This window comes from Lactuca virosa, chromosome 8 (assembly GCF_052849685.1).
Source record: "Lactuca virosa cultivar CGN04683 chromosome 8, Lactuca_virosa_CGN04683_v6, whole genome shotgun sequence".
Classification (NCBI taxonomy): Eukaryota; Viridiplantae; Streptophyta; class Magnoliopsida; order Asterales; family Asteraceae; genus Lactuca; species Lactuca virosa.
In genome coordinates this window covers 79,867,355-79,939,443 of record NC_136433.1, presented here as the reverse complement: position 1 = coordinate 79,939,443, position 72,089 = coordinate 79,867,355, and the positions used below count along the sequence as shown (strand labels likewise).

The 72,089-nt window shown below is 37.7% G+C and overlaps 2 protein-coding genes across 6 annotated transcripts; both read left to right on the top strand.

Annotated features, from left to right (window-relative positions):
• The first annotated feature begins 42,788 nt into the window (after positions 1–42,788).
• On the top strand, positions 42,789–45,850 carry LOC145132971 (ureide permease 1-like). The gene is made up of 8 exons (XM_079067926.1): positions 42,789–43,040; positions 43,744–44,043; positions 44,143–44,281; positions 44,365–44,539; positions 44,638–44,669; positions 44,745–44,839; positions 44,940–45,314; positions 45,404–45,850. The coding sequence occupies exons 2-8, from the start codon at positions 43,807–43,809 to the stop codon at positions 45,557–45,559; spliced, it is 1,209 nt and encodes a 402-aa protein (XP_078924052.1). The 5' UTR covers positions 42,789–43,040; positions 43,744–43,806; the 3' UTR covers positions 45,560–45,850.
• A 21,332-nt stretch (positions 45,851–67,182) lies between these two features.
• On the top strand, positions 67,183–69,002 carry LOC145132335 (ureide permease 2-like). 5 transcript variants are annotated; one of them, XM_079067088.1, is made up of 7 exons: positions 67,183–67,419; positions 67,519–67,657; positions 67,755–67,929; positions 68,037–68,059; positions 68,135–68,229; positions 68,330–68,704; positions 68,786–68,997. In XM_079067088.1, the coding sequence occupies exons 1-7, from the start codon at positions 67,183–67,185 to the stop codon at positions 68,939–68,941; spliced, it is 1,200 nt and encodes a 399-aa protein (XP_078923214.1). In that variant the 3' UTR covers positions 68,942–68,997. The 5 variants fall into 5 exon arrangements, with proteins under 5 accessions (XP_078923214.1, XP_078923213.1, XP_078923217.1 ...); XM_079067087.1 differs by having other exon boundaries at positions 68,028–68,059; positions 68,786–68,995; XM_079067091.1 differs by lacking the exon at positions 68,037–68,059 and having other exon boundaries at positions 68,157–68,229; positions 68,786–69,002.
• Positions 69,003–72,089: the final 3,087 nt, after the last annotated feature.

Sequence of the window (72,089 nt, the reverse complement as noted above, 5' to 3'; positions counted from 1 at the left end):
TTTAGGACATGGTCTTCTTGATTCAAGCCTAGCTTTGATAGGAAGTTCTTTAACCAAAGAAGCTCTTTGCTACATTTTGATATAGCCATATACTCAGTTTTAGTGGTTGAAAGAGCAACGTACTTTTTTAGTAATAACATCCACCTGGTGGTTGTCCCTCCAACTATAACATGTAATATGTAGTACGTTTCTTCAAATCCATATAACCCCCAAGTTAGAATCATTAAAACCTTATAGGATAACCTCCTACCTTTTGAAGCATAAGGGTATTTTTGAAGTTCTTTTTTAAGTTGTGAAGCAATCACTTAGTCCTTCCTAATGCTCATTCGCCATATTTGACATAAATTTGTTGACGAATCCTGCTATATCAAAACTTTTTGGTATGGTGAAAACTGTTGATGAATAGGAACCTTTTCATTTATGCTTTGTCTACTTCCAAGTTTTAGGATGGACTCTTTACAGTTCAAGTGACTCCTAATATGTGTGCTTTTGGCTTTAACATTGGTCATGTTAAAATTACAAATACTTTTGGATATACTTATGTCAGGATAGATTTAGAGACCCCACAAAGTTGTCTTTGGGTATGCTCATTCCAAGAAACTACTTAGCATCCCCAAGTCCATCTTAAACTCTCTAGACAACTATTTCTTCAACTTGTGAAGAGTCAAGAATGCAATCAAGTATTCATTTCATACAGAAATATGAATACGAGAAGTAAATAAATCTAGTTGAGCTCATATTATCTGGAAGGCAACAAGGTTACAAGTTTGAAAGATAAAGTGTAGCACCTGGTTCCTAGTATGTATTTCATTTAAATAATTTTGCATTTTTGGCCTGTAACTCGGCGAGTTGAAGGCCCAACTCGCCGAGTAGAAGCGGGATGGGACGCGAGATTTAGGTATGGGACTCGTCGAGTCGGGTCCTGGACTCGACGAGTAGGCTCTGTCTGGACAAAAACCCTAATATGAGGGTTTGCACCCTATTTAATCATCTCATTCAGCCCCCACTCGTCCCTATTGCTCCCAGAAACCCTCCATAGCAAACCCTAAGTGTTTTGGTGCAAGATCTAAGGCTTTTGAGTGATTTTTGTGGGTTTTGACCACAAGGAAGAAGGAAGAGCATAGAAGGATCAAGGGGAGACTGAAGGATTCGAGTTTGGTGTATCATTTGCAGTTCACAGAAGGTATAAAGTCTGTACCTTGCTTGTTCTTTTGTTAGATCCCTTTTTGGGGAGATTTAGGGCTTTTATAAGCCATTCTTGGTAACCAACCATGACTGCAAGCATGGTTGGGGGTTGAGGCTTCGGATCTAGGTCCATGGTAGGGTCACAAGGCAGTTAGGGTTGCTTTTGCACCCATGGAAGGCTCCATGCATCTTGAGAGCTTCTTTTTGGGTATTTTAGGCTCAAAGTCCCACGCATGCACGTAAAGTTTGTAACTTTACGTGCTAGATCGATCTTAAGGGCCTAGATCTATCATTTGGACGAGAGTTGTACGCCAGAAATCGAAGAAATAAGACTTGGACCGCATCGACTCGGCGAGTCGTTCTTGGGACTCGGCGAGTCCGAGGTTAGACTTCCCTTTTGCTGTTATGGTTTATGAGAACCAGTTGAGTGAAAGAACGGTTTTAGAGGGTCCAGGGGAGTGACCCAAACGTATTGGGACAAGCCATAGTTCTGGAGTTCATAGGACTCGACGAGTGCATGAACAGACTGGGCGAGTCCAAGGTAATCTACCTACTCTTGAAGATGAACTCGACGAGTTGTTCATATAACTCGGCGAGTCGAGGACAGGACGTGTTCATAGGATGAAGATGAACTCGACGAGTGTTCATACCGCTCGGCGAGTCGGATGAAGGTTCATCCGAGGATAGGTTAGAAGGAGAACTCGTCGAGTCGTTGCTAAACTCGACGAGTAGAGACGTGGATGAGGACAGTTGAAGAGATAGGGACTCGACGAGTTGGCGGCCCAACTCGGCGAGTCCGGTCAACTGGAAGTTGACTTTGGCTTTGACTTGGACTTGGTCAGGGGTAAAATGTTTATTTTACCCTAAGAATAGATATCAGAATCTGATTATGTGTTTTGTGGGGATGATAGCCGGAGGATTTCCGGGGCAGCAGCAAATAGAGATTTCCCGCTCGGATTATCAGCAGCTACTCGTTCGAGGTGAGTTACCTTCCAGTAGGGGTGGGTCTAAGGCACCAATGCCGGCCCACCAGTGGGTAGTTATGTTTGAAATGATTGTCCTTGTGATAATTATCTTGGTATGTTAATGTGTTATGGTCATGGAATATGCCTGTGTGATATGCTATGTGCGTAGAAGGGATTAGTTGTCCCTACCCAGTTATGCCTGACTGTATGATTACCTCTCTTATGGTATGCTAGTGCTAGGGGGTGAAATAGTCCCCAATTACCGGTTGAAAGATACCGATGGCGTGTACCGGTAAGATATTGAGGATGGTTACCGGTTGAAAGATACCGATGGCAGTTACCGGTTGAAAGATACCGACAGTGTTATGTGGTATGTGGTATGATGGGGGAACTCACTAAGCTTTGTGCTTACAGTTTCAGTTTTGGTTTCAGGTACCTCTTCGTCCAAGGGGAAAGAGCCAGCGGCATAGCAGCGCATCACACACATGGTTTCTGCATCAGATTTTCTGGGATTGTACTATGATTTTCATGGTTCCTGATGATATGGTGTTCGAGACATGATTTTATGATTTTATGAATGATGAAATAGTGACAATGTTTGGTAACCTAAATGATGATTTACTTAATTTAAAACATTTTTTTTGGCCTCAAATTTTGGGATGTTACAAGTTGGTATCAGAGCCCTGGTTTGAGGGATTCGGACACACCCACGGGGGTGTCTGGACTCAAACCGAGGGATTAACAGATCTTTCACAAAGAAAACAGTTTTCTAAAATCTAAGTTAAGGACTTTTGAGAAAGAACAAGGTGTGTGATGCGTGCGACCGGCCGAGCTCAAGTAAGTTTTCCCCAAGATACCCATACTTGTTATGTTATGACATGGGATATATGATTCTGAGAACTGCATGCTAGACTAGGGCTAAGGATCTAGGAGGATGCCTTGAATGCCTGTTGTATGAGCTGTATGATAGGACTGTCCAGTCAATAGTAGGATAGCCTGATTAGGTTATGCTTGAAGTGGTTACTCGATGCACGAATGCTGCCTGTTTTGTGCTATAGGGGTCCTGACTAACTTTAACTAGCTAGTGAGCGGATATGTAACCGTATCCGCAAGCTAGATAGGGAATGTTTGTAGGGACTCCTAGTGCAGCTGATGGCGGAGAGTAGGTCGGAGAGTGCCCTAGGAAATCCTAGGATGAGATCAGTGGAAAAGGTATCGGAAAAAAGGACTCGGTGAAGTCGAAGTAATCCTTGAGGAAAGTACGGATAGATGTGGAAGGTAGTATGGGCCCGTACTACTGGAAGCAGAGGATCCGTACTCAAGTCAAGGAGGGCTGAGATGAAACCAGGGGACTTGGAGAATGTGTGAGACCTCTCGAGAGTATGTATGATCCTGATGTTTGTATGTTTATTTTTAGTATGGTGACCACGCGACATGGAGCGGGAGGCTCGGGGTCAGGATCAGGTTCGGGCTCGGGTGAAGGATCCGAGCAGGTGGATCCGAGCATCGGAGATCACGAGAGGTATCCTTGAGTCGACCCCGGTCATCTTCGGGTCGATCAAGGAAGGGATCATCGAGATGATGGAGGATCGCCTCCGATCATTCAGGAGTGATTTGGCGTCTAGCCAGACGAGTACGCGCACACTTTCCTTTAAGGACTTCAGAGGGAGTGGTGCGCCGGATTTCCATGGGGTGAAGGACCCCATTGCTGCTAGGAGATGGATCACAGACATTGAATCTGCGCAGTTGACGAGCTTCTGCCCGGAAGGGTCGAAGGTTCGTTTCGCTGCAGGATGTTTGAGGGATCGGGCCAGAGATTGGTGGGAGTTGATTGGTGATACGTTGGGAGCCCCAGCCATTGAGGCTATGTCGTGGTCAGATTTTGTGACCCGATTCAGGGCCGAGTTTGCACCAGCTGTGGAGCTCCAGCAGCTGGCCAGGGAGTTCTTGGATATGAGACAGACTACGGAGACTGTGGCGGAGATCACCGCCAAGTTTCGGGAGAGGGCTTTGTTGGTGCCCCAGTATGCAGGTGATGAGGACATGAGGAGGACCCGCTAGCATGACATGCTACGAGCCGATATCAGGGAGCATGTCAGTTTTTCAGCCTGCCCCACCCTGGATTCCATGATTGCCAGGGCAAGGGAGAGGGAGATTGATCTAGAGCACATACGGAAGAGGAAGGTAGAGGAGGGACAGGCGGCAGGGGCTTCGGGGAAGAAGCCCAAGGGATCCGATGTTAGGCCGAAAGGCCAGTCAGGGCGGGATCGCTGTGGGAAATGCGGTCGGTTACATGAGGGAGTTTGCCGCACTGGGCCGGGTTCCGGCTGCTATAAGTGTGGCAAGATTGGGCATTTTGGCAGAGATTGTACTACCCCTACTCCTGCAATTCAGACATCAGACCTGATTTGCTTTCATTGCAAGCAGAGGGACCATAAAAAGGCCAATTGCCCCAGATTGACAGCAGCAGCGGCACCGGCAGTGGCGCCAAATCCGACGACTGCGCGGGTTACGGATGGCCGGAAGGTCAAGACGAAGGCTCCAGTGGTGCGGAGCCGAGCATTTCAGCTGACAACCGAGGAGGCACGCGCTGCACCCGATGTGGTGACGGGTATGATTTCTCCTCTCAGGTCTTTTATGTTATGTTGTCATGATTTTGATATGTTATATGTATAAGTTCTGTTTAGGATCGTTTCATGTGAACGGTATCCCAGTTCAGGTATTGTTTGATTCGGGTGCTACCCGATCGTTTGTCTCTCTTGCACTTAGCAAGAAGTTTCCTGAGTCCTCGGGCATGTTGGATTTCCCCCTTGAGGTCGAGATTGCGGACGACCGGTCAGTGCAAGCATTAGAGGTCTATCGAGATTGTGTTTTGAGGATGTTCGAGGAGCGTTACCTGGTAGATTTGGTTTCCATACCTTTGCGGGGGAACAAGGTTATTATCGGTATGGATTGGCTAAGCCCCAATGGGGAAGTGATTGACTGCGCGCAGCAGTTAGTGCGGATCAGGACCCCAAGTGGGGGAGAGCTGGTAGTTCAGGGCGAGAGGCCACAACAAGGACCAGCTTTATGTTCGGCAGCGAGGGCTAGGCGTTACCTCCAGCAGGGCTGCGCCGGATATGTCGCCTATGTTATGGATACCCGGGAGGCGGGTAAGGTGACGGTGGGCGATGTACCCGTGGTGCGAGAGTTTGCGGATGTATTCCCCGAGGAGTTGCCTGGGATACCCCCGGAGCGGCAGGTGGAGTTCAGGATCGACCTTGTCCCTGGTGCGGCTCCGATAGCCAGGGCACCGTATCGGTTGGCTCCTCCCGAGATGCAGGAGTTGTCTACCCAGCTGCAGGAGCTGTTAGACAAGGGATTCATTAGACCGAGCAGTTCACCCTGGGGAGCCCCGATTCTGTTCGTGAAAAAGAAGGACGGGTCGCATCGGATGTGTATAGATTATAGGGAGCTGAATAAGGTAACAGTGAAGAACCGTTACCCACTCCCGAGGATTGATGACCTCTTTGACCAGCTACAGGGAGCATCTTGGTTCTCCAAGATTGATTTGGGTTCAGGGTATCATCAGATGAGGGTCAAAGAGGAGGATGTGCAGAAGACTGCGTTTCGGACGCGCTATGGCCACTACGAGTTCGTGGTGATGCCCTTCGGGCTCACCAATGCTCCTGCCGTGTTCATGGACCTCATGAACCGCGTGTGTAGACCGATGCTGGATCGGTCCGTGATAGTTTTCATTGACGAAATCATGGTCTATTCCAAGACGCAGGAGCAGCATGAGGAACATCTGCGAGAGGTTTTGGGTACTCTGAGGAGATAGAGCTTGTACGCCAAGTTCTCCAAGTGTGAGTTCTGGTTGCGCGAGGTGTAGTTTCTTGGGCACCTTGTCAACCAGAACGGTATTCTGGTCGACCCGGCCAAGGTGGAGGCCGTGATGAGATGGGAGGTTCCGAAGTCTCCATCTGAGATTCGGAGTTTCCTGGGATTAGCCGGCTACTATCGGAGATTCATCCAGGATTTCTCCAAGATAGTCGTACCCTTGACGCGGCTGACGAAGAAGGCCGTAGTCTTTCGTTGGGGGCCTGAGCAGCAAGCAGCGTTTGAGACATTGAGGCAGAGGTTGTGTGAGGCGCCAATCTTAGCCCTGCCAGAGGGCGTAGAGGATTTTGTTGTGTACTGCGACGCGTCTATTTCAGGTTTGGGCGCGGTATTGATGCAAAGAGGGCATGTCATCGCCTACGCTTCGAGGCAGCTGAAGCCTCACGAGGCGAACTACCCGACGCATGATTTGGAGCTGGGGGCTGTTGTGTTCGCCCTCAAGATTTGGCGTCATTACCTCTATGGGGTCCGTTGTACCATTTACACGGACCACAAGAGCATGAGGTATCTCATGGACCAGCAAAATCTAAATATGAGGCAGCGTCGGTGGCTTGATGTGGTAAAGGATTATGATTGTGAGATCCTCTACCACCCGGGGAAGGCCAACGTTTTGGCCGACGCGCTTAGCCGCAAGGCAGCGCCGATCAGGGATACCTGCATGAGGATGACCGTCGTTACTCCACTGTTGGAGCAGATTCGAGAGGCCCAACAGGAGGCCATGAAGTAGGAACATCGGAAGAGTGAGCGGATTGTATGCCAGGTTTCCTCCTTCGATTATGATAGCCGAGGGCTGTTGACCCTCCACCGCAGGGTGTGGGTGTCGTACCACGGGGGTATGCACCAAGTTCTGATGGAGGAGGCACACAAATCTCGATTCTCCATTCATCCCGGGGCGACGAAGATGTATATGGATCTTCGTCTGGACTATTGGTGGCCCTACATGAAGTGGGATGTGGCATGGTACGTGGAGCGGTGCTTGACATGCAGGAAGGTCAAGGCCGAGCATCAGAGACCACACGGCAAGATGCAACCATTGGATATCCCGCTGTGGAAATGGGAAGACATCACGATGGATTTTATCACAAAACTTCCCAGGACCGCGCGGGGAGTGGATTCGATTTGGGTCATCGTCGATCGATTAACCAAGAGCGCCCATTTTATTCCAATTCAGAAGAGCATCTCGGCCGAGAAGTTGACTGACATCTACATCAGGGAGGTGGTGGCGTGGCACGGGGTGCCAGTTTCGGTGATTTCAGACAGGGATGTGCGGTTCACTTCCAGGTTTTGGAAGAAGTTTCATGACGAGCTGGGTACTCGTCTGCATTTTAGCATCGCCTTTCACCTGCAGACGGATGGTCAGAGCGAGCTGACCATCCAGACTCTGGAGGATATGCTGCGGGCATGCGTGTTAGACTTCGGAGGTAGTTGGGATACCTACCTTCCATTGACAGAGTTCTCCTATAACAACAGCTATCACACGAGTATCGATCGTCCTCCCTTCGAGATGGTGTATGGGAGGAAGTGCAGGACCCCGATATGCTGGGGTGAGGTTGGCCAGAGGGTCATGGGGAGCACCAAAGTGGTGCTCAAGATGACGGAGAGGATTCAGCAGAAACGTTATGCCGACAAGCGCTGATCAGACCTGGAGTTCCAGGTCGGGGATATGGTTCTCCTGAAGGTGTCGCCATGGAAAGGCGTCATCCGATTCAGGAAGCGGGGCAAGTTAGGCCCCAGGTACATTGGACCGTTCAGGGTTTTAGCCCGGGTGGGCAAGGTGGCGTACAGGTTGGATCTGCCAGCCGAACTCAGCCAGATTCACAACACTTTGCACGTCTCCCAGCTGCGGAAGTGCCTGGTGGACGACTCAGCAGTGGTACCCTTAGAGGACATTCAGGTCGATGACAACCTGAATTACATTGAGCGACCTGTAGCAATCCTCGACCGGAAGTCAAAGGATCTGAGGAACAAGAGGGTGGAGCTCGTGAAGGTGCAATGGCAGCACCGGAAGGGCTCGGAATGGACTTGGGAGCCGGTGGATGGGATGATGGGGCATTACCCAGAGCTATTCCAGGGACGAGCAGCAGACTTCGAGGACGAAGTCTGAAATAAGTGGGGGAGATTTGTAGCACCTGGTTCCTGGTATGTATTTCATTTAAATAATTTTGCATTTTTGGCCTGTGACTCGGCGAGTTGAAGGCCCAACTCGCCGAGTAGAAGCGGGATGGGACGCGGGATTTAAGTATGGGACTCGTCGAGTCGGGTCCTGGACTCGACGAGTAGGCTCTGTCTGGACAAAAACCCTAATATGAGGGTTTGCACCCTATTTAATCATCTCATTCAGCCCCCACTCGTCCCTATTGCTCCCAGAAACCCTCCATAGCAAACCCTAAGTGTTTTGGTGCAAGATCTAAGGCTTTTGAGTGATTTTTGTGGGTTTTGACCACAAGGAAGAAGGAAGAGCATAGAAGGATCAAGGGGAGACTGAAGGATTCGACTTTGGTGTATCATTTGCAGTTCATAGAAGGTATAAAGTCTATACCTTGCTTGTTCTTTTGTTAGATCCCTTTTTGGGGAGATTTAGGGCTTTTATAAGCCATTCTTGGTAACCAACCATGATTGCAAGCATGGTTGGGGGTTGAGGCTTCGGATCTAGGTCCATGGTAGGGTCACAAGGCAGTTAGGGGTTGCTTTTGCACCCATGGAAGGCTCCATGCATCTTGAGAGCTTCTTTTTGGGCATTTTAGGCTCAAAGTCCCACGCATGCACGTAAAGTTTGTAACTTTATGTGCTAGATCGATCTTAGGGGCCTAGATCTATCATTTGGACGAGAGTTGTACGCCAGAAATCGAAGAAATAAGACTTGGACCGCATCGACTCGGCGAGTCGTTCTTGGGACTCGGCGAGTCCGAGGTTAGACTTCCCTTTTGCTGTTATGGTTTATGAGAACCAGTTGAGTGAAAGAACGGTTTTAGAGGGTCCAGGGGAGTGACCCAAACGTATTGGGACAAGCCATAGTTCTGGAGTTCATAGGACTCGACGAGTGCATGAACAGACTGGGCGAGTCCAAGGCAATCTACCTACTCTTGAAGATGAACTCGACGAGTTGTTCATACAACTCGGCGAGTCGAGGACAGGACGTGTTCATAGGATGAAGATGAACTCGACGAGTGTTCATACCGCTCGGCGAGTCGGATGAAGGTTCATCCGAGGATAGGTTAGAAGGAGAACTCAACAAGTCGTTGCTAAACTCGACGAGTAGAGACGTCGATGAGGACAGTTGAAGAGATAGGGACTCGACGAGTTGGCGGCCCAACTCGGCGAGTCCGGTCAACTGGAAGTTGACTTTGGATTTGACTTGGACTTGGTCAGGGGTAAAATGTTTATTTTACCCTAAGAATAGATATCAGACTCTGATGATGTGTTTTGTGGGGATGATAGCCGGAGGATTTCCGGGGCAGCAGCAGACAGAGATTTCCCGCTCGGATTATCAGTAGCTACTCGTTCGAGGTGAGTTACCTTCCAGTAGGGGTGGGTCTTAGGCACCAATGCCGGCCCACCAGTGGGTAGTTATGTTTGAAATGATTGTCGTTGTGATAGTTATCTTGGTATGTTAATGTGTTATGGTCATGGAATATGCCTGTGTGATATGCTATATGCATAGAAGGGATTAGTTGTCCCTACCCAGTTATGCCTGACTGTATGATTACCTCTCTTACGATATGCTAGTGCTAGGGGGTGAAATAGTCCCCAATTACCGGTTGAATGATACCGATGACGTGTACCGGTTGAAAGATACCGAGGATGGTTACCGGTTGAAAGATACCGATGGCAGTTACCGGTTGAAAGATACCGACGGTGTTATGGGGTATGTGGTATGATGGGGGAACTCACTAAGCTTTGTGCTTACAGTTTCAGTTTTGGTTTCAGGTACCTCTTCGTCCAAGGGGAAAGAGCCGGCGGCGTAGCAGCGCATCACACACATAGTTTCCGCATTAGATTTTCTGGGATTGTACTCTGATTTTCATGGTTCCTGATGATATGGTGTTCGAGACATGATTTTATGATTTTATGAATGATGAAATAGTGACAATGTTTGGTAACCTAAATGATGATTTACTTAATTTAAAACATTTTTTTTGGCCTCAAATTTTGGGATGTTACATAAAGTATGTAAAAACTTGCAAGTATCCTATGTTGCAGTACTATTTATAGTACTATCAACATATACAAAATATACGAAAAGACTTTGACATTAAATATAAAAACTAAACACTCTTAGAAATACATAGATATATCGAAGTCACGTGAACTTCGATATAGACAACTACACTACCCTTTGACATTACAATATAAAACTTCGCATATGAATAACTTCGTAACTTATGAAATCTACAACTTGTCCATCTCCTACACGTCATATAGCAAGAGGATGATGTAAGAGGACATGAACTTCTTCAGATAGAAACAATGACCACTCTCACATATCGTGTACTCGTTCATCTTAATGAAGTCATAAAACTTCAAGTACCACTGCATTGGAACTTGCTTTAATCCACACAAATTTTTCTTCAATTTACACATCTTTATTTATCTAAAAACCTTTAGGTTGTGCCATGTTGATATCTTCATCAAGGTCATAGTGTAGGAAAGTTATATTCACGTCAAGTTGCTTTAGATGTAAATCTTATGCAACGGAGTTTCCAAGGATCATTCTGATTGTGGCCATCTTCACAATCAATGAGCAAATTTCATTCTAATCAATTCTCTCCTTTTATAGGAAACCCTTTAGCAATTGTTTAGCCCTATATGTCTTGCTTCCATAAATCTCATTTTGAAGACCCTAAATACCCACTTATTTTTAAGTGCATTCTTCTTTGCTAGAAACTTTGGGGTATCCTCCAAAGTTACGTTCTCAGTGGCTTTACACCCATTGTCCTTGACTTTACTTCCTTCATCTTCACTCCCACACACTCCAACTTTGTCAAATATTTTTATTATAGATATGGTTAATTATACAAAAAGTTAGTGACACAATTAATAATTACTTAGGCCTATTGAGTTACACACTTGGTTGAAACTTAAAAGTAAGAATAAACAAATAGAGTGACTAATTTGTTATTTGCTACTAGATAATGAAATAACTAGAAATTATGGAGAATGGTCTTTTATGAAATAAAGGCTTAAAGTTTGAATTATGGTATTGTTACCATAATCGAGCAAACTTGGGGAGAAAGAAAGATTAAATGACTATATATATATATATATATATATATATATATATATATATATATATATATATATATATATAGGCCTAGGTTATTCTATTCAAACTAATTATTGTGTTATTGTATGCATAAATGTGGACCAATCAAATTTACTTATTTTAAGAAAGTGATTAATATATATTATTGAATTAAATATAATTGAAAAATGTAACGCCCGTGTTTCTAGGCTAGGCATTAATATTGACATAATGGTCTAGGTTAACCTTTGTGACTCATTTAGAAGAAATGAAAAGGAATTATGTGAATATTATGTGTTTTATGTGTTTTATGCTTAATTACTAGGAGTTAAATAATTAAGAATAAAAATGAGCGTCAAAAATAAATATTAGATAAAGCCTATATCTATTAAGAAAGTTGTAGTGGTCGTGACAAGGATTACGGATATATAAAGAATGCTGAAATCCGAGTTATAACGAAGAAGTTATGACCTGTCGAAGTTTCGCGATAAAACGGCACGGTGCCGAATGTCGTAAAAAGTGAGTTTTTGATAAACTACTTTTTAGCCTTAGTAATCTAAACGAAACTCGTAGTATTCGTTAAACCGAGAAGTTCGATAAAAAGAACGCCCATATCTGACTTCGTATGAGGAAGTTATGATTTTTCGAAGTTTCAGCTTAGCAGTAGACAGCTAAAAACTCGAATTTTAGATGGAGTGATTTTTAGCCGACACGACCTAAACGAGAATCGAAGGTCTCGTCATTAGTAGCACAACGGTAAAAAGTCTGACGAAAACGGACGGAAGAAGTTATGAATTTTTAACGGATTTCCTGTCCCGGTCTGTTAAAAATAATAATATAAAAATTAAAGTCAAAATTAGCCGACGAAGTCTAAACAAAAGTTGTAGAGCGTAATTTTAGCTAAGCGTGCATATAAAGAACGTCAAAAACGGAGCTCGTATGCGAAAGTTATGGATTTTAGAAGTTCTGGCGCGAAAACCGAGAAAATTCGCATAGTCACGTTTTTGCCACGTCACCTTCGCTGAAAGAGTGTCACGTGTCCGAAATTGGTGAGTCATGCGAAGCCACGTGTCGCCTTCCCTTGCATGAACAGTAGCTGCGTGTCGGATTCTGATTCGACCGAAGGGAGGCCCAATCCGAAGCTCGCAGCTGGACCGAGCCTCGCACCGCCTTAGCCTCCGAGCCTCGCAGATGGACCACTAGACCTCGGTCCAATCAGCAGCTGCCACCGAGGCCTTCGCACGTGCAGCCACCTGCGGAACCTCGCCTGCGGACCCCACCACCAAGCCGACTTCGGACCCCTATAAATACAAAGGGTATGCGAACCCTCCCGGGTACTTTTGGGATTTTGCCACTTTTAACCCCTTTTTCCATATTTTCTTCACCTTAACATTCCCCAAAGCCCCGGTATCGATTCTAACACCCGGAATACGCCACGAAGTGCCCGAGAAGCCCGGAAAATTTATGTTTTCGGTTTCGAAGCCCGGCCCTTCGCAGAGCCCGGTTTCTCAATAAAACTCCCGGTTTTATTAGAAACGATCGTTTTAGGAAACGAATTGCTGCCCGATTTTCATTAAATCAGGTGAGTGTGTAGTTACTTTCACCTTACACATAGATATGAAGTATTTTACATAAAATACGTGCTGTGTGAATATTTATTGTTTGTTTATTTGAGTTGGATGTTGAAGGTGTGATTTATACATGTTTTTAAATAATTTAAACTGTATATGTATTTTTATCTACAAAAATGTTGGGTAAAACATGGGTAGAAGAAATAGTGGGTGTGATGAAAGGTGAGTTGGATAAAGGAGATGATCAGTAATATTGATCATGAGTTGAGGGTGAGTGGTGAAATTTGAGAGAATCACTTACCCAAAATGTTGACCCCCGTCATTCAGCAGAGTATGGATGACAACCATGGACTATTCTAGACAGTCTGTGGAACACTAGCAGGCCCGCAACCTGTAGGTGTAATGAACTATATGTTCATTTGTTGTACTCTAAAAATCCATTGACATGTATTGTAGGGGGGGAATACCTGTAAATAATACTGTCGATAAATGAGAGCTATGAACTTACCATATGTTGAATAAACCTTGGCAGCTATGGACTTAGTGCCCGTTGTATAAACCCCGGTGACGAGGTGACTTTGTGTCTATTCCTTAGGATGAATCCTTAGGAAGGAGTGATAGTGGATTCTTAGGGTAAACCCTTAAGAAATAAATAAGATAATGGGGTTGGGGTAATTTGGTTGATTGATTGATGTTTAAGCATAATAAATTTATGTATTGTGGGTTGAAAACCCTATATGCTCACCAGGCTTCCAAGCCTGACCCACTCAGCTTTTTATATATTACAGGTAGTGGACCCCGAGCATAGTCGGATGATGATGATGAGTGATTTCTGGATTATAGGCCAGTAGTTATAAATAACTGTTGTAAGGCTTATAATGTCTTGTTTATGCTTTTGATCTGTATCGGAACATGACATCTCAAGGTTTTGATATAAAAGGAAGTTATATATTTCTTAAAGAAAGGTTTTGATAAACTTTTATCATATGTTGTTTTGGGGACCAATTCCGCAACATCTTTTAAAAAGATTCTCTGATTTTATTTTAAAAAGCATAAATTAAATCGGTCTTTTCTGGCCGAGAAATTAGGGGATGCCACAAAAAATATCATCTTAATTAATTACAAGGGTAATTTAGTCAATTAATATAGATTTAATAAAGAAAAATTGCATTTTTTAAGGGATCATAGATTCTATTAATTTTAAAAAGCCGATTTTACGAATTATAATTCTTTTAATTCAGACATTCTGACAGAATATGTTTATGAGTATATTTAAAAATAAAAATATTCTTTTAACCATAAATAATAAAAATATTCTTGAACCTATTTCTTGATCATGAATTTAAAAACTTCTTGTAGAATAACAAATTCTTGAACAATCAATTGAAGAATAAAAACAAAAAATACATTATTTCTTATAGAATACGGGTAACAATTGTTAAGAATTACATTTATTGTTAAAGAATAAAACTAAAAAAACTTTCAAAACGGGAAAGAAAACATCAAAATCTAACAACGACTAATACATTCTAAAAGAATAATGTGGTCCGTTTCAATTTTGTGGTCCGTTCTTCAAGCATCAACTTCTGTGATTCCAACAGAATTGGAATTCGTAATTCCATTCCAACAGAATTGGAATTCGTGATTCCATTCCAGTAGAATTGGAATCTCACCAATATCATCCATTGAATCATCTACGTAAACATACTTGATACCTTTTCAGAATTCATCCTTGTCAAGATCCTGCACTGTCCACATAAATGAAGTGTTAAATCAGAAAAAAAAACATAAATTGAAATATGAATCAATTCATAAAATGCAGCCAAAAAACTTCTCATTCTGATATGTATATTAGTCCCAAATAAAATTAATCCACTAAAGGATGTCATCTGTGAATTAGAAATAAAAAAATCAAATCCCTAGCTTTCAACAATTAAACCAAAACCAAAGCTATACACAAAAAACTTATACCTAAATCACACACAAAGGAAATATTAAAACCACACACAAAAAGAAAAAAAAATCGAATCACTTCTGTGTTTTTTCTTCTTCTTCTTCTACGTTTTCTGTCAAACGATCAAACCAAACACAAATTCTTCCCTTTGATTTCTATCAAACATTCAAACAAAAACAAATACTCTTATTACAGCATCCATGGCAGGTGAGAGAGGTGCCTCTGTTTCTTCTTTGCCATAGATTAAGATCTAATGAAGTAACCACAAGTATTATGGCTAACTACGTTTACATCTCGCATACAGAAAGTAAAACTTGCTTTTTTATGAACCCTAAATTAGTGTAGGGCTTCTCGAATTAAGTAGAGGTGAAAGAACGCTTGAATTCAATGAAAAGATTCGAGATTTACAGGTTGAAACTGAAGAGAAGAATTTGTAAACAACTTACAATGCGATCAGGGGTACCAACAGGGGCGTTGAGTAAGCGAATTCGAGCTTTGGTGCCTTCGCACATCTTTTTGATTATATCTCCTTTCCGTCCAATTATACTCCTAATCTTGAGCACCAACACAATGAGGTCGACGACAGCTCTCGTTGCCTCTTCCCTGTTCTTCGGACCATTCGAACACCGGAGGTGCTCACCTCCTTACGACTCCTCCCTCTTCGCAAATCGAAAGACGAAGCGCACATGCAAGCTTTTAGCTACCTTCATTCTCTGCTTCCGTTCCTCTCTTCCTTGCCCGATGAATCAGCCAGCCATAGAGCCGTTTTTATTCAACTTTCTGCGTTGTTCTTATTTTCCCAGCCGATGGCTTTCTTTCCCAGCTGATTGGTGATGAAGATTGATCAGATCAGTAGGCCGTTTATAAAATGGGGGAATTAGGTTAAAATCAATGTAACTAGCAAAATTATAGGGAGTATTTTTGGAAGTTATTTCGTAAATTACCTAGTTACCCTTATTGATTTATTTAATTATTGTTTTTTCTATTATTTTTTGACTGGTCCACAATCATGCATACAATAACACAATACTTACTTAAAACACCTGAACCTATCTCTCTCTCTCTCTCTCTCTCTATATATATATATATATATATATATATATATATATATATATATATATATATATATATATATATATATATATATATTAAACCTTGCAAGCTCTAACCTAGAAAACCTTAAAAACCATAACTAATTATCTCCTCCCATAGATATCTCATATTAACAGCTCAAGTACACCCTTCGATGGTTCAGAATTTTCTTGAGCACAATGGAAAAAAACTTGATTGTTTGAAGCCAAAGGGTGCGGCTGCGATAAAAGAACTCTACTTTGGCTTCTCTTATTTCTTCTTGAATACAATTAGAGGTAATATGTTTATTGTTCTTGTAGTTTTAGTTAGTTGCTTAAAGTTAATAAACATAGATTCATTGTTGTTTATGATGCTTTCTTTTGCTTCACTTGTTTAAATCTTCATCTATTTTGTAATAAGCATCATAACCCGATAGTTACAAGCTCCTATTGCTTCCATATCCTTAATGTGTATCAGTGATATGAGGAGCCTTCATGATGTCTTCTTCTAATATCTCATCAAACATTACTTGGTCCTTTCCTTCGGGTTTCTTTCCATGACAGACAGTACCGAACTCATCTTTATACAATGAATCTCACTGAATGTCGCATCCGAGCTTCGAATAACTTTTTTGTTATGATTATCCTAGAAGTGTTAGCCTATTCCATCCAACATGTAGCCAATAAAGATGCACTTCTTTTCCTTCGCTTTAATCTTATCTCTATCTGCATCATTTACTCTAATGTAAATATATATCGAAAGACTTTTAGATAATTGATTGATATCTATCGACCTCGCCATTTATCTTATGGAATTTTGATCCTTTAAGAATTAAGGGTCCTCTATTGATTAAATAGGTTGTGATGTTGACTAGGTTGCGATGTTGACTGAATCTGCCCAAAACATCTTTAACAATCCTGCATTTAACCTCATGTTATTCATCTTTTCATTAAATGTTTGGTCATCCTCTCTGTCATCGTATTCTGTTGAGGTGTTTTTGGAACACGTTTAACATTCTGATCCCATTCTCAACACAATATTCGACAAACTTTATGCTGTGATTTATCTTATTTTCAACAGCAACCTTCCATTTCTTAAAGTTAGTGAACACTTTAGATTTATTCATGAGAAAATAAACACACACATTCCTTCGTCGTCCAACTTCCTTACTGATATCAACATCCTCTTCATATCCTAAATTTTACGTGAAATTCTTAAAGTCCACTTCGAACCCAAGGTAGTCTTGAGGACAACATCTCGACTTTGGTAAAATCTAGGCTCTTGAAATTTATAAGCCTCATCTTCCCATAATAGTGCTTACACTTATACATTACTTATTGGCAGTGACTTCCATGCAACGAAGCAGTTGAATCCATGCTCTAGGATTCAATCAGACTCGTTACACATCAAATAAGCACATCAGACTCGTTACACATCAAATAAGCACATCATTAAAATCTTTTGCCACATTCACTTCCTTCCTTGCCTTCTTAGCTGAAGGTTTAGGTCCTTGATTTTTGAAATGCCTAATTCTTTGGGTGATTTCTTTCATGTCCGTGGACTACCCTCTCCTGGTTGACTTTGATCTCCACCTACAATCACCCCCTTTATTCTTCACCATCTACTTCGATGCTCTTCAAACTACTGGAACACTCTCCTGCATTCCTCCTTCAAATATCCTCACTGATATCAAGTTTTGAATACCTTTGTATGACCACACATTGTTTGTGTCGTGAAGGTCCTAACATTTTAATCTATCACTTATCGGACCGTCTCTAATTCGTACTAATTTGTCGTTATCATTTGTTAATCTGTTATTTAACCTTTTCTCTAATATGTTGCTATCCATTGCTAATCAGAAAGTTTAAACGCCTATTTTTACAATTCGTACAGGGCATTCCAAAACAAGAAACCGAACCTACACATTTATATGATTGTTCTATACCAAAATATAAAATCATGGACCAAAATCGAAATCATCAGTATTATCTAATAAAATGTTATACGGTTTTTAATTCCAGTGTAAGCTTTTATATATTAAAATGGCTAGTTGGTTAAAATATTCAATTTGAAGATTTGTTGACTTAAAAGTCTTGAATGTGATAGAGTTTGGACCAAAGACACATATTGTTGCTTATATATATCCTCGCATAATTGGACCTCTATATGAAGTCATTTTTTTCTTTCTATATAAAAGATTCAAACATGAGGACTGAGGACTGAGGACAATAATTCAACTTTTTATACTATGGATAGAGACATTTTAGGCCATATGTATTAATTCCATGAACAAATAGACAGAGATATAAAAAAAATGAAAAATAAAAGGAGAATGAAAAATGGAATAATTGAAATCAATTTCTTTCTGATTCGTAAAGGTCGTAAAGTGATAATTGAAATTTTATGGTTTTCTAATTTTATATATGAAAATTTTAAATCACACTATTATTTTACTATTAAAAACGGACAAGCAAGGAAAAGTGCGTCGCTGGATCAAGTAAGAAGACAGCTAGTTACGATTTTTGACACAACAGGTCCCTAAGGTTTGGCATACACATGAAATTTGCCCCAACTTTATTACTTTCTTCAAAATAGCTTTCTAGAAATGGCACAACCCTCCCCTACCCCACCCCCACCCCCACTTATAAATCTCACGAATTAATAAATTGATTTATTATAATTACTTTTATTATTATTATTATTATTATTATTATTATTATTATTATTCTTTTTAAACAATTAAAAAGAATTACGTACCGAAAATCAAAACGGACGTTACAATTCTCCCCTACTTGAAATAGATTTCGTCCTCGAAATATGCATCGGGATAGCATTTCAAACAGAAGACATACTGCTCCAAAAAGTTTATTGCAATCTACATGTCATTCCATTAAAACTGACCACCCAAAGTCCACTCTAATTACCCTTGCCCCACAACGCAAAACTTAATGTTTCTAGAAACATCTAAAAAATCTTAGGAGTACTTCAGGAATCAATAAACCATGAATATAATGGGAGCATCAATTTAAGTATCTCACTTTCACCAAGTTCATACCCATCTATACTTAGGCTAATCTTCTGGTCCTACAACTCGTAATTCTCTTCAACCCGAAGTAACCTATCTCAGAGCACCACTAAACAACCAAATCCTAGAGAGACTCACCAATACCAGAGCCTTGTCGATCCAAGATCTAACTGATATATGCAATCTCGAAAAAAATTACATTCTCGACTTACCTATCACCCGCTTGGAAGAGCGACATAGATCTAACAACACTTAGAGACCCTCGAGCTTACCTTGATGCTTCAACCCCTAATGAATCTCAGGCTCACCCCGATCCGCCAACCATAAATGACTCTCAGGCTCACCCCAGTTATACAGTCACTTACCATAGCATGCCAAATTGACATAAGGCACAAGCAATACTTGAAAAACTTAACTATCCCTATCAGGCTTTCGGATTGTGACTCGAAACCCCAGGTCCGAATCGAACAAGAACATACAAGGAGATCTTCATCAAAATCCTCCCCCTGATCTTCCTTAACATCCTAGAACCTATATGAGACACAAACCTTACAATCTAAGGATATACATCCGCAACCTACAACTAAGGCTACCCAGAAGGAGAACTATAGCATTATAGATAATGTGGACAACACAGGACTCTGAAGATAGTGCAACTGTACAAATATGCTTAACTTGAGTAGTTCAACAGAAGATCGATTGATTCACACTCCCCAATTGCAAGTCCCACTCTCTCCCACTTGAAATGTAAAATTCATCAAAAGCAACATACATGACAACAAAAGTTCCAAATCGACCTAATCAGGATAATACTATCCTTAATTCTAAGAAATAAATCAGAATGGAATCAAATAATCTTTTTAACCATTCAACTCAACCCCAAAACTTTCATCAGACAAGAATGGGTAGAAAGGTCAATTCAAAAGTTCTGAGTCTATGCAACCCCATTATTGTAGTCTACCATAAAACCTAAGAACGTTTAAATCAAAAAGAATTCATAAGACAATAATTGTTGCGATGAATATCTCAAAAGCAAAACTCAATACATAAGCATAAAATAGTATAGTTGGAAACACACTGGCAACCATCATAGTCGCCGCTCCGGAATCTTCTACAATAAGCTGGTACGCTCTCGCTTAAAGCCTAAGAACCTTATGTGACATTCCCATTTTTACGGCCATAAAAGACCAATTTGTTTATGCTTATTTAAAATTCAGAGTATCCTTTTTGAAGAATAATATTGCGGAATTTGTTCCCAGAAAACATGATAAAGATGTTATCAAAGTATTTTCGAAGAAATGTATTTTGTTTATATTAAAACATTGGCATGTCATCGTCAATACAGAAAAATAAGCATAACGAAATATTACAAGCCTTACAGTAATTAAACTAGTGGCCTAATACTCCTTGAATCTCTCAGCAGAATGTATCTTTCATATAGCCACCTGTGATACAATAAACTGAGTGGGTCAGGTTGGGAAACCTGATGAGTACATAGGGATTTCAATCCCACAATGTGATAATAATGTATATCTCAAACGTGCAAATCCAACTATTATCATTAACACAAATATATCATATCTCTAAAACAATTTATCCCATCCCATCGATTCCCACATATAGATCCTATAAAATGATCTGTAACACCGTAAATTTCAAAACAATTTTTCACTTTTTAAAATATAATTTCATTCATAAATATTTTCGAATTCCAATGTATCACATATCAAATCCATAAAAACACATCCCAAGATCATAATATATAAAATTCCAATAGTGTGTACTGATCATGCCGGCGCCTTCCCGCGATCCTCACTGGTACCTTAAACACATAACACAAAACACTATAAGCATAAATGCTTAGTGAGTTCCCCAAAATACCACACACAACACATATTAGCCACTTGAGGCTATAACTCTGTTTGACCCTCTGGTCAATGTGTCTCAGTGGGACCCTCCAGTCCCATAACTCTGTGGGCCCTCTGGCCCTAACTCTGTGGACCTTCCGGTCCTAACTCTGTAAACTCTGTAACATACATAGCATAAATCACATAGAAATCACATCATGCAAAAGCATACAAAATACTCTGTCACATAACTCTAATTACCACCCTAGGTAAAGTATAGTGAGAAGACTCACCTCGAGTAACTCGGTAAACCTCGAACTCTGAAATACTGCACTAGCCTTCACCTAATCACATAAATAAATTCTCTAATTAATACAACTTCTAAAGGCTAGGCCAACTCCTCTCTATACGTTCTCTAAGAAGGGTAAAAGACCATTATGCCCCTCTAATGGCTCATAAGTCCAAACACTGACTAATCCCTAAAAGTCAACAGAAGTCAACAGTCAACATTGACCAGACTCGCCGAGTGCACTAGAGTGACTCGGCGAGTACATGCCTGCCTCCTCGTCCCTGGTCCTCACTTGACTCACTGAGTCAACCCTATACTCCCCGGGTCGTTACAGATCGCGAGTCACGGGGCAACCCGACTCGACTCGTCGAGTCCCTTATGGACTCGGCGAGTTCCTCCCATGAAAACTCTCAAAAGATCTCTTGAGGTCAGATCTGCTTCACCAAACAGTAGATCCATCCTTCTAACATTCAAAAGTCACGTAAAGGTGCAACCTTTACGTGCATGCAACCCATATCAAGCCTCAAATGGAGAAATATCACTAGGAATGGCAACCTAGTCTCCAATTGCTTATTTGCTTGCAAAAAGCTAGAAGGTAGTGACTCTATGGACCTCTCAAGGTCCAGATCTGATATCATCAACACAAAGGGGACCTCATACTCACTAGATCTTATAAAAAAAGGGAGGTAAAAACCCTAAAATCATGAAATCTATCATATCAATACGAAATAGAAGGGATTATACCTCCAGAGACAATATCTCAAGATGATTAGCTCCAATCTAAGCTCCCTTCACGCTCTAGATGGATCCTCTCTTCTTTCTCTAGCAAAAATCACCCCAAAATGAAGATTATAAGCCCTTTCTTGCACTCAAGCCTTCCTCACTCTCTCTAGGGTTTCTCTGGAACAAGGTGGCCTCAAATGACGGCCATAAAGGCCTTTAAATAGGGCACAAGCCCCGAAAACTAGGGCTTCATTTAACAGCGAGGACTCGCCGAGTCCACGCATGGACTCGCCGAGTCCCTTCATTAAATCCAGGCTGGCAGAAGCGCGATTCCACTCGGCGAGTCTGAGCGCCTACTCGCCGAGTCCCTTTCTAAAATTCAACAAAATACTTAAAATAAGATACCTGGGTATCCGGATGTTACAATTCTCCCCCACTAGAATCAGACTTCGCCCTCGAAGTCCTGCTCGGCAAACAACTCTGGATGCTGCTCCCGCATCTCCGACTCCAGCTCCCAGGTCAGATCGGGCCCCTTTCGATGTTGCCACTGGACCTGCACCAGTGACACCTCCTTGTTCCTCAGAACCTTGATCTTCCGATCCCGAATCGCGATTGGCCTCTCCGCATAATTCAGGCTCGCATCCACCTGAATATCCTCCAGTGGCACCACTGCCGACTCATCGACTATACACTTCCTCAACTGAGACACGTGGAAGTTATCATGAATCTGGCTCAACTCCGCAGGTAGCTCCAACCGATATGCTACCCTGCCCACCCTTGCGGTCACCCTGAACGGACCGATGTACCGGGGCCCCAGCTTGCCCCTCTTCCTGAATCGGATCACTCCTTTCCAAGGAGATACCTTCAGGAGTACGAAGTCTCCCACTTGGAACTCAAGATCGGATCGTCGCCTATCTGCGTAACTCTTCTGACGACTCTGGGCCGTCAGTAACCTCTGTCTAACCTGCTGTATCTGCTCTGTCATCCGAAGCACTATCTCAGTGCTACCCATCACACGCTGCCCTACCTCTCCCCAGCAAATGGGAGTCCGACACCTCCTCCCATACAACAATTCGAAGGGAGGCATAGCAATACTCGAATGGTGGCTGTTGTTGTAGGAAAACTCAGCCAACGGCAGATACGTGTCCCAACTTCCTCCGAAGTCTAACACACATGCTCGGAGCATGTCCTCGAGCGTTTGAATCGTCCGTTCACTCTGTCCGTCCGTCTGGGGGTGGTAGGCGGTACTGAAATGCAATCTCGTACCCAACTCCTCGTGGAACTTCTTCCAGAACCTGGAAGTGAAACGTACATCTCGATCTGACACAATCGAGATCGGTACTCCATGACGTGATACCACCTCCCGCACATACGACTCTGCCAATCTCTCAGCAGAAGAGCTCTCACTGATGGCAAGAAAATGCGCGCTCTTCGTCAGCCGATCGACGATCACCCAAATTGCATCGACACCTCTCGCGGTCCTCGGCAATTTGGTGATGAAATCCATGGAAATATGTTCCCACTTCCACTGGGGAATATCAAGCGGCTGCAACTTGCCATGCGGACGCTAGTGCTCGGCCTTAACCTTGCGACATGTCAAGCACCTCTCCACAAACCACGCGACATCCCTCTTCATACAGGGCCACCAATAATCTTTCTTCAGGTCCAAATACATCTTAGTGGCCCCGGGATGGATCGAGAACCTCGATCTGTGCGCCTCCTCCATCAAAGTGATGCGCGTCCCGCCCGTATACGGCACCCAAACCCGACCCTGAAAGGTCATAAGCCCACGGCTATCGATAACGAACTCAGGTGCCTGCCCAATCACCCGCTCCCTCTTGCGGTTCTCCGGTCTCACGGCCTCTGCCTGGGCCTCCCGAATGGTGTCCAGCACCGGAGTCATCACTGTCAATCTCAAGCAAACATCTCGTATCGGGGCACTCTCCGCCCTACGGCTCAGGGCATCAGCTACAACATTAGCTTTGCCCGGGTGGTACAGGATCTCACAATCGTAATCCTTTACCACGTCCAACCATCTCCTATGGCGCATATTCAGGTTGGGCTGATCCATCAAATACTTCAAGCTCTTGTGGTCCGTGTATATGGTACACCTAACCCCATACAGATAGTGACGCCAGATCTTGAGAGCGAACACCACAACCCCCAACTCCAGGTCATGAGTGGGATACCTCGTCTCATGAGGCTTCAGCTGCCTCGATGCGTATGCTATCACATGCCCCCTCTACATAAGCACTGCACCCAACCCTGATATCGATGCGTCACAATATACCACAAAATCCTCCATTCCCTCTGGAAGGGATAACACCGGGGCTTCGCACAACCTCTGGCGAAGAGTCTCAAACGAGGCCTGCTGCTCAGGACCCCACGAAAAAATAACGCCCTTCCGGGTCAACCTGGTGAGAGGCACGACGATCTTAGAGAAATCTTTAATAAATCTCCTATAATAGCCGGCCAACCCCAGAAAACTCCTGATATCGGTGGGGGTCATCGGCACCTCCCAGCTCATTACCGCCTAAATCTTAGCCGGATCGACCAATATCCCATTCTGATTAACGAGATGTCCCAGGAACTGGACCTCTCGCAACCAGAAATCACACTTGGAGAATTTGGCGTAAAGCCTCTCCGATCTCAGAACTCTGAGGATCTCCCTCAAATGCTCCTCATGCTGCTCTCTGGATCTCGAATACACCAATATGTCATCGATGAACACGATCACCGATCGATCCAACATCGGTCTACACACCCTGTTCATGAGATCCATGAATGCTGCTGGTGCATTGGTGAGCCCGAAGGGCATCACCACGAACTCGTAATGCCCATAACGAGTCCTGAACGCCGTCTTCTGGATATCCTCATCTCGCACTCTCATCTGATGATATCCAGACCTCAGATCAATCTTGGAGAACCAAGACGCTCCCTGCAACTGATCGAACAGATCATCGATTCTCGGCAATGGGTAACGGTTCTTGACCGTTAACTTGTTCAACTCCCGGTAGTCAATGCACATCCGGTGTGAACCATCCTTTTTCTTGACAAAAGGATCGACGCTCCCCACGGCGAACTACTCGGCCGTATAAACCCCTTTCCCAGCAGCTCCTGAAGCTGGGAGGATAACTCCTGCATCTCTGGAGGTGCAAGGCGATAGGGCCCCTTGGCGATAGGCGCTGCCCCCAGAACCAAATCGATACGGAACTCCACCTGCCTCTCGGGAGGCACACCCGGCAACTCCTCGGGGAAAACATCCGGGAACTCACGCACTATCGGGACCTCATCGATCGAGCTCGGTCTCTCTGCACCTACTCTTGTATCCACCACATAAGCCACAAACCCACTACAGCCCTGCTGTAGACTCTGCCTCGCTCTTGCGGCTGAACAAAATGCCGACCCAGAACGGGTACCCTCGCCATAAACTGTAAGAACTCCCGCACTAGGGTCTCGTATGGTCACCAGCTGTCGCTCGCAGGTGATAACCGCTCCAAATCTGCTCAACCAGTCCATACCCACGATGACACAGACATCTCCCATAGCAATTGGGACCAAATCAATTGGAAACTCAACGCCAAAGATCTCGAGTACACATCCTCGAATCACATCAGTGGCATACACTGCTCTCTCGTCAGCTATGGAAACTCGCAAAGGTCGACTCAACACCTCTCGACGAGTACTGATGTGCTGACTAAAGGCTAACGACACAAAAGACCGACTCGCACCCGAGTCAAATAACACCAAAGCAGGTACATAACACACAAGAAATGTACATACACATAACACAATATAAGCATAACACCACAATCCAAAAATAAGCAGATGAAAGAATACATACCAGCCACGACATCGGGCGCTGCGCGGACCTCCTCCACTGTCAACTGGAAGGCTCTCCCGCGAGCCTTTGGCACCTCGGCCTTCACTGGCCGACTCTGTTGGGTTGTAGTATACTACAACATCCTATGGTGCACATACAACCCTAAATACATTGGATCTATGTTTTCTCTATTATACATGCAAATATGAAGTTTCCAAGATATTACCCTATACTAGCATACAAATATCATATACTTGGGTAATAAAATAGATAGAATACATACCTTTTTTTGATGTAACTTGTCTTCATGAAGCTTGAGTGCCTAGTGCCCCAAGTGTGACACCTCAAATGGTTCACACAACACCATGAACACTTGGAATAACCTTGAGAATAAGGATACTTTGGTTCTCTCTAGTGAAATCAGCCTTGCCCTTTTGTGTACACACACTAGTGCCCATTTCACCAATCAAGGACATCTTTATATAGTGTGGAGATTAGGGTTAAACCCTAATACCCATGACCTTTCATTTCATATGATCCATGGGTTAAACACTTCATGGACTATCCATGAAAGCTTAGCCCAACCTAAATGAACTTGGCCCATCACACACATATATCTTAGAGTCCATATTTAATTAGTTCCTTTTGATCACTTAATTAATTATAAATTAATTCTTGATCAATACTAATTAAATAATATGATTATATATTAATATATTAGAACTTATAATATATTAATATAAATCACTAGTATCCTTTTTTCCTCATCTTGTCTATCCAATTGTCCCGATGCCATGCAACCCAAATGGACCATGCCGGGTCGGGTCAAGTCTTACCAATTATAGTTATGGACTTAGACATTAATCCAACAGTCTCCCACTTGGATAAGTCTAAAACTATTATTGAGTATGACTTCAAACCCCGACTAGCAATCGTAGCTCTCAAAAGCTTCTGTCGAACTCTGACCTTGCCGATGAACTCTGACCTTTGTCAATGACTTGTCCATTAGATAAGGGATCATATATTCCTCCATTCTAGATATCATATGGACTGAGACATGGATTATAAATCATTCTCTCTGTCCATTTGTTGTTTCCCGATTTCCGATTTATGATGACTGACTGATTGAAAAAATCAAATCAGTCCTGGCTTGGCCAAGAACTCACATGTGTCATCGTTAAATCATCGAGGGGCCCACATATATCGCTTTTATCTCGAAGGTAAAAGGAATGGATAAACTTCGACTCATATGGCTTGTTCTACTACTTGTTGAATCATACACAAAGGCACGTTTTATAACATCGAGTTACCAATGCGTTTTCGTGCAATCAATGTATAACCAACTCGCAGTAATAACTCACATCTCTAGGTTTTAAGAATATAAGATATTATTGTCTCATGATCACCCGTGATAAAATCCATGAAGTGATTCAAATGAGCGTGGGTTGAATCCAATACTCAGGACTTATGAGCACTCATGAATGTTGTAGCACCGCTTTGTCCAACATCTTAGACCTCTACAACCCAACCCATGACAGTCTTGATTCATATCTACTTCCAACATATGACCGACTGTGGATAGTTTGAATAACTTAGTCATTCAGGAAGAATGACCTAGTTTATTCTGGAAGTCAAAACATGCAAAATGAAACACAAGAATAAATGAATCAAATATGGTATCAAACCCTATGAATATAAATAGACCACTTTTATTTATCACCATACTGATTACTCATTATTTCATTGTTGCGGTTTTATCAACTTTATACCTGAATTAAAAACACTAGTTGTCCTATGCTCCAAGCATGTACACTATGTTTTTCTAAACAATAGCTTTGCCATACACCAAGTATGCACTCTATGTTTGTCTATGATCCTTACTTTGTGAAATAAACCAATTGAACATAATTTCAATTATTCTAATTTCACACTCCCAAATCCTTATTGAAAAATGTGAGAATTTCAAATTCCTATCATTTATCGAAATCTGTTTAGATTTTAAACTTATATGCACTGACCCTCCTGTAATGAATATGTACAAAGTCACAAAGACTTGTCAACAGTCATTATAAGGTATTCCAATGGAGTTCAACTCCATGGAAACTAAGTCTCATATTCAAAGTACATTGCTTTGAACATGCTTCTTGCATTAGGTTTTCTAATCTTACACAGATAATTTCCACCTATGGAGACAACTCCATATTCTCATTTTGACTATCACTTCTGAACAAGAGCTGCCTCTTTTCAGAATATGTCAATATGGTCCTTCCAAAATTAGCACTATACTTCCAACTGTCCCTGAGCAACCAATCTTTGGTAAACCTTAGATTGTCCTCGACAATTGCTTAATCATTTTAGTCATATCCAATTCTAGACCTTTTCCCTTCTTAATGCCTCTGGACATTTAGAAAAATTTAGAAATGACAAATATTATAGCACATGCAATCGATACTGTACCCAAAGCAAATGGTACACGATTCATGGTGTCTCACATAAAGACATGATTCTAGACCAGTCTTTTGCTACAATATTTTTATTTGCCATGTTTTCAAATTTTGACTATGAAGAGGGATGTCGTAATCATAATCGAATTTTAAGAACGCAATATATAGAATTTCCTTAAGTTGAACCAATACAACATGAAATTCATATATATATATATATATATATATATATATATATATATATATATATATATATATATATATATATATATATATATTCTTGACTAAAGATGATTAAGGTCTCAATCTAAGCCTTTAGAACTGAAATGAAGTATATCCTCTCCCTTAATTATAGCAAATCAACTTTTTCAATCCCTGCAGCCTCACGAATTGAAACTTTTGTTTTCTATAATTAACATTGCTAACTTGCAATACTAACAATAATTATCATGCTCTCACTAACATGATGATTATTAGCATAACACTTATGCTCCAACTAGCTTTGACATGTACTCAGAAATCAGCTGGACTTCTAGAAATCAATACTTTATTAACTTTCTTACCAAAGTTCAGATTTCTGATACGAGATGCTTTGATAAAACTTTATCAAAATCATACACCTTTCCTTAGATAGCATGCATGTGTGTCTAAACAATTTCAGAACTATGAAAAGGGATGCCGTAATCATAGTCTCAATTGTTTAGACCTTTTTCCATCTACTTCAAATCTACTTGGTGGAAGTGTTTCCTCACCATCATTTTCATGAATCGGAGAGAAACCTTATGACCCTTAGATTTTATGGTGTATGTGTTCTTATCCATGTGAATCGTCAAAACCATAGTCAGAAGACAAGGATAATGACAAATCCAAACTCATATGGACTGAACTTATGCAATCTTAACTTTTTGCCACCTGGCAGTACAGGGCCTGCCATTGATTCCAAGTTGTTATGCAACCAATTGAGAACTTTCAGAACTCCTATGCAAAGCCAACTTTAACCGGAATGGGCACATAATATGTCAACACGATAGGTTATAAACCTCAAGTCGTGTGCTAGTGAAGAACCTCAGGTTTTATTCTTGATTAGTTCTTGAAATTCTTTTTAGGATCTTTAAGACTCCCACTATCCTCTTGACATATAAGACTATCTTGCCAAATATTCAAGAGATAGTGCGGATTCTTTATCAAGACAAACACTTCACACAATTGGCCTTAGTTGGTCTTTGTTTTATCCAAAACATCACAACTTACCAATTTCAAATGTACAAGAGTAGGACACTTTTACTCTTACATTTGACAAGTGTTTTAAACCTTTCTTTAAGATATGTCAATCAAGTTACAATCTTGGAGTATGACTCTAAGAATTGTTTTGGAACGAAGTATGACTCATCTTCCTGATCTAACAATTTCAACAATTCATGACTCCTCTTCTTAGTCATAAGAATGCACTAAGATGACCTTTAGAGGACTAATTGTGATATGATTTCTAAATCATTAAGATGATCACAAACATGATACTAAAGTACTCTCCCATCTTTTCAGATTTGAGAAACTTTTATCTTTCTGCCTAATTTGATTCTTCCCATTCGTTCTGCCATACATTGAGACTTTTCCAATGTTTCAGAATTATACTTAAACTTGTAAGTATAACCATATTTACTAAACTTTAGTAAATCAAATAGTCTTAACGAGCTTTGTGGTGGACATGACCAGTGCACAAGAATGTGTACTCGATCCCTTTAGTCCTTCACTTGACTCACACACCCATGTGAACAAGTAATTAGTCTTGATTTTCCAATGCTTGAAAGTTCTCATTCATCATACTATTCAACTTGCATGATTCCAAGTTTCGGTCCAATTGAAACTTGGGCGATGAGGAACTTTCCTGATTTGGTAAATTTAGACACTACCACAAATGAAAGAATCAAATCCATTTTCCAATATTGCTGTCAGTGGAATCATATAAGCAACAATTTTCCACAAATTCCATTGTAAGGATACTTCAAATAAATAAAATTAAACAATTTTCTTTTATTTTAAAACTTTGCGGAAAAACTTATCCTTACAATCCACATGGAAAATTGTTGTTATCTATTCCTTAGCAATATATAATAACTTCTTAAGCAACTGCTCAAAATTCTGATGCGATCGAAATCCACCATCGCGATCAGAATCAGCATATACTTCCTTTAAGATTTCTCTCTATTCTTTGATTGTTAAAACATCAACATGTTACCCAGTCACATCATGTAATGAGGATCTCAGAATAGAACTTAACAGAGTTAGATAATGGGCTCTACCTGATGTAGAGTCAAACTTATTGACTTTAACATCCTTAGGTAAATTTGGCAGATTTGCAATCAACGCCCCTTCCTTTGGCAAAATAAACATATGGACCCTTTGGTAATGGGACTATCTCATACTTAGCCTTTCTCTTTACCATTTGGTCAACCGGGTTGACTATGGCCAATCCCTTTCCATTGGGAAGATAATGCTTTTTCTGGATTTCCAGTGTCACCATTGTCACTGTCCATAAAGTTTTTGGGAAGTTGATCTTCTAATCAAATTTGCTTTACTATCGTTCCAAATCATTGCTGATTCAGCAGCACCAAGCAAATAGATATGATCATTAAGGTTCATGTCATAGTCTGTTTCATAGTAGTCCCAAAGGAACTCACTATGTGACTTAGAAAGTGATTGAACATCCAACTTTCTCAAGACTTTGACACCCAACTCTCCCGGCTTGTCAATATGTGACTTCATCTCTAAGATGTGATCACACATAGACCTTGCTTGCCATTAGGGCTTGAGTGACCTTGAACTTGTGGGTTAGGGAGAATAATTGGAGGAGGTGGAGGAAGAGAAGTATGACTTCCATGAGCCAAACTCGGGAAGTCATATTCATTAGGAAAGCTTGGTTTGGGAAGATCATTGTTGTCTAAACCAGACATCAACAACGGGAGAAATTCACGTAAAGTTGATTTAAGTCCTTAATATAACACCCAATATGATATATTAAGGCTAGGACCCAACAAACTATTTTATAACTTGGAAGAGGGATGCCGTAATCCAAGCTATAAAATATTTGAAGGTAGGTGAATGACGATTCACCAATTTCCACCAAGATAAACGAAATGTATTATTAGGTTTTAATTGGTTTTGAAACTCCTAGATTCTTTTGAGATTCATTGAACTTTTCAATGGCATGTTTCAATCTCGAGTGTGCCCTTCAGGTTTTGTGACTGGGATGCCGAGGATCACAAAACAAGGTGTGAAGTAACCATGCAAATATACTTGGTACCCTTAATATTTACCCCTCAATCGATGTGTCGGTTAACCACACACGCTCCAACGATAATATGATAAACATTAAGTTACCCTTTTCCTACCTTGTTAAGTCCAGGTTAGTGTGCCGGTTAACCACACACGCTCCACTAACAGCTTAAACAAAGTGCAAAGTGTAATTTCATGGATTAGCACCTTATTCACATTTTCCTAAGTAACTAAGATTGGGAATTTATAAGTGTTTAGTTACTTAGTATTTATCATTATACTTATAATGAAGGGAGAATTAGGTGGGTGAGAGTGGACACCCATTAAGCTGCCATTTTATAGGCAACAACCTTATACCCCCCTTATAGACCGGCTTCGTGAATGAGGCCTACTAATGGTAAGACTGACTTGCTCTTATACATACATATATATATATATATATATATATATATATATATATATATATATATTATTAACTTATAATATTATAAAGTATAAGGGTTGAATTTTAACTTTTAAAATTCTAAAGGCTTAACTTGGAATTAAAGTATTCATTAGAGATAACTTTTCAAATTCCAAAACTTGAGGGCAAGTTTTGAAACTATTCAAAACTTTTGGCTTTTCATAACTTATGAGTTTTAAGTAAAGCTTTAAAACCTTTAATGAAGAGACTCTTGGACATCCATAACTTGAGGACAAGTTATGGAGCCATAAAAACTATTTATAAGAAAAGTCTCTTCATTTTTTTTTGTAACCTAAGGCATATTTATGAGTTTTTTAAGATTCATAAATGTGACTTTTCATATAACTTGAGGGCAAGTTAGAAAAAAAACACATTTTATGAACAACTTTTAGATTAATTAGGATTGAAAACAACTAAAACACAAATTTTTTTTCCATTAATCTAAACTAACTCATAAATCAAGGAAACATATAACTTTTGGTAATCCATAACTTATGGAGTTAAATGCTTGTTTTATGATGAAACTTTTCATGTTCCATAACTTAAGAATAAGTTATGGAATTCTTTAAAACATTAACACCACATTTTGTAACTCCATAAAAACAAATTTTTTTTAAAACCTTTTCATATACATAACTTATGGAGGTTTCAAAACACATAAGATCACAACTTTAAAAAAAACTTTTTGAGCTCCAAAATTTTATGACAAAATTTATAACTCCTTAAAACATTTAGATCAAACTTTTAAAACTAATAAAATAATCATATCATTTTATCTTTTACTAAATTTGACCTAATTCAACTCATATAGAAAATGATTCAAATTTTACAAATAATTAGTTTTTCACAAAACAAGTAATTATCTTAAAATTTGACAAACTTCATGTTTTTTTTCTTTTTTTTTTTCAACTTTGAAAATCAAACATTTGCATGAATATAACATAAAACAACCCATGGCTCTGATACCACTGTTGGGTTTTAGTATACTACAACATCCTATGGTGCACATACAACCCTAAATACATTGGATCTATGTTTTCTCTATTATACATGCAAATATGAAGTTTCCAAGATATTACCCTATACTAGCATACAAATATCATATACTTGGGTAATAAAATAGATAGAATACATACCTTTTTTTTGATGTAACTTGTCTTCATGAAGCTTGAGTGCCTAGTGCCCCAAGTGTGACACCTCAAATGGTTCATACAACACCATGAACACTTGGAATAACCTTGAGAATAAGGATACTTTGGTTCTCTCTAGTGAAATCAGCCTTGCCCTTTTGTGTACACACACTAGTGCCCATTTCACCAACCAAGGACATCTTTATATAGTGTGGAGATTAGGGTTAAACCCTAATACCCATGACCTTTCATTTCATATGATCCATGGGTTAAACACTCCATGGACTATCCATGAAAGCTTAGCCCAACCTAAATGAACTTGGTCCATCACACACATATATCTTAGAGTCCATATTTAATTAGTTCCTTTTGATCACTTAATTAATTATAAATTAATTCTTGATCAATACTAATTAAATAATATGATTATATATTAATATATTAGAACTTATAATATATTAATATAAATCACTAGTATCCTTTTTTCCTCATCTTGTCTATCCAATTGTCCCGATGCCATGCAACCCAAATGGACCATGCCGGATCGGGTCAAGTCTTACCAATTATAGTTATGGACTTAGACATTAATCCAACAGACTCTCCGTAGCTCGCAAGGCAGCATGGACAGATCCCTGAGAAGCTCCCTGAGCTGACCCTCGCAACTGCGGACACTCTGCGTTCTGGTGTCCGGTCTGGTTGCAGTGAAAACAAACTGCGAACCCCTTGGGGCAATCCTTGGCCATGTGCCCCTCCTTGCCACACTTGTAGCAAGACCCTGCTCTACAAACTCCCTCGTGACCCTTGCCGCACTTGCCACAAGTGCGGCCCTTCTGGTTCCCTGATCTCGAATCGGCGGGCTTGGCCCGCTTGGCTGCCGGCTGGGACTGTGCCGGTTGCCGATCTCTCCCCTGAGACTCCGCCTCCTCTCTAGCCTGAGTCTCTAGCTCTATCTCCCTCTTCCGGGCATTTCCCTGAAGCTCAGCAAATGTCCGGTATGACGAGTTCGCCACGAACTCTCGTATGTCCCTCCTCAGAATACTCAGATACCGACTCATACGTGCCTGCTCGGTAGACACGTGCTCAGGGCAAAACATCGCCCTCTCATGGAACATCCTGGTGATCACAGTAACATACTCAGTACCCTGCTTGAGGGTCAGAAACTCCTGGGCCAAACGTTCCCTCTCCACCGGGGGAACGTACTCATCACGAAACATAGCGGTGAACCTCTCCCAGGTCACTGCAGCAGACTCTGCAGGTGTGTAGTGCGCTGTCACAAACTTCCACCAGTCCTTCGCTCCCAAGCGAAGCTGGTTCAGCGCGAACCGAACTCTCAGATGCTCCGGACAAGAACACGTATAAAAGCATCCCTCAATATCAGAAACCCATCTCATCGCAACAATCGGATCCTGCGTCCCATCAAACTCTGGTGGCTTCGTGTTGCTGAACTCTCGGTACAGCAACGAGTCACCCCCCTGCGGCCTGGCAGCAGCGACGGCTGCGGTGGCCGCAGCAACAACAGCCTCAGTGAGAGCAGCGTACCGCTCATCAAAAGTCTCGATCAACGTGGTCTTGATAGACCCGAACATCTCTGGTATCTCAGCTCGGATGGCCGCGACCACCTCCTCGTGAATCAGCCTACGTATCTCCTCATCACTGGTACCACTGGTGCCACTGCCCCCTGGGTGATGGCGCGTCCCAACCATGATGTCTCTGAAATACAACCCAAAAGGAATCAGAGACTCGCTCGAGTATATTCGCACTCGACACTCGACCCTACTTGCTCTCTTAGTACCCAAAGGATTCTTACTTAGAGTGCGCACTGCTCCGGTGTCTTCAGTAGTACGAGCCCTATACTACCGTCCACACCGCATCAGTATTCACCCTAAGTCCTCCTCCTTGGATCCCAGGTCACCAGTACTCCATATCTCACTAAACTCAGGCTACTCTCTAGTAAACCACTCATAAGTTCCTCGCTGCTACCTACTTACTCTCGAAGCATCTCATAGTAGCAGTAACTCCTAGGCTAAGGCATCACAGATTAGGCCACTCTAGTCCTAATAGTAATACCTAGCCTACTCTAGCATGCATATCATATCATAACACATCTTATAACACATAATGTAAGGGTATTTTGGGAAATCACCGTTCAGGTGCTAGCTGATCGTACACAGTGCTCTGCTCTGCTCTTTTCAAAATCTTTTTACTCTTTTTAGAAAATTTGTTTATTTTATGAAAACTTTCTCAATTCCTCAGTTTGAGTTCAGATTCATCCGAAGATGCACCCGAATCCCTCAAACCAAGGCTCTGATACCAACTTGTAACACCGTAAATTTCAAAACAATTTTTCACTTTTTAAAATATAATTTCATTCATAAATATTTTCGAATTCCAATGTATCACATATCAAATCCATAAAAACACATCCCAAGATCATAATATATAAAATTCCAATAGTGTGTACTAATCATGCCGGCGCCTTCCCGCGATCCTCACTGGTACCTGAAACACATAACACAAAACACTGTAAGCATAAATGCTTAGTGAGTTCCCCAAAATACCACACACAACACATATTAGCCACTCGAGGCTATAACTCTGTTTGACCCTCTGGTCAATGTGTCTCAGTGGGACCCTCCAGTCCCATAACTTTGTGGGCCCTCTGGCCCTAACTCTGTGGACCGGTCCTAACTCTGTAAACTCTGTAACATACATAGCATAAATCACATAGAAATCACATCATGCAAAAGCATACAAAATACTCTGTCACATAACTCTAATTACCACCCTAGGTAAAGTATAGTGAGAAGACTCACCTCGAGTAACTCGGTAAACCTCGAACTCTGAAATACTGCACTAGCCTTCACCTAATCACATAAATAAATTCTCTAATTAATACAACTTCTAAAGGCTAGGCCAACTCCTCTCTATACGTTCTCTAAGAAGGGTAAAAGACCATTCTGCCCCTCTAATGGCTCATAAGTCCAAACACTGACTAATCCCTAAAAGTCAACAGAAGTCAACAGTCAACATTGACCAGACTCGCCGAGTGCACTAGAGTGACTCGGCGAGTACATGCCTGCCTCCTCGTCCCTGGTCCTCACTTGACTCACTGAGTCAACCCTATACTCACCGGGTCGTTACAGATCGCGAGTCACGGGGCAACCCGACTCGACTCGTCGAGTCCCTTATGGACTCGGCGAGTTCCTCCCATGAAAACTCTCAAAAGATCTCTTGAGGTCAGATCTGCTTCACCAAACAGTAGATCCATCCTTCTAACATTCAAAAGTCACATAAAGGTGCAACCTTTACGTGCATGCAACCCATATCAAGCCTCAAATGGAGAAATATCACTAGAAATGGCAACCTAGTCTCCAATTGCTTATTTGCTTGCAAAAAGCTAGAAGGTAGTGACTCTATGGACCTCTCAAGGTCCAGATCTGATATCATCAACACAAAGGGGACCTCATACTCACTAGATCTTATAAAAAAAGGGAGGTAAAAACCCTAAAATCATGAAATCTATCATATCAATACGAAATAGAAGGGATTATACCTCCAGAGACAATATCTCAAGATGATTAGCTCCAATCCAAGCTCCCTTCACGCTCTAGATGGATCCTCTCTTCTTTCTCTAGCAAAAATCACCCCAAAATGAAGATTATAAGCCCTTTCTTGCACTCAAGCCTTCCTCACTCTCTCTAGGGTTTCTCTGGAACAAGGTGGCCTCAAATGACGGCCATAAAGGCCTTTAAATAGGGCACAAGCCCCGAAAACTAGGGCTTCATTTAACAGCGAGGACTCGCCGAGTCCACACATGGACTCGCCAAGTCCCTTCATTAAATCCAGGCTGGCAGAAGCGCGATTCCACTCGGCGAGTCTGAGCGCCTACTCGCCGAGTCCCTTTCTAAAATTCAACAAAATACTTAAAATAAGATACCTGGGTATCCGGATGTTACATGATCTTACAAGATCTAGCCTAAAGGATCAATATGAACAACAAACTGCGACGCTGCTTCGGAAATTTCCTGGCAGCAAACGAGGATCAATAAATACATCAAATGAGGGGAATGGAACAAGTTTCACAACGAACCTCCGATCGTAAAAACAACAAGAAAATTAAGTTAGGGGTGGTTATCTAGATAACTATGCCTAGCAGTGGTCTGACACCGTGAGGTATTTTACCCCAGACTCACCCTATCCGGCAGTAGAACATCATATATACCTAGTAGTGGTCTATTACTGACACACTCTATTAAGCATTCTACGAAGTTCCCTCAATTACTTCATGAAAGGAAACGCTGACACACAAAGCTCATCAAAAGAAAAAGTATGGGGAAATACTAATAAAGCACTCCCGTACGCTCCCGTACCCCGACACATAATAGTGTCAAAAAGGACTTTGTACATGATAGTATTTCTGGCACATTATAGTACCCTAGTATGAGTAGGAATCATACCCCAGAACATAATAATACCCCGACACAAGCAGCACCTAAGACACACAACTTTGAAAAAGACTTGGTACATAGAAAGTACTTTTGTATGTAGGACATACTTCATCGATCATCAATCTCCTCGAATAGAGTTTCTACTCTCTATTCCGATCACACGTACCCTTAATAAGATACTACCTAATATCCAAACTTAATTGAACTAAACATCTCTTTTAAGTCTTATTTCATCACTATGCAAACCTATAATGATTATAATTAACTTTCAATACTAACTCTGTTTCGGCAACACTATCTTAATTTAGTGTAATATTTTATACAGAGTATTAAGTATTAACATACATTTATCTTCTCATTTATAATACTTCTGTTATTATTATCATGTAAATATATCTTAACACATATAGAACCATGTCTGGTTCGCATAGCGTATATCATCAAATATACATATAACACATATTTTCAGAATTTTGTTAATGCTTTTATTTCTGTTTAATCTTTTATATATGATGGACTCGTACGGTTTTTCTTTCTGATCTGTCACTAATTGGTTCGTATGGAAGTTCAGTTTTTGTGTAACAAAAAATTATATTGGCCCGACCCGTTTTTATTGTTAACCGTTAGTGTCCCCCACAATGAAAATTCTTGGATCTGCCACTGCTCTCGTTCCTTTCTTCAATCGTGTGTCACTAGTAACCATATATGTTCAAATATGCAATTTTATTATTGGAATTTGATTTTGAGTTGATTGGTGAATTGATTTTTAGGTTTGAATCAATTTTGCTGCACGGTAAAGTTAATTTTAGATTAGTTTCTTGATTGTGTTGGTGGTGAATGATAGAGATGTGTGGTTGTGGTGGTGGTAAATGATGGAGATGGTTGGTTGTGGCGGTGAATAGTGGTTGTAGAAGGTAGTGTTTGTTGTCGAAGGTGGATGGTGCACGGTGATGGTGCGAGTGGATGGCGTTGGCCCGTGAAGATGACCGTGACATAATTTAATGGCAAGTCGTATACAAAAATATTTAACGGTAAACTATGTACAAGAAAAAAAAACAGTAACTTGTTATACACAGTCAAAATGGTAGGTTTTAAACAACACGTATTACTAAAATAGTCATTATCATGGATGATTTATCAAAAAGAAAAAAAATATCTAGAATTTCACATATTACTCAAATATACTATTTGATCGGAAAATGGTCTCCTATATTAAAGGCATTTTTAGACTTTACTCATTTTTGCATCAATGTTTTTTTATAAAATCGTTCTAAACTAAACAATTCATCTTCACAACAGAAACTTATGTGAAAATGGTTTTTCAAGATCCCTTAAAAACATTGTTTTGGTAGAAAATATTATAATTTCCGTAACAATATGAACAAATTCACATTACAAACAAATTCTCAACCAAACATATTTCATTTCCGCAATATAAACTTGTAGTCCAAATTCACACTACAAAAAGTACATTTCACAATTGGCCATTGAGAATTATTTGGCTGTAATAATTAAAAATTTTATATTTTACAAATCATGAAGGCTAATGACTATTAAAAAATTTACTCCCAATGGTGTTTGTTTTCAACAGTCCTAAATAAAAATTCCAAAAGTTGTTTTTGTTAGGCTTTAATAAAATCATTGCATCTTGTTTTTTAAATCAAATCAAAGGACCAGCTTCACATAATCTTCTTCAAAAACCTTCCACGGAATCAACTTATCCTCAAACCACCAATTTCCTCCTTTTTTAATTTCATCAAATTCCATAGCAAATGAAAAGGATCTAAAATCCTTAACAATTTACCAAAATTCAACAAATATAAATCTAAAAATTAATAAACAAATAGTGATTATGTTTGATTAGAAATACAAAAATCAATGATAAAAGTTCAAATAATTCAAAGGTAAACAAAGCATTCCTCCTGATCTTCCTCAGGAGCTCACATCGACGAGAAGGTTTGGCACCTCGATGTCAGCTCTTCGCCACCTGGGCTATAGTATGTTCCAAGGGTTGGGTTGTTCGCCCATTAAAGCGGTACATGAGTTGGGTTCAGAACGGCGTGAGACAGTTCAGTCCATATCCAGTGTGGGCGTTAAAGCATTGAGAGGACCTTTCCCAAGTACGAGAGGACCGAGAAGGACGCACCTCTGGTGTACCAGTTATCGTGCCTACGGTAAACGCTGGGTAGCCAAGTGTGGAGCGGATAACTGCTAATTAAATTAAATCTAGCTAAAACTCAAAGAAATAAACACTAAACCCAACGGTCTATCTAATATTCATAAAACAATAGTCTTTCTTATCCAAACTTTGAATAACAAGCAATACGTTCTCCATTTGTTCTTGCTATTCCTCAATCTTGAAATGTGTTGAAGATGGCATGGGCAATAGATCTTTTGTGCAAGAAAAACAATTCCCAATATATCAAATTAACAATGAAGGATCTGAACATCAACAGAAATTCAGATCCACTCTCTGATTGATGGCATGAGCTATACATTTCTTTTATGCAAGATATATAGCTCACGCCATCAATCACATAGTGGATCTGTACTTCGGTAGATGTTCAAATCCTTCATTATGAATTTCATATATGCTCCAAAGAATAATCAAGTGGTTTCACCAAAGATTCAAAAAGATATTGCACATTGCTTTTCAAAAGAAATACTTAAATCTATCTTCCAAGAAATTGGTGATGATGTGTTCGCATTATTAGTTAACGAGTCGAGTGATGTATCAAAGAAAGAACAAATGGCCATGGTTTTGCGATATGTTGATAAACTTGGTCTTGGTAAGGAGAAATTTGTAGGTGTTGTTCATGTAACGGACACATCTTCAAAATATCTTAAATATTCCATAGACTCGTTATTTGATCAACATGGATTGAGTATGGAAAAAGTAAGAGGACAAGGTTATGATGGGACAAGCAATATGAAAGGTGAATTTAATGGTTTGAAAGCTTTAATTTTAAAAAATAATGTTTTGGCTTTTTATGTGCATTGTTTGCTCACCAACTTCAGTTGGATGTTGTGGCGGTTGCAAGAAATCACACTGGTGTTGGAAACTTTTTTGACATGCTTTCCCTTGTTGTGAATGTGGTTTGTGCTTCTTGCCAACGAAAAGATATGATTCACGAAGGTTATAAAAAGAGAGAAGTATATGTTTTTTGAGAAAAGTATGAAATTGAGAAAGTGGACACGTCGGAAAATTATGCAAGGAACCGAAGAGAAAATACCGACATCAACAATCAACATCATTATAAAGTTGATATCTTTACCAAAGTTCTTGATATGCAACTTCAAGAGTTTCTTGATCGTTTTAGGGAGATAAGCACCAAATTGCTTACAAATATGGCGGCTTTGAGTCCTTGTTACTCATTTTCAGAATTTGACGCATCAAAGTTAGTGAAATTGAGTATGTAATATTCAAAGGATTTTACAGAGGTGGATAGGAGGAATCTTGCACAACAACTTGATTTTTATTATGATGTTGTAAAAGAAGATGTTCGTTTCTCTAATGGGAATGGAATCGCCGATCTTTCTAGAGTCTTGGTGGAAACATGAAAACACATTTCATATTACTTGGTGTATCGACTAGTAAAGTTGGCATTAGTTTCGCAACAGTGGAGATATGTTTTTTGGCTATGAAACTTGTGAAGTCAAATTTGAGAAACCGGATCGGTGATGATTTTTTGAATGCTTCTTTGATTTGTGCAATTGAGAAAGAAGAATTGGCGAAGGTTACAAGTGAAGTTGTAATTGATCGTTTCCAAGATATGGCAACTCGTAGAGGACAATATAAACTTATAATATGTATTTGAACACGTTTTTGTAATGTAACTTTGTTACTCTTATTTTGAATGCGTTTTTACCCGACTCGAAAAAAAATTATATATTTTTTGTGCCCCAAAATCTATTAAAAATCCATCCGCATCTACTAGCTTATAAGTAACTATTTTGTTTGATAAGCATAGCAACCTAAAGTAACAGGATATTTAGTTCAAAATATATGTATTAATTATATCAATTGTTTGTTAAAATTATATCAACTAGTGGGTGAGCCCGTGGTGAACCACGGGTCACCCTTGTGGCTGTTCTTGCATGCTTATTGAATCCGATATTACTCAAATGCATCTTATTTTATTCACAAAGGATAACGATGAGAAAACAATGAAAAAATGAAGCCCAAAACAGAAGTACAAATCGGTAGACGGAAAAAGAGATAAAAGGAATGTCAAAATGGTCAAAGGGACTGACAGTGAGAAATATTAAAACATGTGTGACCAATCTGTAATGAAAAATAAGTAGTAAGACAAAAAAAGGGACAAAAGGAAGGAAAAAATGGTAAAGTGACTTAAAGTGACAAATATTAAAAGACATGTGGTCAATCTCTAATTACAAAAGCCTAGGGACCAGAATTGTCAAACTATACAAAGTATTGTGGTAAAATCTTGAAACATCCAAAGTGCACTATTTCTAATGACCATTGCTATTAATATATTTCGGTGTTTATTTATTTATTTTTTTTCTTCTGAGAATATCAAAGATGGGGGGACCAAAAGCACCAACTCCACAAAGTAATATGACAAAAACTTGAGGGGTCACATTTGGTAAATGCAAGGGACCAAGTGACAAACTCTCGAAACCTTTGCGACTAATCTTTAATATATATAAAATGCTAGGGACCAAAAGTGGCAAAAATAAAATACAAGGGACCAAAAGTGGCAAATTTTTTAAACTTTTGTGGCTAGATTATAAATATATATATAAAATGCAAGGGACCAAAAGTGGTAAATTCTTAAAACTTTTGTGGCAAAGTTGTGAATCATCAAAAAGACACTATTCCTAAGTGTCATGGGAATTAATATACATATAAAATGCTAGGGACCAAAAGTGGCAAAAATAAAATACAAGGGACCAAAAATGGCAAAATTTTTAAACTTTTGTGGCTAAATTATGAATATATATAAATTGCAAGGGACCAAAAGTGGTAAATTCTTAAAACTTTTGTGGCAAAGTTGTAAATCATCAAAAAAACACTATTCCTAAGTGTCATGGGAATTAATATACTATATAAATTGTTTGTTAAAATTATATCATCAATATAAGTAATATGATACTAATATTAAATACTATTGATATTTATTTTAATTTAAGCTTTATAAAATAAAGATATTTATGCATCATCCCTTTTAACTCTCCCTAGTCCCAACGCATCTTATTTTAGTTCTTATTACATAAACTCGTCTTCACTGCATGTAGAGCCAAAGTTGAATAACGGCACAAACAAACAGAACCCTGTTAATGGTGTGGTTCATCTTTACAGGCTCACATCACCTCTACATACTCTTTATATAGGTATCATCCAAATTTGCATGTTCAGGAGGTCCCAATACATGAAAATGACACCTTGCTATATATATATGTTATATGATAATTTTGCAAAATTACTTTTTTGGTCCATGATTGGTTGATATTAGATCCTTTTATTTTGTATATTTGTTGGGTTGTGGTGATTGTTAGGTACCTTTAGATTCTTTTGGAGATTATATATTCGATCATCTTGCTTATGGGCTATGACGATTTTTTTTTTAAAAACTGAGTTCCTCTGCCAAGGTGGGTTTGACTTTATGGTCAAAGATGCAAACTTTGTTCTTGAATCTTATTCTTTGGGAGATTCATCTTGTTTGTGATCAAAGCTATGTGATCATGTTAGTATCTTTTCTTTAGAATTATCGAGATTTAATTAAATTATATATTTTATTTGATTCTATTGTGAGAATAAGCTGTTTGGGGGAATATTATATCAATTTTTTGTATAGTTTTTGGGGTTTTTATGATTCTTAGGTAGCTGTATATATATTCTTTGAAGATTCATCCTATTTATATTCATTTTTTTTTTGTTTTTTAAATCAAGTTCTAAATTAACTTCGAATGCTACGGTTTGTTTATACATGCATTATGCTCAACATCCATTTTTGTCCATAGAATTTTATTTATAAATTCAACATGTGTTTCTTTTCACTCATATCATCATTTTAATCTTTAAGTTTCATAATTTTGATGGGTTATTGGTGTATTTCTTGACATGATCGAAGTTTCTATTATTGCATTTGATCTGCTTAAAAAAGTCAACTTTCTGAAAGACTTGCAGTTCATCTCACCAATCTTAAACTCTTCAGTCATTCAACACTCTTAAATTTTAATGGGTAGTTGGTGCATTTTTCAAGATAAGGTCCCACTCTTGCATTTCAGTCATCAACTTTGACCTTTTTGTTGCATTTGACTCGTTGAAAAAGTCTAACTTTACCTTGTCACATGCAGATTCTTTTCAATAATCCTAAACTCTTAGATTCATTTCAAGATTCTTGATAATGTTAACAACTTTTAATATATTTGTTACTTTGGTTATAGGGTTTTCTCGGGTTTCGATTCTTGACCATTTTTACAGAAAATTGATTCGGTTCAGATTTAAAGATGTATGTAGTTGAAAGCAGAGGAGGAGCGATAGCATGCATGCTGCTCGCGCTCCTCTTCTTAGGAACATGGCCCGCCATTCTAACACTGTTAGAAAGACGTGGTCGCCTTCCTCAACACACTTATCTTGATTACACAATCACCAATCTCTTGGCTGCTGTCATAATCGCTTTCACATTTGGGGAATTTGGCCATACCAATGATGGTAAACCCAATTTCCTAATCCAGCTTTCTCAGGTATAGTATACTCATGCACGTAAACCATTCCACAAAATACATTATTTTGATAAAATTCATATTACATACGCATGAACTGCAATCCAACTTTCTTCTCAGAATAATTGGCCAAGTGTTTTGTTTGCGATGGTGGGTGGCGTGGTTTTAAGCCTTGGAAATCTTTCAACACAATACGCGTGGGCATTTGTTGGTTTATCAGTAACCGAGGTCATCACCTCAAGTATTACAGTTGTTATAGGTATCATCGTCATCATTTTTACATAAACATCAATACATATAACTAATTTAATTTGAAACATCTTTTGGATCATGGGGCAATAGGTACAACTTTGAACTACTTTTTAGACGACAAGATCAATAGAGCTGAGATACTTTTTCCTGGGGTCGCGTGTTTCTTGATCGCTGTCTGTTTAGGTTCAGCAGTGCATGCATCCAATGCTAAAGACAATAAAGAAAAGCTTAACAAATTACAAGGTTCTCAAGTTGGTGAAAACAGGTATGTATATATCTTATTTAGTTGAATACATATCTTTTATCAAGGTATTGACTCATAAATTTGGAATTCTAATGACATAATTACATGATACTTTACAGATCATTTAGTAACGGGTCAAAAACGATATCAAGTAAGAACCCTTAAAACTTTCAACTAAATTTATTAACTTGGATTATTCGTTTAATCTTTCTTTTTCAATTATTAGAAAATGATCTCGAGTATGGAAGCAGTAAACCGGAGAAAGCAAAAGCAGGAACTGCTAGTTTTCTTATTGAACTCGAGAACCGAAGATCAATCAAGGTTATATGATAGATACAATACATGATACATCTATTACTTTACTCTTTTGTTTCCATCATTAAAAATGCTAAATTTCTACATTTTGTTTGGATTATTTCAGGTATTTGGAAGGAGCACTTTGATTGGTTTAGCCATGTGTTTGTTTGCTGGAATTTGTTTTTCTCTCTTCTCACCAGCATTTAACCTTGCAACCAATGACCAATGGAATACATTGGATGATGGTGTTCCTCACTTAAGTGTCTACACAGCTTTTTTCTACTTTTCTTGCTCTTGTTTTGTGATTGCCATAATTTTAAACATTACATTCCTTTATCACCCGGCATTCAACTTGCCTAAATCTTCAATCAAAGCCTATTTGAATGACTGGGAAGGGCGTGGTTGGGCGTTTCTGGCTGGCTTTCTGTGTGGTTTTGGGAATGGTCTCCAGTTTATGGGAGGCCAAGCTGCTGGTTATGCTGCAGCTGATGCAGTTCAGGTTAGTTCTTGTTGTACTTTATTGTACAAGTAGTTAATGCATTTGGATGAAGATGTTTACCTTATGAGGTTGTTGTGAAATGATTTCAGGCACTTCCACTTGTGAGTACCTTTTGGGGTGTGTTGTTTTTTGGTGAATACAGAAAATCGTCAAGGAGAACATATGTGCTTCTTGTAGGCATGTTGTCCATGTTTATTGTGGCTGTTGGAGTTCTAATGGCGTCATCTGGCCACCGCAAAAATTAAGATGATCAAAAGACAAAAATGTAAAACTAGATTTTGGAAGTGTTAAGTGATTGTATGATCAATATTTGTACAGGAACACAAACAGATTTAAAGGTATAAATGCACAAAGCATATAAGAATATTTGTAAGTTTGATATTAAAATTGATGATTGTAAAATAAGAGTTGGTAGAAAATTTAGTGTTTGTATTCATTGCACTAAGTTGTAACTTCCTTTTCTTTCTTCAGTAGTGCTATAGAGATATTTCTTTGTATGGTTATATATGTATTTATATCATGAAAAGGTTCTTGTTTGTCCGGTATGTTTGGCTAGTGTGTCTTCCTCTTCACTTGCTTCTTTCCCACACCTTATCAACATTCTCTTGTATTCATTTAACTTCAATCTTCAATTGGTAATCATTTGCATAAGACTACATGGAACGATTTCGGTATATATATTCTACCAATTCAAAGTGAAGGTTGTAATGCACTTCTTTGTTATGTATTGCCTAAATATTAGATGTGTACACTTTTGAATAAATTTCTTCGGAATCTTGACCATCTTCATCTTCTCATTCGCTGTAGCTATAGTATGTAAGATCATCTTCTAAAATCATATTATGTAATATCATGCAAGTGTTCGTTATGTCTCTTAATATTTTAGGAATCATTGCTCATATTGGGTTTGCACTTATGTGTCATTATGTCACCATTTAATATGGATAGATGATGAATATGAAAAAATGTAGGAAATTATTTATTTTCACTTTGCAAAATGGTCCCTGAAGTTTGGATTGTAGGCGATGCGTACCCAAAACCCGGACCATTCACATTTGCGGTATTTCAAGAGATAGCAAATCAGCCCTTGGACATTCTAAACGTTCCCTATTTATTTTCTTTTCAATTTGATATGATATTTTCAACCCTTATTAATTCATTAATTCACTTTATTAATATTTTAACATTTATAAAATCACTTGTATTTATTTGATTCCTTTCTTAAGTATTAGAAAAAAATTATTAATATTTTTAGATATTTAACAATTTCTTTTTATTTATTAAATCCCTTCTATTACTATAATTAATATTTTAAATCCTAAAATTTATAATCCAATAATTCCAAGTATATTATATCAAAAAAATAATTAGGTAAAACTATCATTATTTAGAAAAAGAAAACCTCATAAACATATTTTCCAACCTTTCATTCTTCCACATCTTCTTAAGTGAAGCACTAATCATCAGGTAAGAAATTTTTTTATCAATCATGTATCCATATAGAGTGTTGGGATAAGGTTATGGATGGAAAATTGAACAATCGTTTCATATTTTTGTCCAACACGACACGACACGATTTTTTTTCATAATCCGAACAAGAAAAGACACGACGTCGTGTTTTTTTTTTTTGCTAATATGAACACGACATATTTAAAAAATGATAAAAAAAAATACAACAACACAACAAAAAATAACATCAAATATTCATTTATTTACTCATTTCATGCTTAATCATATAAATATTGGAATAGTGTCTAATGTCATAACTAACCTGATAAGACTATCTATTAATATCAGAGTCCTTTATGGGTTACCATCAATGAAGCAAATAGTATTTGAATGTTATAAAAGAGAGATACAAATAGTTTATAATTGAAATAGTTTAATAATTTAAAAGGTATATGGACAGAATGTTAATTGTTTAATAGTTGAATAATTGAAATATTTTGGATCCCGTAGAGGGATGAACGAAATTTCTAAGGGATAAGCCTTGAAATTTCGTCCATGGCTATAAATAAGGCAAAGATTTGAATTTGATTTAATCTGATTGTTTAACTATTCAAATATGCTTTCTGTGCAAGCAATTGGAAGCTATAACTACCCCCTCCTATGCACTCATAATTTCATCCCAATATGTTGTTCTTAGAGTTTCTCTTCTCTCTTTAACTCCTTCATCAATATCTATTGTTCCAATGATAATTTTCTAACATCAAATAGTTTGGAATTGTTGGGTGTAAAAACAATTAGAGATAACCTTCTATGGTTACTCTTCTTTGGCTTGTTGAATTTGATATATGTCAAAGGTCTACAAGCAAATTAGTTTTACTAAAGGGTTAGTAAACTTTTATATCTCTTTTATTTGTTAATATCATTTAATTTAAGATCCTCATATATTTTAGAATTTGTTTGCCTTAGATTAATATTTTATGTTTCCGCTGCCATGTAATAAATCTAGTAAGTATATAGAAAACATATCAGTGATATGAAAGCCTTGCTTATTTATATTTGCACTACATAAAGATTGAGTTTATATTGTGTTTGCTTGGAAAAAATTTAAAATAGGGTATGATTAGGTTAGGATCGAAATTTTGGAGTGTTATGGATTTAAAATTGGTTTAAAATATTTTTGGTAATTATCTCAAAAAAGGATTTGATTTAACCTAATGCATTATCTAATATTTAAGAAATAGCCAATATCTAAAACAATTATAAGGCTTAAGATTTTTCGAAAATCCCTAGGGTTTTTTTGAAAATCCTAGAGTCTCCAAGATTATCTTGGATAATGTTGGTTAGTTTATTTGAAATCATTTCCTTATTTAGCAAACTTGAAAATTTAAATAGTCAATGAGATTTCCTCCCCAACTACCCCTTATTAATCTAAAATGAAAGAAGAAGTTCGGGAAACAGTCAGGCCACTCTTAAAAGGGATTGATTAATTTAATAGTTTAAATTAATTTTGGTAATATATATTGAATTCGAAATGTTATAAATATTTGAATTAAATTAATCATTATCATGATGTAATAATTAACTGGTTAATTGCTTTAATATGGATAATTATAACTAATTAATTAATCCAAATTATATATATATATATATATATATATATATATATATTTCAAAATTCTTGAATATATATTTCATTTTTTAATATTAATTATTAACCTGTACTCTCACATGATTAGTGATTAGAAATTAAAATAGTGGTTTAATATTGTCATGTGTTCTTATATGGTTAATTAGAATTAAAGAATTGAAAATTTTAAGTGTTTAAAGTACACCCTATACTTTATTAAAGTTTATATAGTATGTACTACTAAATTACATGTGTAATGACATGATTAAATACATCGATAGTTAGAGCAAGAGTAGGCCCCATCCATTTTAAACACTCAAAGATGGTATAAGAAAACGACATTTAAAATGATCATTGAATGAGTGTCCTTTTCACCCACCGCTATTTGTGTGGACCAATGGAGTTAGCCGAAAGGGTTTAATAGGTTGATGTTAATTTATAAGTATTTACTTAAAAGTATCCAAAGAAATTCCCGTTTAGCTATTAGCAAAAATGTGAACCCGTGTTTATGGATCGTGTGTGGTTAACCGGCGCGCACATTAATTTGAAACTATAAGAGGCAAAGTGATGAAGCAACTCGTTTTTATGGTTTGTTGATGGAGTGTGTGTGTTTTACCGACACATCAATGTGGGGTTATAAATAGAGATAGTGTGACATGCGGGTTTGCATAGTTATTCACAATCTTGTTTGCGATCCTCGATATCCCAGACACAAAGTTAAGAGCATAATATGAGATTAACATGTCATTGATAAGATCAATGAATCTCAAAAGATCTAGCAGTTTCATGGACATTAAAATTGGAAAATAGCTTTGCCTACCTAAATAAATTTGTATTGTGTTTACGACATCCCTTTACACATCACAAAGCGAAATATGGATCCTAGCCTTAGTAAAAAGTTAATTATGGTTAGAAATTATTTAAAGGATTAATAAAACGAACTAGAATGGAATTAATATTGAATGGTATCTATAAGATAAACCATTTGAATCTACTGCAACAAAAACGCAAAGGATTAGTTGGAAGGATGATCAATCTAGTTAAAATTCATAGTTTATGAAAGGTTCTCATAGACGAATAGAAAGATCATGCCTTAGATAAAGCTCTTCCTAAGGTTTTGCCAACCACTGCATTCCAAATTTTTAAGAACAGTTATCAAATATTCATATTGAAGTAAAATGGAATTTCATTATGTTAAGAGTTGGCTAGGGTTAGTCAAATCGCTGACATGTATGATCATTTCACTCTGATTTTTGGTATAAACATTTTGAAATGTCTATAGAGGAGTTGAATGGCATGTTGAAGTTTCCTTTTGGAACTAACTATTGGAATAATTGTCTAAGGTCTTAACTAAATTGGTATAATCTTGAAGAATAAAAGTAAAGTCTTTTTTGGGTTGCCCTCATAACCAGGAAATAGCTTGGATTGATTATAGGAGAGAGATAAATGATTTATTAATATATTATATGACTTGTATATTAATTGGAAATAGTAATAATTAATTAAGAATTAATTAAAATTAATTTGGAATTAATTTTGGGTTAATTAGAACTAATTAGAGGTACATGGACTAGATTGCAATTTTTCAAAAGTTAAGCAAATGAGAGAATCCAGAACCTTCCTAGGGTGGACGGTTTTGGGGCTCCTAAAGAAGGGTTCTGGAAGCCTCGTACTCCAATAATAAAATTAGATATGTATTGAATTAAAATATTATTATTCTAAATTCAAATCTACAGTTTCAGAGATTATATGGCAGTTATATAAAGGGGTCTAACCCCTTGGAAACCGATCCTAACCCTCTCATAAGCAGAAATCAAATTTTTTATCTCTCCCCTCTACTTATTAAAATATATATTATAGCATAATTACATTATGCGAAAACATGTTGTAAATGTGCATGTATATATTCGAACATTGCCCTTCATGAGTACCTGAAAAACATTTATATTCAACTAGGTAAGAACGAGGCTTAGAGAGTTCCCAAAATACCATATACCACAGTACATATACATGCATACATATAATGCCTCATGATATGCCAATAATGCGTGTACTTACAACCTATGTGCCATTTTGTTGACACGGGCCTATGTGTATGTACGTTTACACGCCATTTCATTAACACGCGTGCTAATAGGCTTTCGGCCTCTTTAACCGTTCCACATTCATCCCCTAACTAAGTATTTAATTACAACAGTTACGCATATAGAGACTGCACTTTAGATTCTACTAGTACAGGCACAATTATACTTTCTACTCTATCAGCTTACACTTAAGCACATAAAGACTATTGTATCAGTTTTACTCTATTAGTTATCTATCCTAACATACATGGACATGTATTGTAATACATAGTATAGTGAGAAAACTCACCCGGACAGTTTCTTAGAAGATTAACATCTTTCTGGGCGATCCCGCTGGCGAGTAATACACCTAATGATTATTAACCTATAATATTATTATTAATTATTAATCCTTATGATAATCTGATACTGAAAGCTAGATTTTTCACTAATCCCAATGAATACTGAGAGTTCTATCATATAAGGATCGGCCAGGTAGGATAATTGGGAGGCGGGATCATTTCGGCATATAGCTTTTCTGAAATCCAACAACCAAGCCAACATGACCATTCTAGGCACCTCTTAAGTAGATCAATCATTATTATAACTGGAATTACTGATAAATCTTATTTATAGGTTCATAATAATGACTATGAATATAAATATAAGTTACACTTTAAAGTCTTGAAAGAATAGCTTAACTTATAGAGAGTTGTAGCAAAAACTGGGATATTGCACGGACATAATCCCGACCCGAAAGCCTTTTATTTTTTGGACCCTCTGACGCACCAGAGCCCCAATATTGACCAATGAAAACCCCTAAAATTAGAAGTAAAGAGACTTGGAGGTTTTGAGAGAGATTAGGAAGTTTTGGAGTGGGAAAATGAGCTGAAATCTCAAACACACACACACACGTACATATATATATATATATATATATATATATATATATATATATATATATATATATATATATATATATATATATGTATATATGTATGTATATACATATGTATGTATATAGCCTGTCGAGAGGCGTGCCGCTCACAGATAAGAGGCGCTTCGCGCCCTCTTGTACTGCTAGCTCCTCTCAGCTTTTGCCACATGTTACTGAAACCTTGGTCTAACTCACTCTTTCTAGAAGAATGCCACGTGTTAAGCTTTTGTGTTTCTAGGTGTCGCAACCTCATGGTGTCACGTCATCGTTTCGGGTAAAGGGTTCGGTACGTCTTCTGCCACATGGCGCACTTTGGTGTCGCATGTCATCGTAGCATGTATTTTCCTAAAATCTTCATATGGCCATAACTTTTGCATATAAGCTCCGTTTTTGATGTTCTTTATATCCTCGGAATCCTCTCGACAAGCTCTACAACTTTCCTATAGGTCTCAAAAACTAAGTATCGGCATCCTCTAAATCGACGAGGTACCTCCACAGCTGAATCTTTGACGCTTTCTATTGATGAACTAAGCAACGTACTAGATTTCTTGTCTAACAGCTCCTATGCTGAAAAGATAAATCCCATGTCCTTGGGGGTACGAACCTATCGGGTTCTCTTGGTTATTTGACCTGAACTCGAAAATTCAGTTAAATCCTATCAGATGCCTGGTAGGAAAGACCAACCTTTACTTTAGAGGCAAGAAACTCATAGCATATAGATAATCTTAGCAGAAGACTTCATTCTTCTTTTACCCTGAATAACTAATCTTAAACGAACAACTCCTATTTACTTTTGTTGCACCCTTTTTTCCCTCGACGCAGAGAATGAAAGTTGAACTTCTCTTTGTACTTTCGTCTTGTGGGTTGGTTCTCCCCCACTTCAGTTCAACTTATTATTTTTTGCTACTTGTCAATGATCAAAGCCCAAGAAGGATTTGTCTAGGAAATCTGTAGCTTCCTTTGACTTTGAAGAAACTCATGTTTGTCATATCCAATTACCTTCAATATTCATATTGTATTACTACTATGTGTGCCCAATGCAAGCGATCTTCTCATAACACGACCAAAACAGGATAAGATCACGACAAGCATAACGTTGTCTTAAAATGTACTAACTTAATACTAGCAATAACATAAAGTTAACATTTATCTTTATTATAATATCGTCGTCATACATTTATTACATAGGGTTCTAGCCAAAGTCTTAAAAGCACTATTTATCTCTCTGATGTGATCAAATTCATGCTGGAGATTTTCCTCGATTAGAAGAACAACAAACGATGAACTTTGGTGCTTCCCTTGCTTCTACCGCCATGAGTTGAAAGGATTGCACTTTGGCTCTTGGGGCTTCAACTCTGCCCTGGTGTCCATCGGTTATCCTTAAAGTTACAGGTGCTAGAGAATGTATTGCCCCTGATGGATTCAAAAGAGGACTGTTGGCCGTGATGTGACCCATCTGATTGCAGTGGAAATAGATACGCACTCTATGTGCTTCCTGTTTACAATCTCGACTGAAATGTCGCTCCTTGCCGAACTTATAGCATATCACAGCACAACAAAATCCCTCGTGCAATTTCCCACACTTTTTACACCGAGGTCTTCTTTGTTCCCCAGACTTTGAATCGTCTTACTTGAATCTATTGGTTGTCAGTTGAGACAGAGCTGGAGTTTGCCTCTTTTCCTTTCATTGAATTTCCCACTCAATTTCCTTTCTCCTGGTATGCTCTTGCATTCCTGCTAAGGTTTCATATCGATTGTTTGATACAAACTCCCTGATATCATTCTTAAGCATACTCAAGTATCGAGACATATGCACTTTCTCCAATGAGGCGTATTCTAGGTAAAGCAAGGCTCTCTTGGTGTACATCTTAGTGATCTTAGTCACCGATTCAGTGGTCTGTTTGAGTGACATATATTCTTAAGTGAGTCACTCCCTCTCTACTGGTGGAACATACTTTACCTTGAACTTCTCAATGAATTGTTCCCAAGTCACCGCTCTTTTCTCGGAAGGTAAATAGTTCTTGGTGACAAAGTTCCACCAGTCTTTTGCTCCTAGACATAGAAGATTATGTGTGTATCTAAACTTTAGGTTTTCCGTAAAAGCACAAGTATAGAAGCATCCCTCCACATCCGAGATCCATATCATGGCAATGATTGGATCCCCGACACTATCGAACTCAGGAGGTTTGGTGTTGTTGAACTCTCGATAAGGCATTTCTTTCTCTCCAGATGAACCTGCACCAACGATAGCAGCAATGGCTGCGGCGGCAGCGGTACTGGAAACGACAGCGTACCGTTCATCAAACAAGCTTATCAGTTCAATCTTAATAGTCTCAATTATTTTTGTAATTTCGTCTTTTACAGCTTCTGATACCACCACCTTTATCCAATCGTATATCTCAGCCACTCTTGGTCCTGACCCTTCAAATCCAGAACCCAAACCGCTTGCTCTTGTGATCATTACCATGTTGAAGGCATAATAAGAATGGGTCAATATGAATCGAACTAACTCTAAAGGGATATTCAAATCCTTTCCAGTTTCTAAGTAACTTTGTGGCTTTTCTTGATTCCAGTATGGATCATGTTTTTCCTGTAATACGGGCCCATACTACTTTCCACACCTATCCATACTAGATCCAATAATTTCTACAAGGTTTCCAAGTCACTACACTCTGTTATTGACACACACAGTGTTTCAAGTACCTAATTATATATTTCCTAAACTTCACTCGGATCTTGCATTTTACCGACGCCCTATCTTATGAATATATTCCCTATCGAGCATATATTAAACTTCTTAGACTATCCTTCTAGGATTCCTTTCCGCTTCTTTCTACTATTAGCTAAGGAAGAACTTCTACCAACTCTAACTAGTTATCAGATGAAATACAATTGCGTACCGCTAAAATCAAACAGTCTATCGACTAGGAGATCCGACACTACAAAGTTTGGACGTAGACAAGAGTTGCGCAATAGCGCCAAATCAGGCAATCTAAAAATATTTAATTATGAGAGCATGAAACTTAACATATTTGACAAATAACTAATAAACATCAATATAAGTTCTAAGCAACAAATAAAAAGCAGTTCTAGGATATAAGGCATCTTAAGTATCAAGCAATTCTAATCTACCATTCCTGAAAAGATCCTTAGCTTGTATTCTAATATGCATTTCTAACAGATCATATAACAGCAGATATAATTATATGGATATGTTGGGAATCACTTTCCTTTCTGAGGTTTGGTTGATTGTACGCATTGCATTCTTTTCTCTTGAATAAAGTTCTTTTCCTTAAAAAGATTTGTTTATTCAGATCCTCGGTTTGTGTCTGGAATCACATGAATGTTTATCCAACTCTCTCAAACCAAGGCTCTAATACCAACTAGTAACGTCCCGCTTTCAACGCACATTTTTCATTTTTATTTATTAAAATATATCATAGTATAATTACATTATGCGGAAACAAGTTGTGATGTGTACAGTCGAACCTTGCGTTTAACATTAGTACCTGAAAAACATTTATATTCAACTAGGTAAGCATGAGGTTTAGTAAGTTCCCCAAAATACCATATACCAGAGTACATATACATGCATACATATAATGGCTCACAATCTGCCAAGAATGCGTGTACTTACGGCTTACATGTCATTTCGTTAACACGGGTTTATATGTACACACGGTTACGTGTCATTTTGTTAACACGTGGGCCTATAGGATCCCGACCTCTTTAACCATTCTACCATCATTCCCTAAGTAAGTTTTTAATTACAAAAATTACGCACATAGAGACTGCACTTTAATTCCCACTAGCGGGCAATGCACCTAACAAGTATTAACCTATAAAATTATTATTACTTATTAATCCTTATGATAATCTAGTACTAAAAGCTAGATATTTCACTAATCCCAATTAATATTGAGAGTTCTAACAAATAAGGATCCGCCAGGCAGGACAGTTGGGAGGCAAGATCATTTCGGTATATAGCGTTTCTGAAATCCAAAAACCAAGCCATAGTGACTATTCTAGGCACCTCTCTTGTAAGTAGATCAATCGGTATTATAACTGGAATTGTTGATAAATCTTATTATAGGTTCATAATAATGACTATGACTATAAATATAAGTTACACTTAAAAGCCTAGTAAGTGTAGCGTAACTTACCGAGAGATCTAGCGAAAATTGGGCTATTGCACGGACATAATCCCGACCCGAAAGCTTCTATTTGTCGGACCCTCTGACGCACCAGACACCCGAAACTGACCAATGAAAATCCCTAAAATTGGACCTAAATGGATCTAGAGGTTTTGAGAGAGATTACAAAGTTTTGGAGTGGTAAATGAGCTAAAATCGCAAACATATAGCCTGCCGAGAGGCGTGTCGCGCCCTCTTGTCCTGTTGACTCCTCTCAACTTTTGCCATGTGTCGCCGAAACCTTGGTCCACCTCACTCCTTCTAGAAGACTGCCAGATGTTAAGCTTTTGTGGTGCCACATGTCCCAACCTCGTGGTGCCTCATCATCGTATCGAGTAGAGGGTCCGACGCGTCTTCTGCCACGTGGCACACTATGGTGTCACCGTATCATCACAATAGGCATTTTCCTAAAATCTTCGGACGACCGTAACTTTCGCATACGAGCTTAATTTTTGAAGTTCTTTATATCCCCCGGAATCCTATTGACGATCTCTACAACTTTCCTTTAGGTCTCACCAACTAATTTGCATTCTAACTAAAATTCATATCTATACTGTTAAAGTACACGCGAAATTCATAAATCCTTCATATGAACTCCGTTCTTGACTATCTTTATATGGACGGGTTCATATTCACGATATATTCAACTCTCGTTTGGATTGTTTCAGCAAATCAATTGATTTGAATTTCGATTTCTATATCCGCACTATTATGCTGAAACTTCGTCATACGAAGTCAAATTTGGTCATTTTCTATGTGCACGCTCTCGGTTTCATGACTATTGCGACCTTCATTTAGATTGCTTAGGCTTATAAGCAACCTATTTAAAATTCACTTTTTACAATACGTAGATCTTTGTCGGTTTAATCGTGAAACTTCAAAGAAGCATGACTTCTTCATAGGAAGTCGGATTTACACATTCTATATATATATGGAAATCGTATCGACGTTTCCTACATGTTTATGACGATTACTTTGGCCAAAAACTAATATATTTCTATTTCGAATTTTATAAACGATGATTTATATTGAATCCTACTGAAAGGTGAAAATAGGGTGCTACACTACAGTTTCCTAGGGTTTTGGGTGTGCACATTAGAGGCTACCATACTATTGGAGCTAGACTTTACAATGAGATATCAATAAGACTAAAGTAGATTAATTGATTTAAGCAAGTATATGTTTTCTTATGTAACATCTTGATATTGAGGTATTTCCATTTTTAACCCTAAGTATGAGAATTAATTGCATTTTAACCCTTGATATGAGAATTGTGGCAAATTGGACCAAAATGGCATTTTTTAAAATATTGGGACATCACCACATACGCAGGGCGTAACCCCATGTACGTTGGGCATACGTGTTGAGATCCCAAACCCAAATATTTAGGGTTTGGACCCTATTTAAGCATCCTTAAGTCCCAAGTCCTCTTCCTTTCATCAGCATCCAATGCCAACTTTGACATTTCCAAACCCTAATCCATTTTTTAGCATTCTTGAGCCAGTTGTGTGTGTTTTGGTGTTCATATAGGAAGAAGAAGGAAAAAAAGAACAACTTAGAAGCTTGGAACAACCTTGGATCTGGAAGTTTTGCACCCTCCTACATCTCTAGAAGGTATAAAGTCCATACCTTGAGGCTTATTTGATTAGATTTTGCTTTTATGATGTTATTATGTGCTTTTTCCCCCAATCAATGATGTTCTTGAGTATGACAATCTCTAGATCCAAATGGATTGTCGTTCTAGACGTTTTGGAGTGTCTAATGTCATAAAAATGCAATCTTAATTGTTGGTTTCCTTCCATGCATGATTTACAATGTTTTAATGAGTTAAGAAGTTAGGGTTTTATTATTGGGCACTTAATAGCCATGCGATACCATAAAGTTGGAAACTTTATGCTTAAGGACATTAGTTTAGGACTAGATCTGAAAAATAGACGAACGAGCTTAAGGAAATAAGCTCCAATAGAAGGATTAAGTGAAGGCAGCGTACGCTGGGCGTACCAGGCCAGCATCACGTTTTCTGGTCAAACTCGTGTACGCTAAGCATACAAGTTGAGAACATTAGGCGTACTCAAATGTGTTGACCAAGTTTGACTTTTTGACTTTGACCAGGATTTTACCAAGTTTGACCTAAGGGTATTTTGGGTATTTTGAGTTGTATTTGAGATTAATCACTATTTGATGAATAGGTAACGGGTAGAGCATATATGCGGAGCAGAGACCTATTCATCTTTTTGTTCGGACGGAGAGGTGAGTTTACCTCACTGTACTTATAGGTCGAAGGCACCAAGGTCGGCCTATTGGATTAGATGTCTTGTTTTGTTATGTGTTGTTATACTGAGATATGTGTTCACTGGTTATCTGATTAGACCGGTAGATATGTAGGACTACCTGTGTTTGTTGATTATTGATTGATATTGTATATGTCGACATGTTATGGTTTGATGGGTCGAGGCGGACCAGCTGGTGTTGTATGCCAAGTCACCCAGGGGGGCCCAGATAGACTGAAGGCATGCGGGGTAGTCCAGTCAGGCTGTAGGCTCTAAGAGCGGTCTAGATTGCCTGTAGGCCTACAAGGCAGTCCAGTAATGTTGAAGGTTCATGTATACATGTTATTGTTTTGTAAGGTTGTGTGTGGTACTTTGGGGAACTCATTAAGCTTTGGCTTAAAGTTTCAGGTACTTCAGAGGATCGGGGGAAAGCAAAGGCGTGATCATGCACATTCCTTCAGATTTTATGTTATTGGATTTTGGGATACTCGTATTTATTACTTATACTTTTGAAAGAATGTTTTGTAAACAATTATGGTGTTTGGGTTGTTTTTGAAAAATGAAAATTTTACTCTGATTTTTGGGATGTTACATCTTACTTGTAATTTTTAATTATAATAGGGTTAGAAGTTTTGTTTGATAAAGTATGTTTCTATAATAGTGAAATTTTCATAGATCCTTTCTAGGTTGCATGTACACATAAGTGTTTATGTGAAATTCCACAAGTACATTGTTTTGTAACCAAGAAAACTTATCAGTCGTATTAGAGCTTAGGTTTTTCATTTATATGTGCATAAAGATGAAACTGGAAAATGAAAAAAGAAGCTTGTTCTTTTGCAGGGTGCGACTCGTCTGTAGGCGCGACACGTCCTAGGGTAAATCTGATTTCCAAAAAAACTTGCATTTTCAAAATTGTAGGATAATTATTAGTTTTTAATATTATTTTAAATGGTTGAAATCTGATTATTAAAACCAGGTAGTTAAGATATCCTAAGTTTAAAATAATGAAGTTTTAAAAAGGTAATTATCTAATTATAAGATGATTAGATAATGGAAATATCTTTAATAAGATTTAATATAAATTAATTAATAGTTTTATTAGAAGATAAATATTAAATCAAAATGGTTTAAAAGATTAATTAATTAAACGTTTAAATAAATAAATTTAAACCTTGTATTTTCAAAAGGTTTTAGAATACACCATATATATATATATATATATATATATATATATATATATATATATATATATATATATATAAGAGTTATAATATTATATGTATAACATAAAGTCAGTTGAATAAAGAGTAGGCCTAATTCACGAAGCACGATATAAGAGAGGTAAAAGGAAACGACCTATAAAATGATCGTTGAATGAGTGTCCTTTTCACCCACCGCTTCTTTTTAAGGTGGAGGGTCGTTAGCCGAAAGGGTTTGATAGGACACTAATCACATTAAAAGTATAATTTAAAAGTACTAGAACCTTCTATAAAATCTCACTCTAGTTACTTTAGGAAAAATGTGAAACTGTATGCTAATCAATGAAAATGCACGTCATTTCTTTGTAATTCGTTAGTGGAGCGTGCGTGGTTAACCAACACACTAATGTAGGACTAAAAAGATGAAATGATGGTACATACTCGATATTTATGGATGTTGATGGAGCGTGTGTGGTTAACCAACACATCAATGTGAGATCATAAATGACTTTGAGGGTGTCACGTGGGTTTGAATAGTTATTCACATCTTGTTTTTGAGTCTCGGCATCCCAGTCACAAATCGAAGAGCATAATCTGAGATTAAACATGCCAATGAATAGTTCAATGAATCTCGAAAGATCTAGCAATTTCATATTATATTGAAATTGGTAAAGCACTTTACCTACCTAAAATAAATTTGTAATTAGATTACGACATCCCTCTTCTTAATTTCGAATTGTATATATGGATCCTAGACTTGAATATTAATTTGGGTTAAAATATTAAGGATTAAATCAACTAACTAAAATCTTATCTCTTATTTTAGATGTTTGGAGGTGATCTTCCTCTTCCTCAAACCTCTCACAACTTCAATCAATTGTCGATCCTCTCAAAACAGAAGCTTATTGGTCTAAACTATATGGACTAGATGCAGAATTTGAAGATGACACTATGATATAAGAACAAAGAGTATGTTCTTGAGAATCTTGTTCCCGAAATTAATAAAGAATCTGCTACTCCTGAGAAACTTGGTGATTATAAACAACACATTGACGACGCTACTAAGGCCGCTTGCATTATGATTACAACCATGGAACATGATCTTAAAAATCCTACGAGGACTATAGGCCCTATGAAATTATCTTGTTTCTTGCTTAAATGTTCCATAAGAAAGGGAGGTAAGAGCGTTATGAAGTCGTCAAGGCCCTTATGGCATGCAAGTTGAAAGAAGGGGAATTCGTGTGTGATAATGTGCAAAAGATGCAAAGATACGTGAAGAAATTGGAGAAGCTCAATGTGAATTTTGACAAGGATATTACCAGTGAGATGGTGCTCAACTCCTTGCCTAGTAGTTATGATCGATTTATCTTAACTTATCATTTGAATAGTACTGAAACCAGATTGATTGAGCTTCATAATCTCTTGCAAACTGCTAAATCTAGAATGAAGAAGTCTCATTCTAATAGTTCTACAAGTGTCCTAATCATGGCTATTCAACAAGGTAAGGGGAAGAAGAGGAAGGCCTATTCCCAACCCAAGTGGAAAGGGAAATCCCACATTGGAGAGTCGAGTGCTTCAAAGGGAAAGGTCAGCTTTTATGTTCCTCCTATCGGTGATCCAAAAGAAAGTGTGTGCTTTCATTGTGGCCAAAAGGGACATTGGAAGAGAAGTTGCCCCAAGTACCTACAAGAAGTGAGAGAAGCTAAGGGCAAGGTGTCTGGCTCTACATCTGGTATGTACTCTATTGAAATCAATACCACATATATTTCAAACACTTGGATCCTTGATACAGGATGTAGTTTCCACATTTGTTTGATATGCAGGGGCTAAGGGAAAGTGAAGAGTTCGAGCATGGGAAGTTGAACCTGATCATGGGAAAAAGACAAAAGTTGGTTGTTACCGAGATTAGAGTTTATAATGTTAGGGTTGATTTGAACAATTGTTCTTATTTGTCAGAAATGACTAGAAACATTATTTATTTTCATGCATTATTTATACAGGGTTATCGTTATGGTTTTGACAATAATGATGGTGCAATTTTAGTTTATAAAAATGGTGCATTTATTTTCAAAGTTTATCTTTGTAATGACGTGTACGAAACTATTGTATGTGTGAATGAACTTGGAAATAATGTTTTTAGTATTGATTCTTCTAATGGTTTAGACAATGCATGCTTATGGCATTGTCATCTTGAGCATATTAATAAGAAATGCATCGCCTAACTCCAAAAGGATGGAGTGTTCGAATCATTCGACCTAAAATCAGTTGATGAATGTGAATCTTGTTTATTGGGAAAGATGACTATATCACCTTTCACTGGTACTTGTGAATGAGGTGAAGGATTGTTAGACCTCATCCATACTGATGTATGTGGTCCTTTCATATCCGCCATAAGAGATGATAATCGCTACTACGTGACGTTTACTGGTGATTATAGTAGATATGTGTATATCTATTTAATCAAGCATAAATATGAAACCTTTGAAAAGTTCCAAGAGTGTAAGCACGAAGTGGAGAATCAATTGGGCAAAAAGATAAAGATCCTTCAACCTGATAGAGGTGTAGAATATCTTAGTATCGAGTTCAACGACTATCTAATTGAATGTAGAATCATTTCACAATTGACACCTCCTAGGACACCACAAGTTAATGGTGTAGCTGAGAGGCATAATCGAACCTTGCTAGACATGGTTCGTACCATGATGAGTCGAGCTCCACTTCCTATATCATTTTAGGGGTATGCCTTTGAGACATCCACACATATCCTCAATCTTGTTCCTACAAAGAAGGTTGTCAAAACAACTCATGAGATGTGGACAGGGAATCCTCCCTCGCTCGTATATATCAAGGTCTGTGGTTTTGAGCCTATAGTTAGGCGTGAGATCCAAGACAAATTGGAACCCAGAGTCTAGAGATTTATTTTCATTTATTATCCATAAAATTCATTTAGATATTTGTTCTACAGAACATCTGACAATGTTGTCTTTGTATCTCAAAGGGGAGTCTTTCGCGATAGAGAGCTCATATCGAAAGAGGACAGTGGGAGTATGATTGATCTTGAAGAGATTCAAGAGTCATCTAATGACTGAACCTTTGATGACACTAGCTCTCAACCCGAGGGAGAACCTGTTGAGCCCATTGACAATTCGTTACCTCTTCGTCGATACAGTAAAGTTAGTATGCCACTTGAGTTTTATGGTTTCCAAATAATGGCTGATGGGGGCATGTTTATCAATGTAATACATTGGTAAATTTGGATGAGTCGGCTAACTACAAGGAAGTGACAGCAGGACATGAGGCTATAAAATAGAAAGATGCATTGGAAAGCAAGATCCAATCCATGTATGATAACCAAGTATAGACAAGGGATTGACTATGATGAGACATTTTCATCAGTTGCCAAGATTAATTCGATTAGGGTAATGCTTTCCATAGTTGATTATCATGACTATAAAGTATGACAAATGGATGTTAAAACTGCTTTCATTAATAAAAATCATCTGAAGCAAAGTCTTTGGCAGCAAAATTACCTTGAATAAAGTCAATCAATAGTAACAACATCCTAGTCCCATCTATGGAATAAAAACTAGGCATATCAACAGAAACCCTACAAATAGAAAAAAGAAAGATCTGAAGACACACCTCTTCCTTGGATAAATAAATAAGGAATAATCCACATGAGAATCCAATGCGAACTCTACCAGCTTGTGCCAACACTGCTTCTAAATTCTTTTTCATTGAAACGCTCATCACTGAAACCTTCTAAATATCGTCCGCAAGATTACTTGTCCTCTGAGGCCGATCCTGTTTAAGGGTACCTGGAGCATGAAAGGTATATTGAACAAGGAATAGGGAAAAATTAAGCTAAATAAACTCATTTTTATATTTCTTGATGGATTTAGAAAGGCTATCTATAAAACTTTTTCCACGGGACCGAAATTAGAAGCAAGCACCATTGCTACAAATACGAAAAAAGTAATGGAATAGATAGATAGTTGATACAACTAGGGCAACACTGCATAGGAACTCGAAACATATGAGCTTTAGATAGAGTTTGGGTTCAACTGGCACATATGAGTGTTGCGGGCTTCAATAACTTCCCTAAAAATGATGACGGCAGTGCCCACGAACCTAATTCGAAAAAATAAACATAAAACCCTATCTTACCTAGTGGGGGCGATCAATATTCGAGTTGGGGGAAGGAATTTTGGCACCGTCTTCTTCCACCATATAGTATTTCTGCATGACCTTTGCAAAATGGCATGCAAAAATTGTTGAATCTATGACATGCATGGAGAAACGAGACATTATCTTGAGAATAATCTTAGAAAGAATGAGTAGAATAGATAAAGAAATAATAACTAATGGGATGGATATTAATAGGGAACAAAGGGGCGGGATAATATCTCTTTGAAAAACTAGTCGTAACCGCAAGCACATTTACGTGTGTAAGCTACGAGCGACGATTCATTTCATGCAAGGCCATTTCAAACCTAATTATTGAAGTTCAATAGAATCCAGTCTTCAGCAATTGGGATGGGGGTGTAATGGTGTACAATGTTAACCTACACACTGGAGCAGTCAGGCTCAACTCCTCAGCCCAGATAAGCAATGTTAGTCAGACCGGGTTACCCAATTCAACCTACCCGATCTGCAGTCATTTGGAAGAACATCCCCATTAAATAGGCTCTAATAAAATATATTTTGATAATTATTTAAACATATCCCAAAAATTAGGGTCTTTTTAAAACAAAACAATTAGTTACTTATCTTATGATGTTGTTTTTTGTTTAATGGTATTTTAAATACATTATATAATTTTGGTTACCCATTTATGACATAAACCCTATCTAAGAATGATGACTTCTAAAAATATAAGCAAAAATGTGGGAAAATGCAAAGTACATTGCTATTATATAGGAAAAGGGGAAATTAGAAATCTTATATATTTAAGGTACATGAATGGAAATGAGTGACACAAATCAGTTATAATCTTCATAGAACTATAGTAAGAACATTATAATTTAATGTTTCAAAGATATATGAATAAGTTGGTTATATGCATTAATTTGGAAAAGTTACAAAAAATGAGAAGAAAAAGTGATAAATTACGTTAAACATGCTCATTGGCATTAGGGTAGGCATACCATAAAAATAAGTATTTCCTCTGGCGTTGTTGCCATCTTTATCCTCATAATCATAATACTTAAAAATCACATTATTCCAATGGCTCTATATGTGGTTCTATTTTTTTTATCAAACAATAATAACAATTTTTAGAATCATTTCCCGTGTCATCATCCTAATATTTAGCACCATCACTTACATCCATATTCACCACAATAGGTTGTGTTTCATACATTGGAAGAGCATACTAACTTTTATCCCTTTGTGTTTTATACATAAGAACTTTGTTCACCATAATAGGTTGCCTTTCATATACGAGAGGAACATACTGACTACCATTCCCTTTTATTTCATACCCAACATATATTTACCATAAGAAGTTGTGTGTCATTCATGAGATCCGAAATCAACATAGTATCCATTTGATTTCTTGTGATACCATACCCATTTCCAACCAATCGATTTCCACTCGACCAATTCAATGTCATCGGTCGATTTATGTCCAACAAAATTTTATTTTGGACAAAAATATTAACAACATATAAAGATGTTATCTTTAAAAATAAACCATGAACAACATCCACAAGGTGTTTCATATCATTGTAACATCCAGAACTTCACAGTTTTATATTAAGACTATGTTTGGAAGACTAGTTAAAAAGTTAGTTGGTAACTGATAAAAACGACATTATTATAAACTTGTTAGTAAGCTAGCTAGAAATCTATACTAATAAATAAAGATTCATTCTGACACATGTCATTTTCTAATTCAATTGGTCTAATGTCATTTTGTCATAATTTTTAAATATTTATTTCTCACTTGTCATTTACTTCATTTTTCATTTTCCAACATATCATTAATTTAGCTTCCATAAATTAACTATATACCAACTATATTAATTTGAAATTTTAAATTACAATTTTCATTTTCAATTTTTAATAAATTACAATTTAAACCTTCGTATTTAACATTTTATTATAATAAACTCATTTAGTATATAGGTCTGACAACTAAACACGTAATTTACTCATTCCTATCTAATATTTTGTTTTAATCAACCATATAGTATACAGGTCTCACAACAAGTGTAAAATGATATATAAAAGCATGTAGAAAAATGTGTTATTATAACTAATAAATGGTATATATGTAAGAATTAAAAAAAAAGTTTTATAATGTAGTTGGAAAGCTAATTTAAGTCACTTTTAGACAAAACTAACGTATAAATTAGCTTATAAGCTACTTGTTAGCTTGATAAACATACCAACCTAAACAAACTCGAAAAATAATATAATTTATAAGTTAGTTGTTACACGTCAACATAACTTAAGTAATGTTATTTACTTAATAATTTCCGGTGATAATATTTATTTTATAATTTTTTTTTATTATTTATTTTTTAATTAAGGTGATTATAACAAAATATATATATATATATATATATATATATATATATATATATATATATATATATATATGTATCAATTTTATCGCTATTTCGTTACCATTATATCGCCAATATCTATAATATATTAATATGATATTTCGTTAAACGTATATCAACAGAATACATGAATTAATTTTGTCAATATTCCGTTATTACAAAATATATGTATTAATTATATCAATTGTTTGTTAAAATTATATATTGATATGTATTATGTAATATGATACTAATATTAAATACTATTGATATTTATTTTAATTTAAACTTTATTAAATAAAGATATTTATGCATCATCCCTTTAAACTCTTCCTAGTCCCAACGCATCTTATTTTAGTTCTTAATTATTATATAAACTCGTCTTCCCTGTAGAGCCAAAGTTGAATAACGGCACAAACAAATAGAACCCTGTTAATGGTGGTTCATCTTTACAGGCTCACATCACCTCTGACATACTCTTTATATAGGTATCATCCAAATTTGCATGTTATTGAGGTCCTAATACATGAAAATGTCACCTTGCAATATATGTAATATGATGATTTTGCAAAATTACTTTTTTGGTCCATGATTGGTTGATATTAGATCCTTTTATTTTGTATATTTGTTGGGTTGTGGTGATTGTTAGGTGCCTTTAGATTCTTTGGGAGATTATATATTCATCTTGTTTATGGCCATTTTTTTTTATTTTTTTAAAACTGAGTTCCTCTGCCAGGGTGGGTTTGATATTTTTGACAAAGATCTGCAAACTTTGTTCTTGAATCTTATTCTTTGGGAGATTCATCTTGTTTGTGATCATGTTAGTAATTTTTCTTTAGAATTATCGAGATTTAATTAAATTGTATATTTTATTGATTGTATTGAGAGAATAAGCTGTTTGGGGAATATAATATCAGTTTTTGTATAGTTTTTGGGGTTTTTAATAGTCTTAGGTACTTCCATATTCTTTGGATGTTCATCTTATTTATATTTATTCTTTTTTAGTTTTTAAATCAACTTCTATAAACTTCTAATGCTACGGTTTGTTTAAACATTATGCTCAACGTTCATTTTTGTTCATAGAATTTTATTTATAGATTAAACATATATGTTGTTTCCGTTCATATCATCATTTTAATCTTTAAATTTCTTAATTTTCATGGTTTATTGGTGTTTTTATTTTGACATGATCGAAGTTTCTGTTGCATTTAATCTGCTAAAAAAGTTTACTTTCTGAAACACTTGCAGTTCCTCTCACCAATCCTAAAATCTTGGATTCATTCATGATTCAACACTCTAAATTTAATGAGTAGTTGGTGTATTTTTCAAGTTAAGGTCCCACTCTTGCATTTCAGTCATCAACTTTGAACTTTGTTTGTGTTGCATTTGACTTGTTAAAAAAGTGTAACTTTACTCTCTTGCATGCAGATTCTTTTCTCTTACATGCAGATTCTTTTCAATAATTATCATACTCTTTAGATTCATTTCAAGATTCTTACATTTGTTATTTTGGTTATAGGGTTTTCTCGGGTTTCGATTCTTGACCATTTTTACAACAAATTGATTTTCGGATTTAAAGATGTATGTAGTGGAAAGCAGAGGAGGAGCTATATCATGCATGCTGCTCTCGCTCCTCTTCTTAGGAACATGGCCTGCCATTCTAACACTGTTAGAATGGCGTGGCCGCCTTCCTCAACACACTTATCTTGATTACACAATCACCAATCTCTTGGCTGCTGTCATAATCGCTTTCACATTTGGAGAATTTGGCCATACCAATGATGGTCAACCCAATTTCCTAATCCAGCTTTCTCAGGTATAGTATACTCATGCACGTAAACCATTCCACAAAATACATTATTTTGATAAAATTCATATTACATACGCATGAACTGCAATCCAACTTTCTTCTCAGAATAATTGGCCAAGTGTTTTGTTTGCAATGGTGGGTGGCGTGGTTTTAAGCCTTGGAAATCAGTCAACACAATACGCTTGGGCTTTTGTTGGTTTATCTGTAACTGAAGTGATAACTGCAAGTATTACAGTTGTGATAGGTATCATCATCATCATCATCATCATCATCATCTTTACTTAACAATGACACACATGAGTACTATATTTTGAAACATCTTTTGGATCATTGGGAAATAGGTACAACTTTGAACTACTTTTTAGACGACAAGATCAATAGAGCTGAGATACTTTTTCCTGGGGTCGCATGTTTCTTGATCGCTGTCTGTTTAGGTTCAGCAGTGCATGCATCCAATGCTAAAGACAATAAAGAAAAGCTTAACAAATTACAAGGTTCTCAAGTTGGTGAAAACAGGTATGTATATATCTTATTTAGTTGAATACATATCTTTTATCAAGGTATTGACTCATAAATTTGGAATTCTAAGGACCTAATTACATGATACTTTACAGATCATTTAGTAACGGGTCAAAAACGATATCAAGTAAGAACCCTTAAAACTTTCAACTAAATTTATTAACTTGGATTATTCGTTTAATCTTTCTTTTTCAATTATTAGAAAATGATCTCGAGTATGGAAGCAGTAAACCGGAGAAAGCAAAAGCAGGAACTGCTAGTTTTCTTATTGAACTCGAGAACCGAAGATCAATCAAGGTTATATGATAGATACAATACATGATACATCTATTACTTTACTCTTTTGTTTCCATCATTAAAAATGCTAAATTTCTACATTTTGTTTGGATTATTTCAGGTATTTGGAAGGAGCACTTTGATTGGTTTAGCCATGTGTTTGTTTGCTGGAATTTGTTTTTCTCTCTTCTCACCAGCATTTAACCTTGCAACCAATGACCAATGGAATACATTGGATGATGGTGTTCCTCACTTAAGTGTCTACACAGCTTTTTTCTACTTTTCTTGCTCTTGTTTTGTGATTGCCATAATTTTAAACATTACATTCCTTTATCACCCGGCATTCAACTTGCCTAAATCTTCAATCAAAGCCTATTTGAATGACTGGGAAGGGCGTGGTTGGGCGTTTCTGGCTGGCTTTCTGTGTGGTTTTGGGAATGGTCTCCAGTTTATGGGAGGCCAAGCTGCTGGTTATGCTGCAGCTGATGCAGTTCAGGTTAGTTCTTGTTGTACTTTATTGTACAAGTAGTTAATGCATTTGGATAAAGATGTTTACCTTATGAGGTAATGATTTCAGGCACTTCCACTTGTGAGTACCTTTTGGGGTGTGTTGTTTTTTGGTGAATACAGAAAATCGTCAAGGAGAACATATGTGTTTCTTGTAGGCATGTTGTCCATGTTTATTGTGGCTGTTGGAGTTCTAATGGCGTCATCTGGCCACCGCAAAAATTAAGATGATCAAAAGACAAAAATGTTAAACTAGATTTTAGAAGTGTTAAGTGATGGTATGATCAATATTTGTGTAGGAACACAAACAAATCTAAAAACAAAAATGTTAAACTAGATTTTAGAAGTATTCATTGCACTAACGCCATCAAGTATACATACAAATGCATCCGTGGTCTACGTGGCCTCGAACCACTATAGTGCACACCATCCCAATATTTAGTGGTGGTGGCTAGTAGTGTAGACCACATAAGACCACACCCAATAGATTTATTTCTCTCTTTATCTATCTCTATCTCTTTCTAATTTTCTCTACCTCTCTCTACAGTAATATATATATATATATAAAAATCAAAAAATAAGAGGTTTATAATGGTGGGTATACCAACCTTTTAGTGGTTGTGTGTGGTGATGATGTGACACCTACCACTATAATGGTTAGTGATGGGTACAACGGATGCACTAAGTTGTAACTTTCTTTCTTTATTCAGTAGTGGTATAGAGATATTTCTTTGTATGGTGATATCAGTGCCCTTCCTTCAAAGTTAAACTCCTACAATACCATTTCTTATGTTTTTTTAAAGATCGGTGACTTTCAATTTTTGATTGTGTTAAACACTTAACAAATTTATGAATTTAACAAGAAAATTCACTTTAAGACAGTTTTTTTTCTTTTCTTTATTTGTTTTTGAAGTTGCCGGATTGTATTGATTAAACTTGCTAAAACAAGAGTCAAGATTTGGGTTCTTGTAAATCTTCTTTCATCATCGACGACTGGTACACATTGACGATTCATGTTTCTTTTCATTGTCGATTTCAAAATTGGGGTTATGTATCTTTCTTCTTCATCCAATTTACAGCACATATGAATTCTGCCAACAATGATGAATTTAGTTTTTTGATTAACGGGTATCTATGTCTGTGTGTAAATTTCTTTTTCGATTTTTACATATTTATGGTTTTTTCATGATTTGTAATGTTTATGTAAATAATGAAAGGTTTCCAATAGAGAAACCAAGTTATGCCCTTCTAATTTGAAGTAAGAGTGCTAAATATGTAGTTATGGTTGCTCAATTTGTTGTTAGAGATGTGTGTGAATGACTGTTAACATGGAAATCTTCTTTTGCCTTCCGCTTGGTTGATGAAATGCACAAGAGAAAAATATTTCGTTTGCTACTCTCCTCTTCTCTTTTATCACTAAAGAACCATCTGTCTAAACACATCATGACCACCACATTCAGTTCTCCTTCGACACCTTGAACCATTGTTGCTCTTCATCACCACTACGATATCATACTTTGCACCACTCACACCATTCACTACCATCAGACAATCACAATCTTAAACTAGAAACTACCACTGCATCACCACCACATACCTCTTCTATGTTTTTAAGTTCTAAATGGAAGAAATAACAATACACTTTGATTTAGTAACTTTGATGAATGCAACGTTGATATAATCATTTGTTTTATCATTTGAGGAGTTATGTAAAAATCATATTTTACAAGCAGAAAATATAAAGAAAAAGAGGGATCGAAGTGTTATTTTCTTAGTAATACAAAGCAAAAAATGTGAAGTGAAGGAACAAACCGAGGAGCGACTGTTTTTGTGTTTCCATAATATTGTTGTGTTTTCATTTATGTATATTTGATGGTTATTTTTATTTTATCAGTTAGAAAATTGTAACATTCCGTTTGAGATTAAGTAATTAAATAATAAACCATGAACCCCAAGATGTAAATTTATATTTTATATTATTTTATAGTAGCCCTAAAATCCATAATAATCTAGCAAGGCGTTGGTTTTGGGGGTTAAATGTCATAAATTTTGAATATTGGGGGTTAAGTGTAATTTCCGGATTGGTATGTAAAGATTTTCAGAAGTCAGGGGGTGTTTGGTAAAATATTGGACTTAAACTGAAAGGATTTTGGAATGCTGAGGGCTGAATGGTAACTTATGGATTTATTTTGAAAAGATTATGAGTGGGAGGGATTGGAAGTGTCAAATTTGTATGAAGTTAGTATGGAACACGGGATTAAACCTGGTACCTTCTTTTCCCTCTCGTTGCATCACCTAACCCTAACCCTAGCCACACATCTTCAGCCGCCACCATGAGAAGCCTCCTCAGCCGCCGCTGCCTAGTCGAGTTCGATCACCACCCGTCCGCATGCTGCCTCGCCATTGAAGCGCCACCACAAACTTGTTGTCGGATGTCGTGGGCAACCGGAGAACCACCGAGGACCGTGGAACACGTTGTGTTCGTCGTGTGTGGGTCGTGAACCACCGGAAGCACTCGGTAAGTCCAACCGCAACCCCCATTTCCTCTCTCTCGTTATTTTCTGTGGATACGACGTTCGAAACGTCGTTACTGTCCTCGGTGGCCCTTGGGCCGTTGTTTTCGTCTTTTCCGGCGACGTCTGCTGCCTAGGCGGTGGCTGTGTGGGTTTTATTTTAAAAGAAATATTTGTTATTATAATCATATAAGATTAATTTATTTTTCTTTTATATAACATGTGATTACAGTTATTTTAAAATTTAACTTATTCACATGTGATTAAATTATTATGTCTTTATAATCATATGTGATTTAAAACATTTTACTATTAAACCACATGTGATTATAAATGTTGTTAAATAAAAGAGAAGTTATTAAACATACCACTAAAAAAGCATATGGTCCAACAAAATTGCTTGTTGGATTGGATGGATCAAAAGATAGTTTTGTTTTAACCAAACAATTAAGCAAGTAGGAGCACCAGTCAATGTTGCTTATGTTCGTATTCTTCATGATGTAGTTCAAGGGATATGTGTTTGCTTTTCCGGATGAGCTTTATTCTATAAGAGAGTTGATCAATAAAGTAATGAAGTTCATCTGGAAGTTCATATTCGCATTGTCCGAGTCGACAATATTCATCTTAATCTCGTGCACTCTGATCATTTTTTTTTCTTTTCAAATTGTTCAGTCCATTCGTCATAACTTTTATTATTTTCTTTTCGAAATAGAAGTTTTGAAAACTGTTTTTTTCCCAAAGGAAATCCTAGCATTTGATTCACTGATTCTCGTGTCACATCGATCTCAACTCCCTCTCAAAGAATAATTTTCATTTTTCTCGGATAAAATTTCTCAACAACATAACAACTTAATGCCCCTA

What these genes read in the sequence shown, in the direction of transcription:
- LOC145132971 (XM_079067926.1), top strand. Translation starts at nt 43,807, where the DNA reads ATGTATGTAGTTGAAAGCAGAGGAGGAGCGATAGCATGCATGCTGCTC. An exon ending in AAGTATTACAGTTGTTATAG is followed by an intron (nt 44,282 to 44,364) that starts GTATCATCGTCA and finishes ATGGGGCAATAG; the next exon opens with GTACAACTTTGAACTACTTT. An exon ending in CTGCAGCTGATGCAGTTCAG is followed by an intron (nt 45,315 to 45,403) that starts GTTAGTTCTTGT and finishes AAATGATTTCAG; the next exon opens with GCACTTCCACTTGTGAGTAC.
- LOC145132335 (XM_079067087.1), top strand. Translation starts at nt 67,183, where the DNA reads ATGTATGTAGTGGAAAGCAGAGGAGGAGCTATATCATGCATGCTGCTC. An exon ending in AAGTATTACAGTTGTGATAG is followed by an intron (nt 67,658 to 67,754) that starts GTATCATCATCA and finishes ATTGGGAAATAG; the next exon opens with GTACAACTTTGAACTACTTT. An exon ending in CTGCAGCTGATGCAGTTCAG is followed by an intron (nt 68,705 to 68,785) that starts GTTAGTTCTTGT and finishes TAATGATTTCAG; the next exon opens with GCACTTCCACTTGTGAGTAC.